Genomic DNA, 72,089 nt, shown 5'->3' with positions numbered 1-72,089 from the left:
TGAGTCACTGGATCACAAGATGATACCCTCTGGCTCTAAAAACTACATAAGTAGGATGAGGTTTTATTTTGGGTTTTTGTAACAAGGTTAGAGTGCCAGATGAGGACTCTGGGAAAAAGCTAAGGAATACCTGGCTTTGAGAACCCAGATGGTCAGTACTTCCCTTTCCAGTAACGATGGTCAGACAGCAGGGGTCCAATTGTCTATTGAATTCAGGCAGAGGAAGTCATGTCTGTTGATCCTTTGATTTCTCTGTATTTTCTTTGAAATTCAGGGTGCTGACTCCCTGAACTAACTGAATGATATATGTACTTGGTTAAAGGAAAGATACATGTCCTTGATTAAAGTGATCATTAGCCCCTTGAAAGTTGCTTTCCTTTTATGAATGCAGATCTAAGAACCTGTGATAGCAGGCCCCTCATGTATGTTGGGGTGCTTACTGATACACTCTCCCTAATCCAATTAGTAAACGATTGTGAACAGAATTGGTGAATTGCTTCTGAGCCTCTTCAACAAACACACCCTCCCTGGGCAGGAAAATCCAAGGCAGGCAGCTCCTGATGGGTTAGAAAATGTAGGAAGGAGAAATCTCAGCTCTTCTGTCCCTTTTCTGTGAACTTGGGTATTCCCAAGCTCTCTGGGGTCCCATTTCCTCCCTCAAAAACAGCCTTTTTTTTAACTTCCTCACGACCATAGCTCAGGAGAACCAAGTTTCATCCCCTTGATCTGTTGCTCCTAAGGAACCTGAGACAGAATAGAAAAGAGACCTAGATTTGGAGTGAGAACCTGATTCCAACCAGGTAACTTACTAGCCATGTGACCTTGAGCAAATCACTTCCTTTGTGGACTTTTACCCCAGAGACAGAAGAATACGGGCAGCAAGCATCAGCATTAGCTTCACATATTGGAGGACTTTCATGTGGAAGATAAATTAAATTTGTGCTCCTTCACCCTAGGGCAGAAATTTCAGAGAAAATAAAAAGCCCTAACTATCAGAGCTGTACAGAATTGTAATGAGCTCTTTGGGGACGTGGTAGGTTCCTGCTCACTGCAGAATCTTAGCAATAGCAAAGACTCAGAAGACAATTCACATGATTTCTATTACATGCCTGGTCAGAGAGTCATTCAACCTTTATTTACACTTCCAGAGAAACCTACTACATCTGAGGTATCAAACTCTCAGCCCTCAAAATTCTCAAGTGTAGCCTAAACCAAATTAAAATAGAATTGGGAAAAGTTTAATAAAAAATAAATAAAAATATAATCCAACATAGATAACATTGAGATGTGGTTTTCTAAGTCTGTATACAGCAATGAGAATCCAATTCTCTTTGATCTGACTCCACATGAACTCCCAAGGCAGTCCATTCTTATCTGGGATAATTCTAATTATTACAAAAGCTTTCTTTCCAGTAATTCCAATTTATAGCTTCTTTGCAATCTCTACCAGTTGTTCTTAGTTCTGACTTCTGAGGGCCGGGCCAAGGAAGTCTAACACTTCTTGCACATGATAGCCCTTCAAAGACTTCCAAATCATATAATTTATGTGTATAATTTATCCAAGTAACTGACAAAAATTGTCAAATAACATAGTCAAAGACAGCTCCCTGGAACTCTCCACTAGAGACCCCTTCTACCTCTTATGAATGGTCTTTGAATTTGGTCATTTAACCATGTCTGAAGCTACATCATAACCTGAACAACTCTATTGCTGTCTCTTCCTCCTTCCATCTTCTTCTTCCTCTATCCTCTCCCTTTCCCTTTCCTTCTCCCTTTCTCTTCAGTCCCTTTTGTCCTATGTTTTTTTCTCTTTTTAGAAGAGGGAAAAATGGAAATTGAAGCAGAAGTATGCTAGAACCAGTTCAAACCTTTCAAATATGAGCATTTACACCTCGAAAATTAGCAATCAGGGCTTGATTTATTTATTTTTTTTTTATTTTGTAATGTTTAACAATCACTGCCATACAATTGTGATTTTATCCCCCCCACCTACCTCCCACTCCCCCCCTCCCTCCCCACGACTGCATACAATTCTGTATAGATTCTACATATACTTTCCTATTGAGTATATTTTCACTATAGTCATGCTATGTAGTCAGACTAAGATAAATGAAAGAAATCGTATAACAAATCAGAACATGATACACAAACACATACACATACACAAACATGATCTGCTACAATATGTGAGTGACTTCCATATTTCTCTCTCTGAGTGTGGCAGGCATTTTGCCTTGAGATCCTCCATTGGGATTTTTTTTTTTTTTTGGTAAGAAGTTCTTGTGTTATTACACAAATCTAAGTCTACCAGAAAAAACTCTCACACACTGTGGTTGCAGGGCTTGATTTATTATTTTGTTAACTGTGTTGACTGTCTGAAAGTGATGGGAAAATGTTCATAATTCAGATTAAACTTAAAAGTGTACCCTAGATACATTTTTTTTTTTTTGCTTCAGAAAATTGGTTGTTAAACATTTGCCAGCACACTCCTGAGCTGAGGATTCTATGCCAGGTTGAAGCGAATTGCTCCCAAGCCTTGGGGAGGTTCAGAAAGATTTCGGATTAAGATAGCTGTAGCTTGCCACCCTTAGAAAGTCTGGGGACAAAAATCAAGGCCTCTGGGGAAACTACATCACAAACCTGGAGGGTAAAATTAAGTCCCTGACTTTCTGCCTGCATTCCTCTCAGGTCCCCAGTTTATGCCCCAGCCTCCTTGATCCTGTTTTTTTATCTTGGTTTCATGTAATGGATTGAACACTTCTATTTTAGTAAAATCACTAAATTAGAAGCCTGAGTTATTTTAGAGGCATGATGATGAATCAGAAACCCACAAACAAGGGGAGACTGCAGGCTGTTTTCTAAGTGACCTTAAATGGCATTCTGGAGGTATAATAGTGACTCTGAAAAGCCCACCTGCCTATGGAATTGACCTCATGGAGTGAGAGAGAAACAACGGGCAGGAATGAAAGAACAGACCCATAAAAGTAGACTTTTCTGGATTTTTCTGAAAACCTTCTCCACTGTTCTTTGTCACTGAGAGGGGCAACCCTCACCTGGTTGAACACAAGCCTTTTGGACAGTGAAATAATTTCAGACCCAAACTTTATCCATAACCTTTATGTTATCTGAGGCAGCTAGGTGGTACAGTGGATAGAGCAAAAGGCTTGGAATCAGGAAGACACATCTGTTCAAATCTGGCCTCAGACACTTACACCTGTGTGACTCTGAGCAAGTCACTTAACCCTGTTTGCCTCAGTTCCTCATCCGTTAAATGAGCTGGAGAAGGAAATGGCAAACCACTCCAGTATCTCTGCCAAGAAAACCCCAAATGGAGTCACAGAGGGTCAGACACAACTGAAAAACAACATGTTTTTTCTGGCTCTCTGAGTGAATGAAGGGACCTTGAAGTCAAGAGGGCAAGGGATGCTGCTTATTAAGGACAAGATACTAACTTGTGTCAAGCATAGAAATTCCACTTCCAGGAGGCAATTTGTAGGTTAAATCATGAATCTCTTTATGGACCTCTGATAGCGAAGATGCATAGTATGGGGGCAGATAGGCAGAGCAGTGCACAGAACCCTTGGGTTTGGAATCAAGAAAACTCATCTTGAATGAGCTAGATCAGTGTGTTTCCTGGGGAAGAAAAAGGGATAAGCATTTCTTAAGTACCTACTATGTTCTTGGAACAGTACTAAGCAATTTACAAACATGATTTCATTTGATCCTCACAAAAACCCTGGGAGGTAGCTACTATTATCACCCCATTTTACAAAACTTCTGAATTCAAATCCAGCTTCAGACTTTTACTAGCTAGGTGATCCTGAGCAAGTCACTTAACCCTGTTTGCCTCAGTTCCTTATCCGTAAAATGAGCTGGAGGAGATGGCAAACCATTCCATTATCTCTGCCAAGAAAACTCCTAATGGGGTCACAAGGAGTTAGACACAACTGAAATGACTCAACACCAACATGGTAGAGAGAGAGAGCCAGTACATGAGAGGACTATTTCCCTGAAATGAATTCTCCCATTTTTTTCCATCACAACTGTATACCTCTCTAGGTCCTAGTCTATGAATGCGGGCACACTGCACTAAAATGAAAGCTTGTCAACAAGCTGTCCTGGTTTTATCCCTTGCTGCCCCTGCCCTCATGTTCTAGTGCCCAAGTCTCTCTTTAACCTTCCTCTTATGTGAATCAAAATGAATTTATTTATTAAAAGCTTGCTACTACAGAAAACAATGTACTACGTGCTAAGAGACACCAAAACAAAGGCCTGTTGCTTTAGGCACTTATAAACCTGTTGCACTCTTCTGAAGTCTCTTTTAAGTGGAAGAACACAATCTCTGAAATCCCTTTTAGCTCTAAATACTAAATATATTCCTATATTCTAAAGTCTCTTCCAACTCTGATATTCTATGCTTCTCTTTTCCAACATTCTCTGTTCCAAGGTCCCTTTTGGCTTTAATATTCAAGGTTCTAAGTGATAGCAAGTCCTTTCTTTGAGATGTTTTTAGGAGACCTCACACTGGACTGATTCAAATTGAATCCTATCTGAGGCCAGATAAATGGTCAAAATAACCTTAACTGGGTCATTTCAAGTCCAAGAAAAGTAAGACTTATCCAAAGGAAAGCTACAAGGCTGTGGAAATTTAAGTACAGGTGAACCAACTTGCTGGGACTAGAGAGTACCCCATTCCCAGTGTTATTCGACTAACTGTAAGGTCAAGCAAAGTACAATCTACTGTAAGTGCCTCTGATTGAATAATGAGATTAAAGAAGATCTTCCCCATCCATTGATGGGTCCACTCATTGAGGGATGCTTGATTAGGGGAGTTGTTTTGTAGGAGGGTCCCAAGTACGTTTTGTTTATTCTATTGAGGCACTGGGTCAGAGGCTCATACCCTTGGGCTCAAAAAAGTATATGAATTACTCTGAGGGTGAGGTTGTACTTTGGGGCTTACTGACTGGAAGGATTTCTGGCCAGATGAGACTCTGGGAAACTGCTAAGAAGCCCCTCCCAGCTTTGAAAACCCAGATGTTGCTGCTTCCCTCTCTGGTTTCTATATATGTATATTAATGGTCAGACATATGGAAGCATGTCTGTTGATTTTGATTTTCTCTGATACCTATGCTTGATTAAAGTGAGTGTTAACCCCTCATAAGTTGCCTTTCCTTTTAGAGAAGCAGAGCAAAGAACCTGTGAAAGCAAACACCTCACCCCCCCCACCCCACCCCCCACCCCCTGCCCCGCTGTGTATGACAAGGTGCTTACTGATACATTAACCCCCATGTTTTGCTCCAGATAAGGTTTTTAGACAGTCACCTACACACGACCACACACCCCAGCTTCTTTCAGGAAGTTTCATCAATGAGTCAGGGCTTTTAAAGTCATTCTTCCTGACCTCAAATTGGCAGATTTCACACCAAAACTAAAAATGATTCTAGGAAGTTCTAAAATAATACGTGCAGGAAGACAGATAGGCATAAATGTATTTTTCAAATGATTCATCTGGGCCAAAAAAGTTTTGACAACAGGCAGTGCTTGATAATGGATATATTGTATGCCTTTCAGATATGTTTTCACTCATAAAGAAACCAGATGTTTTGAAGGGATCTCTGTTATACTTCAATTGTTCTCATTGTATTAGAAACCCAGGAAAACTTGAGTCTAGATATAACCTCAGACACTTACTGGTTGTGTGAACCTGGCCAAGTCACTTAATCTCTGTTTTCCTCAGTTTTCTCAACTGTAAAATGGGAGATGGTAATAGTAGCTACCTCACAGGGTTTTTGTGAGGCTCTGATAAAATCATGTTTGTAAATTGCTTAGCACTATTCCTGGAACATAGTAGGTGCTTAATAAATAAAATACATATCTGAGATTGTTATATTTTTCCTAGCAACCTTATTTCTAATCCAGCTTGACATTTTGCATGATGTAGTCTGCTTATAAGTTGAATAAGTAAAGTGACAATATACTTAAATCAATCGGTTATTCTACCATGAACTGAGTACAATTCCTGGTTCATCTACTTACTGGCTATATGACCTTGGACAAATTAATCAAACTCTGCAAAAAAAAACACACAAATCCACATAACATGGAATTTATATCCTAAAAATACCAATCAATTCATTTCAACAGCATTTCTCATGTATTGTGAGGACCTAAAAGTATAGTAGGACTCCACTTTCAATTTATTTATTTAACCTTTGCATCAGAGACACTCAAATAAGAGGAAAAGGTCCTGTACGTTTGAGAGAGTTCTAATCTGTCTGGCTTTTTTTCCCCAAGCAGAAAATCTAGGAACTGCACCATATGAAACCACTCAGTGTGTTCTTACTCATCAAAGACATTAATTCTAATATTATACCCTACAATTTAGGCTTGTAAAATAATACACTAACAAATAAAACCTAAAACATTATTATATTTAGTGACTAGTCTGCTCTACACCCCAAATAGGGTCCATTCCTAGAATTTATGGACAATATGGAACTCTCTGAAACTGAAGCAAATAAAAATGTGTATATTCTACTTGAGTCTTGCTCTAATGCTCTTGCTCATCATGGCAATGAGGCAATGTGGCTCTCAAAAGCTATGTCAATAGAGTACAAACTTTGGCAAGGTGTAGCCGACTATAAAGGCTTTGAAGATGGGCCCTTATTAAGAAACTGTGTTATTTGTCCAAGAACCAAGCTAACTTTGGAGAGGTTCATTTTCAGAAATATGGTCACCTAGTGATAATTTTCTTAACAGAAATCTATAAAACATTGGAAGAGAGGTGTTGAGCTTTATCAGTGAAAGATGATAGAATGCCAAAGCTGAAAGGGACCTTAGAAATAATCTAGTCCAACTCCCTCATTTTGTGGAGTTTGATTAATTTGTCCAAGGTCATATAGACAGTAAGTAGATGAACCAGGAATTATACTCAGATCCTGGTAGAATAACTGATTGGTTTAAGTATATTGTCACTTTACTTATTCAACTTATAAGCAGACTACATCATGCAACATGTCAAGTTGGATTAGAAATAAGGTTGCTAGGAAAAATATAACAGTCTCAAATATGTAGACAATCCCACTCTAATGGCAGAAAGTAAAGAGGAATTAAGAAGCTTCTTGACAAGGGTAAAAGAGGAGAGTACAAAAGCTAGCTTGAAGCATAGTATAAAAAAAAAACCTAAGATCTTGGCAAGTGGTCCCATTACTTCCTAGCAAATAGAGAGAGAAGAAATTGGAGCAGTAGCAGTTTTTATATTCTTGGGCTCAAAGATCACTGCAGACAGCAACTGCATCCATGAAAATTAGAAGATGCTTACTCCTTGGAAGGAAAGCTATGGCAAATCTGAATAGCATGTTAAAAAGCAGAGACGTCATCTTGATGACAAAGATCTGCATAAGCAAAGCTATGGTTTTTCCAGTAGTAATATATGACTGTGAGAGTTGGACTATAAAGAAAGCCGAGTGCCACAGAATCCACACTTTCTAATTGTGGTACTGAAGAGGACTTTTGGGAGTTCCTTGAAGGAGATCAAATTAGTCAATATGTAAAGAAATTAATTCAGAGTTTTCACTGGAAGGTCAAATAGTGAAGCTGGAATACTTTGGCCACATAATGAGAAGATGGGACTCATTGGAAAAGACCGTGGTGTTGGGAAAGAGTCTGAAGCTGGAACAACTTAACAGCAACAACAACATGGGGATTAGTCAAGGTGTCTTGTCATCTTGCGTGTGTGTGTGTGTGTGTGTGTGTGTGTGTGTGTGTGTGTGTGTGTGTGTGTGTGTGTGTGTGAGAGAGAGAGAGAGAGAGAGAGAGAGAGAGCACTCAGGATTTCTAAAAGCTGCTGTGAGATTCTCTACAACCACAGAGAAACTGAGATATCCCCCAGTCAGGTGTATAGAAGAAACAGGAAAATTGACAGGGAGATGGTTAAACCACCTGAGTCTCTCTACTATTATGTCAAAAATACCAAGGTGGAAGTGTTGGAAGAGCAGGCCTTCAATCCCAGGAAGTATAGAAGGTGATTGCCTTGAGAAATAGGGTAGTAATGCTGAGGTTTGAGGCGGGGGTTTCAGGTAGCCCCCCAAGGACCAGAGAGAGTATGAGAGAGGGTCATCTGGAAATGAATTCATGGACTCAAGCATTTTTCAAATCAAGATGTCAAAGATTTATTATAATGTCAATATAGTGGGTAGAGCTCCTTAGGAATTTACATTCCTTAAGGAACTTACAACTTAACAGGAATGATGCTAAAACTTATATAGAAAAAGTAGTGGATTATCTGGAAGATATGCTAATTAAGTTATAACATATAACCTTGGTCACTGGTGTCATTCACCACTGGAAACTAGGGGAAGGGACTTCTCAGGGGTGTATTTTTGGTCTGTTACATCTGTTGAAGTTTATAGTTTGACCACTGGATTGAATATGATAACTTTGGGAGTCAATACATGATAATTCTGTGGGTACAAGATATTCCTGTTTTTACAAGAGAATTTCTTCAGAGGTCAGTTTGTTCTTATGATGGGGAAAGAAAGGTAATTTGTCTTACTGGGGCTCACACAAGAGTAATTGCTAGGCATAGTGTCCTTGGGCTGGGAAGAAAACTGTCAGGGATAGTGTTTTGAAGCTAGGGAGAAGTGTGATTTTGGAACTGGGGTCCAAGTACAACCACCCAAGCACCCATCAGTAACACTATTTACTGATTAATTTAGATACTTTTTCATTTGCCAATCCATTATCTTATAAGCTCCTTGAGGACGGGACTGTCTTTTCCTCTTTTTGTATCCCCAGTTCTTAGCACAGTGCCTGAACTAGGCCCTTCATAAATGTTTACTGATTGTGATTTATTGATTGCTGTGCTATAAGTAAATATGTTTTACTTTAATATGATGTCATATGATACTCTGGCTGATTAGGGTCTTCCAGCACAGAGCAGTTTAAATAATGAACACAAATAGGCTCTACCAACTTGAATGTGACATTAGAGGAAGGAAAGAAAAAAAGCATTAATTAATTACATACTATGTGCAGGCACTTTTGATGAATGCAAATGCTTAGCTTGGTTGGAAAGGATAAGTCTATGATCAGTCCAGCACTGCACCACACTTTACCATTGTAACTCTCATATCCTTTCTGTCTCTTTTCCTTACAATCATATAGTCTATTAAATGCCAGTGTTTGCTGAGAGGGTGCATTCATGAAGTTTTATTCCTTTTAGGTAAACAGAAAACAGTGTTGGTGATGAGAAGGTCATGTGATGCACAAGTCTTCAGCAGTAAATGACCATGGCGGTTGCTGTTTCCAACTCCATTCCTCCCTAGGGCTCCCTGCCAAGACTGGTAGTCTGAGCCTACTCTAGCATTAAAGCCACCTAAAATTATAAGTTTGTCTTCTTTTGGCACATTGATGATAAGGTTCTCTAGGTCTTCATAAAATTTTTCTTTGACCTCATCAGAGCTCATCATGGTGGGAGCATAGGCCCTAATGATGGTGGCATGACATTTTCCTGTAAGTGGTAATTGCATTGACATGAGCCTGTCATTCACTCCTTTTGGTAGGCATACCAGCTTGTTGACTAGATTAGTTTTGATTGCAAAACCTATGCCAGCTTCACAGAGCTCCGCTTTACCGTTACCACTCCAGAAAAATGTGTATCCAGCTCCAACTTCAGTAAGCTGGCCTTCATTTGCCATGTGCCGATGGTGAGTAGAATCATCTTTGTAGATGTTTTTGTAAATTTTGTACATTTTTTTGTGTTTTGGCCACAGAGTGGGTGCCTGACAACTCCAGGAGAAATGCCAGGAGCAGAATAGAGGTCTATATGCAACATTCGTAGATCTAACCAAGACCTTTGACACTGTTAGTCGTGAGGGCTTATGGAAAATTATGTCAAAATTTGGTTGCCCAGAGAGGTTCATCAGTATTGTACGTCAATTTCATGATGGCATGTTCCCTCGGATCTGGATAGTGGACAATGCTCTCATGACTTCCCAGTCACCAGTGGAGTGAAACAGGGCTGTGTCCCTGCTCCTATGCTTTTTAGAATGATGTCTTCAGCCATGTTGTCAAATGCTTCCAATGAGGATGAACAAGACATCAAGGTCAGCTACTGTACTGATGGTAAATTCTTCAATTTGAAAAGGATACAAGCCAAGACCAAAGTGGAGGGAGTGTTGGTGTACAATTTTCTGTTTGCAGATGATTGTGCACTCGATGCAGCCTCTGAAGCTGAGATGTAACAAAGTATGAATCAATTCTCTGCTGCCTGTGCTAATTTTGGCCTAATAATTAACACCAAGAAAACACAGGTGCTCCATCAGCCACCAGCACACCATCCACACATGGAACCATTGGTTACAACAAATGGAGAAGTTTTGAATGCTGTGGATAAGTTCATTTACCTTGGAAGTGTACTTTCCAGGGATGTACACATTGATAATGAGGTTGACACACGTACTGCTCAGTGTTTGGGAAGCTCTGAAGAAAAGTTTGGGAGAGAAGAGGTATTAGACTGACTACCAAACTGAAGGTCTACAAAGCCATTGTGTTGACCTCATTGTTGTATGCCTGTGAAACATGGACAGTCTACCAGCGCCAGGTCAGGAAACTGAATCACTTCCATTTGAACTGTCTTAGGAAGATTCTGAGGATCACCTGGCAGGATAAGGTACCAGACGCTGAAGTCCTTGCTCGAGTGGAACTGCCAAGCATTCAAACTATGCTTGAGACAGCACAACTCCGATGGGCTGGCCACATTGTTCAAATGCAAAATGCATGCTTGCCAAAAAGACTGTTTTGTAGAGAACTCACATGGGGCAGGTGATCACATGGTGTTCAGAAGAAAAGATACAAGGACACTCTCAAGTTCTCTGATGCCCACATCAGAAAGGGTGCTGTGCTCTTTGAGCAAAGCATAATTGAGACCGCACAAAGTAAACACAGAATGTGCAAATTTGGAGTATCCACCCCAAAAATTCATAAGGACTATCTGTGCCCAACCTGTGGTAGAGCATTCTGAGCTGGTATTGGCCTGATCAGCCACAGCTGTTCACATTGAAATTTCACTTTATCATGGTGATGTCGTTTTGGTCCTCTTCGAGAACAAAGAACAACCAACCAACTTCTTATTAAGGTGTAAATAGAATCTAATCTAGGTGTATTCCAGTCCTAAAAGCATTAGACTCAGGCCCTAGAAACCTACTCACCCCCCATCCTTCAACTTGAGTGTTCTGGGTGTAGATGGATCCTTTGTCCATTTATCCGGAGGCAGCTGAGTCTCATGATCATGTCACATTCTCAGCAGGAGGAGCTAAACACTTTTAGCCCACTTCCTCATTAGAAACTGTCCACCTACTCATTAATCGTTAACCAATCAAGATGGATTTTCACCTGTGAGGGGCACCTCTTTTTCCAAAGATATTTAAGCTTTCAGGAATCAATCTGGTTTTGTCTTTGATTATGACACAACTGATCATCAGTTTATTGATTATATCTTAGCCTAATTAATAAGTTGATTATTAATTACCCAGAAATTCTGTCTCTTACACTTTTCATTCTACTCAGTACAGAGGGGTAAGATACTTCCCAGATAAGCTGAAAAGACTCTAGGGATTCTAGTCAAGAATGACTATGTCAGTAGGTAAAGGGATGGTTGATAGATATTACTTCACAAAATACCTCCCCTACCTATTTGCTGGTGCCTGATCTTAAGGTACTGGGTTTGAAACTTGGGTTTGAATCTGATCTTGGTCACTTACTACCTATGGTGGTACCATATGGTCACTACTAAGTGACCTTGGGTAAGTCATCTCTCTGGGTTTGACATTCTTCCTCTATAAAAATGAGGGTGTTTGACTAGCTGGCATCTAAGTTCTATTCCAGCTCTAAATCTATTAGCCAAAGTTCCTTTTACAAGTGACCAAAGTCTTCTGTGTTACAATGAAGCTAAAGGTATTATACAATTTAAGTTGAAAGAGGTCATAGTGATCATCCAATGCAGCCTCCTTATTTTACAGAGGAAGAAACTGGAGTTCAAGACTTGCCCAATGTAATCCAGCAGATAAAGGAGCTAAGAGAGGAAAAATGACTTACCTAGGGTCACTGAATCAGTTAGAGACCAGAACCATCAAAATATCCTGTTTCCTATCCTGTGCTCTCCCCACTTAAAATAAAATATAAATGACATTTTTTTGTGTGAACTCAGGTATGGAGGATAGGATGGAAAAGAAAAATCTAGGTACTAGAAGACTGCAATAAGGCTAGCAACAGAAAAATGGAAAATCAATAAGCATCTTTTTGTCTTTTAAAAATTAAATTTTATTTTATTTTCACCAAGGTCTTTCTTCTCTCCCTTCTCCCTCTCCTTCCTCCCATTGAAAAAGCAAGAAAAACAAAATGCCTGTTACAGATGTGTGACCAAGAAAAACAAATTCCCGCATCTGCTATGTCCTAAAAGATATGTCTCAATCAGCAGTCCAAGTTCCTCACCTCTCTCTCAGGAGGTGGCATGCTTCCTCATGAGTTCTGTGGAAGTGTGGTTGGTCATGTCATCAAGCAACTACACACCAGGCTAAGTGTTGGAGAAAGGCCAGAAAAGGGGGCCTCTTTTCTCCAAGAAAGGACGCTGGTTAAGAAGGCTGTCTTTTGTCCTTTTTGGTATCTCTAGCATGTAGCACAAGTACCTAGCACATAATAAGCATTTGAGAAACATTTGATAAATGAATAAATTATGCAAAGAGAAATTTCACATGATTCCCCATTTTGGCTAGGGACCAACACTGATAGGAGACTAAATACAGGTATTTTTATGGCTGGTCCAATAGTCTAAAGCAATATGACCAAGAGACTGCTGTAAATTATTTCGAATGACTGATAAGAGTGAGGTAGGAGCCCTGTGTTCTTTAACTCACATCACAGCACCAGAGATAGACAGGGCAAGGCAAAGATTTGAACTCATCTTCTAACTCCAAGTCTGATGCTCTTTTGATTGTAGTATAATGCCTATAGTAAAATAATAAAAATAACTGATATTTCTGCAGCACTTTAGGATTTCCTCACAACAATACTGTGAAGTAGTGATTGCAAGTGTTATTATTTCCATTTTAAAGATGTGGAAACTGACTTTCTCATGGTTATACAACTAGGAAATGTCAGAGGCTGGAATCAAACCTATGTCACCAAACTCACACTGTACTGGTGGTAAGTTCTTCAATTTGAAAAGGCTACAAGCCAAGACCAAAGTGGAGGGAGTGTTGGTGCACAGCTAGTAAGTGTGGCCACATTTGAACTCAGATCTTCCTGACTCCAGACCAAGCACTGTATCCACTGCACCACCTAGCCACTCAGAGTCAGAAAGACCTGACTTCAAATCTGACCTCAGACACTTTTACTAGCTGTGTGACCCTGAGCAAATCACTTAACCCCTTTGGCCTCAGTTTCCTCATCTGTAAAATGAACTGGAGAAGGAAATGACAAACCACTCCAGTATTGACATGCTATGGTGTACCAGGTCATGAAGAGCTGGACATAACTGAATGACTGAAGTCATCATTTTATAGTTGAGGAAACTGAGGCCTAGAGAGGTTGCCCAAGAACTCAAATAAGATTATGTATAGATATAATCTCTCTCTATATATGTGTATATTTACATATATGTATGTGTATATATCTATATCTATCTATCAAGTCCTCAATAAATGCTTGTTGACTTGATTTGCTAAGCACTGTGGGAGTTATAAATATACAATCCTTGCTCAGTGAATTTACCATCAGCAGGACAAATAATGAGAGCTACATGGATAATTATCATTATAATATATGTCAATATGTGATAAGGAACAGAAGAGATATATGAAGAGCTACCAGGTTCCAAGAAAGAGGAAGTGACCTCTAATCCTAGAGCAGAAGCTGCCTAGGTCTTCTGCCTCATTTTATACTGCCTGCTGGGTGTGGGCAGACTTGGAAGCATGGGCATGGATTATAGTCAAAAGGTCAGAGGATTACAGTTGAACTCTGCCCTCAGCTGGGGAGGATTCAAAGCATCAGACTTTGAACTAGAAGGAAACTTAGAGGTCCTTCAGCTGAAAGCTTCTCATCATTTTACAAGGCTATGTCTTGATTGAGATCAAGATATCTAATCAGCAACAGAGCCCACCATGAGTTTGCCAGCAATATGCTAAAATACCTTTCCTTCCTGTGCACCAACCCATCCTTGCAGTAAGATTTGCCTTAAACCATTCCTCCACACTTTCTAAGCCCTGTTTCTGCTTCTTAACATCTTCTGATGGTCCGTCCCCTCAGAACTCAGTGCCTTCCTGCTGCCCTGTGACTGTCCACAGTCTTGTATGTTGGCATCTGGCCCAGGAGCTGCTTTCCTCCAAATTCCCCCATGTTCTCAAATGATCTCCTGCTGCTCTTCTCCCTTTCCCCCCAGTCCCTTCCACGTCTCCCATCCCTCCATCTAAACTACCTTTCTGTCAGTGGTAGGTGTTAGGAAAGCAACCTGGTTAGGAGGAAACCCTCAGGATCTGAGAATTTGTGAGTTGGCATCAGAACTACGTGGTCCTGGTTCTCTGGTCAGCTGATAAGCTGATGACTGCCTCTGTGACTTTGAACTGTGGATGCACTGGGCACAATACTGGGCATTCCATTAATTTGTGGTTTTAAAGATGGAAGTGAAAATCAGCCTGGATTTCACTTTGTGCCCCACACCCATGGTATCAAACTCAAATCAAAACTGGGACCACTGAACTGTACATAAGGATCCCTGCGGGCATATATTGACTTCATTTAATATGTAACATCATTCAGGTTTTATTGTATTTGTATTTGTTTTGCTAAATATTTCCCAATTACATATTAATCTGGTTCTGGCTGTACTTTGAGGGTATTGTGCTGGCAGTACTGTTGACATCTCTGCTTTATCACAGAGAAGGTTGAGCAAATATTGGCTGATGATGAAAAGGATGATGGTAATTTGTTGTTACCATCTCATTTCAGTATTTGCACAACAATTTCCAAGGATCCTATTTGGTTTATATTAAATTGAAGGGGGCAGGTAGATTTCATACCTGCCATCCACAAACAGTTTCAGTCATATAGAGTAAAGTTTATCTGATCCAGGTGTCTGGTCCCTTTGCTGAACTCATCTCCTAGATAGTAGCTTCTTAGGACCTAGAACTGTAAGGGACATTTAAGATCAGTCCAATACCTTCATATAATGAATAACAACCAGGCTCCTAAGAGTGCTCAGAACTAGGGCTGGGAACAACTTGCTATTTTTACCACGTTCAACTATAATTGTGCTGATTGAGGTAATTAGTTATGCAAATCATAGCCCAAACCCCCACTTTTGGAATATGTTTTTAAAACAGGCAAAACCCACAAATCCAATAGTAAAAGCATTTAATTAAGATATAAAAGTGGTGTCCGTAAAAAAGAGAGAGAAATAATTGAGTACGATACAATCATTCTCTGCCTTCATACTCTTATTGCATGTATTTTGTGGTTGTTTAGTCTCTCCGATTGGGCAAGTTCCTGGACTTTTCCCAGCCTCATCTTCTTTATCTATAAAGTAGAGATCCTTTGTTTTAGAGATCACAGGGTTATTGTGAGAATCAAAGGAAAGCATTCATGTAAAGTGCTTTATAAGCCTAAAATGCTATATAAATGTTAGTTATACCACTACCACCACCACTTGTTTTTGAGTTGTGTCCAACTCTTGGTGACTCCATTTGGGATTTTCTTGGCAAAGATCCTGGAGTGGTTCGCCATTTCCTTCTCCAGCTCATTTTACAGATGAGGAAATGGAGGCAAACATAGTTCATTGATTTGCCCAGGGTCACATAGCTACTATGTATCTGAGGTTACATTTGAACTCAAGTCTTTCAGATTTTCAAGCCCTGTGCTCTATCCACTACTCCACCCAGCTGCCCCTATTACTTGTATAGGGAATGTCCGAGCCTGGGAGGCTTATTATCTGCTGCCCATATAAAATAAAGTTTGATAGCATCACCAGGCTTTTTTCTTTTTATTCTCCCCTCCATTTCATTTGCACAAGAAAACAAGAGGGAAACCCTGGCTCCAGAGCCCCAGCTGTCCACCTACTCCCAACCCTTCCAAATTCTAGCCTTTAGTATGGATATGTGACCAGCCACAAACCCAGCAGACTTTATTCTACTCTAAACACACAGATGAGAAACTAGTCCAGAGAAGGGAAAACCCAAGACACTTAGTAGCTGTATGACTGAACAAGTCACTTAACTATGTTTGCCTCAGTTTCTTCATCTGTAAAATGAGATAGAGGAGGAAATGGCAATTCTACTCCAGTATCTCTGCAAAAAAACAAAACAAACAGGGTTTAGAAGAGTTGAGATGACTGGTGTAACTAACATTTATATAGCATTTTAAGGAACTTAGAGTACTTTACATATACGGTTTCATTTGATCCTCACAACAACACTATGATCTCTAATGCAGAGGATCTCTACTTTACAGATGAAAAAACTGAGGCTGAGAGAAGTCCAGATACTTGCCCAGAGTCATCACACTATTGTCTGAGGCAGGATTTTAACTCAGGTCTTCCTGACTCCAAATCTAATGCTCAATCCACTTCTCCATCTAACTGCCCTACAGAATCTTAGACTGTATTAATAGAAGTTTGGAGTTTGGATCAAGATAGATGATATTCCTGCTCTCCTCTTGCCTTCTTCAGACTCAATCTGGAATATTGCATTATATCATTTCCATGCAGCTCCCTCCTAGGTCTATACAGTCAGCTCAGAGGCAGATAAATAGAGCTCAGTAAACAGAGAACCAGACCTGGAGTAAGGAAAAACTGAGTTCAAATTTTGTCTCAAACGCTTACCAGCTTCGTGACTCTGGAAAAGTCACTTAAGCTTTGTCTGCCTCATTTTCTTAGTTGTAAAATCAGAATAAGAACTGTATCTAACTCCCAGAGTTGTTGTGAGGATCAAATTAGATACTTGTAAAGCACTTAGCAAAGTGCCTAGAACATAGTAGGCAGTTAATAAATGCTTGTTTCCTTCTCTCCACACCTACCCCCAGTTTCTCTCCTATGCCCTACAAGCATAATAATTGCAAAATGTTCAAAACAAAATCCATTATCTCCCTGTCTAAATCCATTTTTCCCCTAAACCTGACTATTCATGAGGGCACCGCCAGTCACCAGAATATCTGAATCAACCTCGACTCTTTCCTGTCCTTTCTTCTTATGTCCAATAACCAGTTTTTAAAGACACTTAGTTCTACCTCCATATCTATTATATCTGACCCCTTCTCTGCTCTCACACACCCCCTACCTTAGGCCAAGCCCTATCCAACCCGCACCTGGACTGTTGCAGGAGTCCTGATTGGACACTCAGCTTCCAGCCTCACCCCCTTTCCAATCCATTCTCCACCCAGCTACCAACATCATCTCCCTAAACCACAGGTCTAACTATGTCACTCCTCTGCTCAAAAACCTTTAGGAGCTCTCACCTGTCCCTCAGATAATAATAATCAGTACAATATAAAACACTTTGAAGTTTGCAAAATGTTCTTTACCTATGTTATTTCTTTTGAGTTTCACAATAACCCTGTGAAGTAGATGAAGTAGATTTTACAGATAAAATTAAGGCAAATAAATCCAGGTTAAATGACTTGCCCAGGGTAATAAGGAGTAGTAAGGGTCTGAGGGTGGATTCATACTCAGATCTTCCTGATTCTAGGACTGCTCTGTGTCACTAAAATATAAACTCAATGTGGCATTTACAACTCTTCACAGTCTGGTTTCAACCTGTACTTCCAGGCCTATTACACATCATTTCCCTTCAGCCTGACCTGATTACTGGTTCCTGAACTCCCTCTACCTTCTGCTTCTGTCTCTGCACAGGCTGTCCGTCCCATGACTGGAATGCATTCTCTTCTCAATCCATCTTTCAAACCCCTAGATTCCATCAAGGCTCACAGATTACAAGCCACTACCCATGGGAATCCTTTCCTAATCCCTCCTACTGATCCAGTCCCTCTCCCTCTCCCCCTAATTTTTCTGTATATGTTCCTCTGCATACATATCCTCTCCCCCAAGAGAACACAAGTCCCTTTAGAGCAAGAAATCTTTTTCATTTTGTTTTAGTATCTCCAGAGCCTAGTCCAGTATACAAAACAGGTGCTTAATTAATGCCTGTTGCATTCAGTTGGGCTGGCTCTGTAGTGATGGACACCAAATTTTATGAATGAGGACCACTAATAAACTGGAATGTCCAGAGAAGGGCAGCCAGAATGGTGAAAGCCTTGGAAACCATGCCTTACACTAAAGATGATAGTAGTGACAATAATAGCCAGAATTTACACAGCAATGGAAGGTTAAAGCACTTTGAATATATTCTCTCATTTGATTCTCGCCACAACCTTGGAACGTAAGTGCTGCTATTATGGCTATTTTACAGATGAAGAAACTGGCGCTGAGAGAAGTGAAGAGTGGGTCACACAAATTAACCAGCTATCTGTGGCAGGATTTGAACTCAAGTCTATGTTGACTCCAACTCCAACCCTCTGTAGACTGGAGCAGTTAGGTGATTCAGTGGATAGAGCTACAGGTCTGAAGTAAAAAAGACCTGAGTTCAAATTCACCGTCAGATACTTATTTATTAGCTGCGTGACCCTGGGTAAGTTATTTAACCTCTCTTTTCCTCAGTTTCCTCATCTGTAAAATGGGGATAATAATAGCATCTATCTCCCAGGAATGTTGTGAGGATCGAATGAGATGATAATTATAAAGTTCTTAGCACAGTTCCCAGCACATTTGTCATTCAGTCATGTACAATTCTTTGTGATCCCATGAACCATAGCATGCCAGACCCTTCTTCCTCCACTTTCTCCTGAAGTCTGTTCAAGCTTATGTCTGTTGTTTCCACACTATGTATGTAGCTATCCTCTGCTGTCCCCTTCTCTTTTTGGTTTTAATCTTTCCCAACATTAGGGTTTTTTTCCAGAGTCCCTGTTTCACAGATAACACACAGGAGACACTGGAGTTTTCAGACTGTAGACTAACAGGTTCACTCTTGATCTGGTCAGACAGGAAGGACAGGAAGACAGCTTTGGAGGGGTTAATAATCTTATTTTATTCTAATCTAGTCTTCTCAATGAGAGTTGCTGATAATGGGAGCACCAACTCCTATCACGTTTCTCACAGGGGCTGGCGTGAAAGGGGCAACTATCCCTATGTCTCAATGGGGTCAATTGAGACATGCACAGCTTGTGCACTCACCCAAGTCCCCCCAAGCCTCCATGGGAGCCAGTTGAGGCAGGTACATGCCTTCCTGTATGAATTACCCAAATCTCAAATAGGTTCCTCTATGGATTCTCCTAGAGAATCCCCACTCACTAACCAGTGCCCACTTGCGTTATAGAGCAACAGGCAAAGAAGGCATCTTGTCAATGTTAAGCTCACAGGTTGACTTTAGCAATATTGTCATTCTGCACAGGTGTAGTAAACAGTAAATATCACATTATGTCACCCCGTATCTCATGGCTTAGTCAGTAGAACTGTCAATCACTATGATTCTAGGAACTACTATCTAGAAGCCTTGGGGCTATTCTGGAAATTATTATCTAATGCCCAGAAACTGGACATTGCCATGGCCATGGATCCTGAGAAACTAAACTCTAAAAAGGATAACCAAATCCTTACTTACAATCCCATCTTCTCATTCTGTGGTCACAGTACTGAAGTTTCAGCTTCAATATTTGACCTTCCAGTGAATAATCTGAATTATTTTTTTTAAGTATTGATTGATTTGATCTTCTTGTTGTCAAAGGGACTCTCAAAAGTCTTCTCCAGCACCACAATTTGAAAGTGTAGATTCTGTGGTGCTCAGCTTTCCTTATAACCCAACTGTCACAGCCATACATTTACTACAGGAAAAACCTTTGACTATATGGACCTTTGTCAGCAAAGTGAGGTCTCTGCTTTTTAATATGATATCCAGATTTGCTGTAGTTATCCTTCCAAGGAGCATGCGTCTTTTAATTTCATGGTTACAGTTACCATCTGCAGTGATATTTGAGCCCAAGAATATAAAATCTTTGACACTGCTTCCATTTCTTCTCCCTCTATTTGCCAGGAAGTGATGGAATCAAATGCCAAGATCTTAGTTTTTTTTGTTTTGGGGCAGTTTTTTTTTTTTTTTGGTTGTTAAGCTTCAAGCTAGCTATTTCCTGGAATTTTGCTTTCTGTTGGGTGGATCTTTGCCTTTCTCCTTTATCTTTTGTTTTCTTTCTGTCCTCAGCTATTTGTAAAGCCCCATCACACAGTCATTTTGCTTTCTTTTTGGGGGGGGGAATTTTTTTTTTTGCTTTGTTGCTGCCTCCTGTAAAATATTGTGAACCTCTGTCCATAGTTACATAGTCATAGGTACTCTACTATCTAACTCTTAAATCTATTCATCACTTCCACTTTATATTCATAAGGGATGTTACTTAGGTCAGACCTATATGATTTGAGGGTTTTCCCTCCTTTCTTCAACTGAAGTCTGAATTTTGCTATAAAAAGCCCATGATCTGAGCCACAGTCAGCTCCAGGTCTTGTTATAACTGACTGTATAGAGTTTATCCACCTTTGGCTGCAAATTTCTATATTGATTTCTATATTGACCATCTGGGAGTGTCTATGTGTAAGGTCACCTTCTGGGTTATTTAAAAAAGAGTGTTTGCTATGCCCAGGGAGTTATCTTGACAAAATTCTATTAATTTCTACCCCCTCTCATTTGGTACTTAAAGGTCAAACTTGCTTATTGTCCAATGATCTTTTGATTTCTACTTTAGCATTCCAATTCCCTATGATGAATGCCAGGGGCAGCTATGTGGTACAGTCAATAGAGCACTGGGTTTGGAATCAGGAAACCTCATCTTTCTGAGTTCAAATCCAGCCTCTGATACCTATTGACTGTGTAGCTCTGGGCAAATCATTTAACCCTGTTTGCCTCAGCTCCTCCTCTGTAAAATGAGCTGGAAACGGAACTGGCAAATCACTCCAGTATTTTTATCCCGATGGGATCATGAAAACTTGGAAATGACTGAATAAAAATGATGAATGTGACATTTTGAGGGGAGAGTGTTATTTCTAAAAGATATCCTAAATCTTCAAAAAACTGATTGATTTTGGCGTCTTTGGCACCAGTGATTGGAGCAGAGACTTGTAGTTACGGTGATGTTGAATGGTTTGCCTTGCATTAGAGCACTTCTGCCATTTTTAAGATTATACCCCGCTACTGCTTTCCTCTCCCTTTTTATTGACTGTGAGAGCTACTCCATTTCTTCTAAAGCATTCTTGCCCACAGTAGTACATATGCTAATCACTTGAACTAAATTCACCCATTCCTGTTCATTTAAGTTCACTGACACCCAAAATTTTGACATTAAATCTTTCTATCTCCTGTTTGAACACATCCTCTTACTTTGGTTCATAGATCTTACATTCTAGGTTCCTATGCAATATTAATCTTTACAGCATCTGCAGCTAAGTTTCCTTCTGGCTTTGGCACAATCACTTTATTCTTTCTGAGTTACTTGTATTTTTCCTCCATTCTTCCCCAATAGTGTGTCGGACACCTTCCAACCTGAGGGACTCATCTTCCAGTGTCAAATCATTAATCATTTTAATACTGTCTATGTAAGTTTCTTGGCAAAGATACTACAGTGGTTTGCCATGTTCTTTTTTAGTGAATGACCTTTTGTCAGAACTCTCTTCTATGACATATTGGGTAATCTTGTATGGAAATGCTCATAATTTCATTGAGGTGAACAAACCCCTCTGCCAGAAGACAGTGATCCAGGAAGGGCTTGGCACATAGCGAGGGCTATATATAAATGTTCGTTACTATTAACCATTATTATTCCACCTAATTTCACAGAAATGTTAAAGGAAGTGCAGTTGTTGAGATGGATGATGAAAAGAATTATTGATCATGGTCTTCAAATTTTTCATGACTCATCATGTGAGCAGGGGATCGGACTTATTCTATCTGGACTCGGTTGGTCATTGAATACAAGTTCTGGGGAAGCTGTCTTTGAGTTCAGTCTAGGAATTGGAGTTACTCAATAACGGAATGAACTGCCTCAAGAACTGGAGGACTTTGAAGAGTACTGAATAGGGACCCCTTCAATGGTATTCATGTTTTAGGTAGGAGCTGAGTTAAATGCCCTCTCAGGTCTCCAAGCATCTCTTAATGTCCTAGAAATGATCAAGCACAGAAAAGCCATTAGGTGGCGTTTTCAGACTGTGGGAAGCAACCTTTGTGGTTATAGCCTGCTGAATGATGCCCAGGCTCTGTTCCCACACAAAAGGGTGTGGTCCTGTAGGGAGTTTGGCCAAATACACATGAACACGTGTTACCTGGGCACTTTGTGGGTATGAATTATCATTGTCCCAATAGAGTGAGGGAAAAGATGAGGGGATATGGTACTCCCCTCCTGCCACCTCAAGTACAAAGACAAGGTTGTGTTTTCCATTTTGATTCAAAATCTTGAGTCATAGATTTAGATTTAGAGCTGGAAGGGACCTTATACATTATTTAGTTCAACCTACTCATTTTTCAGATAAGGAAAATGAACCCCAGAGACACCAAATGAATTGTTCAAGTTCACACCCGAAGTTATTAATTTGACAGAACCAGAATTTGAGCTTAGATCTTTCAACCTGTATCCTTGTTTCTTTTTATCCAGTCTAAGCCTGGAGACTGGGATCTGCAGCATGTCATTGATTAGAATTTTATTAAATTTGCTTGTGTCTTCTTACTAGACTGTGGACTCCTTGTGGATGATGTCTGTCTTCTCTAAGGGTTGTATCTAAAGCCAACTTTTAGCACCATACTCTACAGGAAACAGGTATTTAATGTTTGTTGTTCATAATTTAATTGTTCCTTATGGTTTGGGGTTTTTTTTTACCATTTGCTTCTCCTACTCACTGGAGATCCCTCTGCTAGGGCTGATTCTTCTCTTCTAAATGGATGTCCTGATTTTTTTTTCTTTTTCCAAATGGACTCTCTGCTAAATCCAAAGTCATCTCAAAAGTCCATAGAACACACAGATCCAGGCTATGCTATGAAGATCAGAAAGCACAGTCGTCCAATTCATCATAAAAGTAGTTTTCTTCTACTCTAATCTGTACTTAAATAAAAGGGAGGGGAGTGGGCACAAGAAAAAAATATAGAGGGGAAGGAAATTAGGTGTGCTTCCTTTTTGCACTGCTATCATTGGCTACTTGAACTGATTCTAGATATGGTTTAATTGGCTGGTGAGTCATTACCCACCAATCTAGCACTAACTGACATCTCAGTCAAACAATGACGAGAGATGAAAGAAGCTGGAGAACCCTGGCCTTGCTTCTCTCTCCTTTCCACATGAGAAAGCTTATGCATCCTGGGGCTGCTGGACCAGGATGCATAATGTTCCCTGTTGCTCTGAAAATGCAGGCATTATAGTAGATACTAGAATACTCTCAGTCAGTCAATCAATAAACATTTATTAAGGGCATACTATGTGCTAACCATGGTAATGAGTGCCAGGGATACAAACAAAATCAAATACAGTTTCTGTCCTTAAGGAGCTCACAAGTAATGGAGATGACAAAATGAAACAACTTGCACAAACAACTTTAGATCAGATAAACAGATAATAATCAACGAAGAGAAGGCACTAAAAGTAAGGAGGGTTGGAAAAAGCTTCCTGTAAAGGACAAGATTTTAGTTAGAAGGAAACCAGGAAAGCCACAAGGCAGAGATGAAGAAGGAAAGCACTCCAGGGAAGGGAGACAGAGAGAAAATGCCCAGAGTCTGGAAATGGAATGTCTTGTTTGAAGAACAATTTACTGGAAAGAGCACAGAAATTGGAGTCTCAAGACCAAGGTTCTTCTTGGGGGGGTAAGCTCAGTTTTCACGTGGACAGTCTTGGGCAGGTAAAAGTGAGGACCTCTAAACCTCAGAGTTCTCACGAGGCCCCCCAGGGAACAGCTGGGGATTGAAGCGTGAAACACGGGCTATCTCGTGCATTTCCACCTCTTCTCAGTGGAAAACTTGCTGGGGAGAGCATCCCACCCTTGAGATTGGTCCATGGTCTGAGCACACCTGTTGTTAATTAGCTAGGGGCCGAGAGCACGCATGGTATTCACGTGCAAACTATGCAGCAGGAGAGCTTAAGTAGGGACAGGAAAGCCTGAAGACCCTCTTCTGGATGCGGGGTCGCCTTTGGGGGTTTCTCACCTCTCTTCTTGCTGCAGGGCCCTTGGAGGGAAGAGGGTCCCTCCCCTCTTCCACTCCCATCCTCTTGCTGTATGGTCCTTGCCCTTTGGGAGGAGGAGGATTCCTTTCTCCTGAGGAAGAACTCACCCTGCATATGGATACATAACTAAGACCCTGAATAAAGCCTAACCCTTGTTTGACTCTGGAAAGTCTCTTCTCTCAATACGTTTATCCAGATGGCCACCAAAGACCAGTGAAAAGGTAAGCAGACTCGGGAAGCTCATCGGCCCCTAGGCCGAACAGTTGGCACCTCCAACAGGGACAAGCATGGAAATCCTGGGTGGTGGGACACACAGAAGGGGCTGTAAAAGACGGCGAGCCCCAAATCCTAGATTCGGAAGGGGTGAAAGAGTGAGCAGCTTCCCATACCCATGGGAAAAGGGCAGGGATGGGGAATCAATTGCCAGTAATAAAGCCAGAGGAACAAGAGGTCTGGGCTAAGATACTTTACAAGGAATGCAGGGAAGTGGGAGTCACTATACATCTGAATGACCTCTGAAAGTTTTGTAAACAGCAATGCCCCAGGGAGTTGGAGGACTCCTATTTTATTCACAAGGAAAGTTGGTTTTGACATTTCATAAGGATTATGCTGCTAGCTGCTGATCAGCCAGTCAGTTCAACTAGCTTACATTTTTATGGGACCTCCAAACTAACTTTTACATTGTGATAATAAGGTAATTTGTGTTTCTGAAATACTTAAAGCAGTCAATTAAATTAAACAAAGTAAAAAGGGGAGAGAATCCTGGTGAGCAAGATAAGTGGTCAGTTCATCTTGACCCGTAATGACTGGAAGAGCTTAGCCAGAGCCTGCCTTACCCCTGGGCAGAATGTGATTTGGGTGTCAAAAGTTTCTCAGAAGGTGAAGAACACCACCAGTGGGCTGGGGGCTCAGGCCCCTCAGGCTTATCAGCAATTAACAGGAACAGGGCAGTATGGGGCCAGAGAAAGGAATGCAACACCTTTACAGCTTAAATAAATGCCAGCTTGCAGCTCATCAGTTTGCTATGATTCCCCTGAGAGACCCTGTACAGGAGGAATCCCTGATATTGCACACCCCACACACCCATGGTTATGTATACAGGAGTTTATCCCTCTGGCACCACAGCACTTCCGTGCTCCAATGTGGTAGCCGAGCCAACTCATATAGACAATCAGCTTCCCATAGCTATTGCCCTTCCCTTAAAGCACTCAGTTCAAATCCAGTTACTAAAAGAAATAGGACGAAATAGACCTGAGTGTACAATCTGGCTCAATGGAATTCCCATGACTGGCCTCCTTGATACTGGAGCAGATAGGACCTACCTTAGCGGTCGCTAGGTACCCCGGCACTAGAATCTCAGAGAAAGCCAGAGACCAGTGTGGGGAGTAGGAGGGTGCCAAAATACCTTAGAGACAATGCACCCAGTGAAGTGGGAGGCAGAGGATCACCAAGGGACCGTATGGCCGTTGGTGATTCCAGGGCTTAGTTTTAACATTTGGGGCAGAGACATTATGAGCCGCCTGGGAATGAGGCTGTCAAAATTTTAGTAAGGGCCATTGCAGTTGCACTGGAGTCCTCACCCTTGAACTGGAAGTCAGACACCCCGATTTGGGTGGAGCAATGGCCCCTGACTCCAGAAAAACTCCAGGCACTACAAATACTGGTTAAGGAGCAATTAGAAAAGGGGCATATAGAACCATCACAGTCACCCTGGAATGCTCCTGTGTTTGTTATAAAGAAAAAATCCAGAAAATTCAGGTTCCTCACAGACCTAAGAAAGGTAAATCAGTCTCTCATGCCCATGGGAGCCCTGCAACCAGGTCTCCCATCTCCTAATGCCATCCCAGATGGCTGGTCACTTATAATCATTGACATTCAGGATTGTTTTTTTTTCCATCCCTTTAAACAAAGTAGATTGTCCCCATTCACTTCTGCAGAACCTCACCTTAATGATAAGGACCTACAAAGAGGTATCAATGGAAGGTACTGCCCTGAGGCATGAGTTACAGCTCCACCATCTGCTAATGGTATGTTAATCAAGCATTAGAAAGCCCCAGGCAGCAATACCAATGTAAACAGCCAGTATGCATCCTTATCACTTCTCCATAAAGGTGATCCTCACTAAACAAAAAAGGGGAAGAGGTTGCCTAACACAATCAGAGCTTAACACAGCTGTATATTAGGACACCTGAGGAAATTTGATTCCAGGGGCTAGAGAGATGCTAGGAGGGAGTGACAGTGAGGAAAAAAAAGAAAGTGATCTCTACCACAGTGGCAGTTTTGTATTACCCTCTTTCCAGTCAAACAATTGTTTTCCTGGAGCAAAGGAAAGCCTTGAATTGCCTTAAGGAACTGTGAAGGCCTCTTTGGAACTCAGGCCTGATTGAAGTGATTTAAAACATTGTTTAATTGTTCCTTGTTGCTTTAGAGCTTTGGTTATATTGTGCCGCACACTACTGCAGCTATGAGACTATTCCACGACAACCCCGGAAGGAAAGTGATACCCAGGTTGGAAATAAGGACACATGGGCCATGGTAAAGGATATGGCCTCAGGGAAGTGGCAAGGTCCGTATAAGATACTAATATGGGGTTGAGGGTATGTTTGTATCTCCACAGGAAAAGGGGACACGTGGATCCCCATCAGAAGGATCTGCAAGTGGAAACCAGCGATGGAGACACCAGAAGCAATGAGCCCAGAGACCCAGGAGAAGGACCATGCACCACCTGAGTCTACTGCTGACAGCTTTGACCTTGCTGCCCAGAGAGGAGGCAGCACCGATCCCAACCACTGCCATGTTGACATAGCACTGGGCGCTCCTACCAAATCCATCATGGTTGGTCCTCGTTGAGTGGACTGATACGTTGCTGCCCGCTCCATCAAGGCTTCTCCTTTCAGCGGCTAAAGGAGAACTTTGGCATCATGGATCCAGGACGCATGAGGGTGGCCAACTTATCGCCTGAATTCCACAGGCTCAGCCATGCCATCCATTTTGCATGACTAAAAGGGGTGGTGGAGTGTTAGGCGCCAGCACTGTGCTACCTCTCCTAGAATATTCTTTGGAATTAGTGATTGCACTTCCTCTTGTTGTAATATGCGTAATTCAGCCATTTAGTTCCATCTTTGTTTTGTTAGATGCTTCTCTTTGTCAGTTGTTGTGCTAGCTGCAGGTTTCTGTGTAAATGAAGTTCTTATTGTGGGGTATCCACATGTTAAAGGCCTGCCTAACCCACTTAGCCGCCAGCCACTATTCACTCTAGGGCCACATGTGCTCCGTGCAAAACAAAAAAGGGGAGATGTTGGTGTGTAAGCTCAGTTTTCACGTGGACAGTCTCGGGCAAGTAAAAGTGAGGACTTCTAAACCTCAGAGTTCTCACGAGGCCCCCCAGGGAACAGCTGGGGATTGAGGCGTGAAACACAGGCCATCTCGTGCATTTCTGCCTCTTCTCAGTGGGAAACTTGCTGGGGAGAGCATCCCACCCTTGAGATTGGTCCATGGTCTGAGCATACCTGTTGTTAATTAGCTAGGGGCTTAGAGCACACACGGTATTCACGTGCAAACTATGCAGCAGGAGAGCTTAAGTAGGGACAGGAAAGCCTGAAGGCCCTCTTCTGGATTCGAGGTGCCCTTTGGGGGTCCCTCCCCTCTCTTCTTGCTGCGGGGCCCTGAGAGGGAAGAGGGTCCCTCCCTCTTCCTCTCCCATCCTCTTGCTGTATGGTCCTTGCCCCTTGGGAGGAGAAGGATTCCTCTCTCCTGAGGCCTAACCCTTGTCTGACTCTGGAAAGTCTCTTCTCTCAATACGTTTATCCAGTTGGCCACAGAAGACCTGTGAAAGGTAAGACGGCTCGGATAGCTCCTCAGCCTCTAGGCCGAACAGGTTCTGATATGTACCAGCTCTGTAGCCTTAGGAAAATCACTGAACCTCTATGAGCTGAGTTTTCTTATCTATAAAATGGGGTTAATAACCCTTGTACTACCCATTCTTAAAGCAACATAGAAAAAGTGGAGTTACTATTTTCCTTCAAATGGTAATTTGTTATTTTCCCCATTACCTTGGAAATAACTGATAACTGTGGGGGGGGGGGGGGGTACTGAATGTATGTGAATATAGCTTCTCCTTAGGATCTGGGCATTCTACAAATGGAACAATACTTACAAATACTCCTGTGTCTTAGGGCCCTGCTTACCATTCAATTGTCTTAGCCATGTGGAAAAGCCTCACCTTGGGAACGCTGGGGTCTCCACTCCTTAATCAAGCCCTATATCTTTGCCCCCTGACCTAGATAGCCTGAGTATAGTTGGCAGACCTGATATTGCAGCCTCATCAAAGAACTATTTGTACCACTTAAGTTAAAAATAATGGAGTTAATACTTCACAGATCCAGGTCAAAGGCCAGCTCCTGAAGCAGCCTGGCACTAACATCAGAGCACATGATATGAGATAGAAGTGGGTCTTAGGGAGCTGTCCACCTTCAAGAATGCACCAGCTTCTGGACACAGTCCTGTTGCCTGAGAAACTTCATCACTTAAAATGGGGAGGACCTTAATTGGAGATCAAAGTAGACAGCAGTCTGTAGGATGACCTCTGAGGGATCACTGGACCATAGAGTATCAGAACGTGAAGACACTTTATTTTTTTAAATAATATTTTATTTCTTCCCCAATTACATGTTAAAACAATTTTTAATATTTTAGGATTTTTTATAAATTTTGAGTTCTAAATTTTATCCCTCCCTCTCCCCCTTTCCTCCTCCCTGAAATAGTAAACAATCTCATACAGGTTGTACATCTTCAACTGTGTAAAACATTTCCAGATTTTTCATTTTGTACAGAAAAAAAATGAAAATGAAAAATAGTATGCTGAAGACACTTTAAAGTTCATCTGATCCAATCCTCTCATTTTAACAAAAGCAGAGATTCAAAAGAAATAGAATAACTTCTCTAAGGTCACATGGGTGATATATAACAGATAACTCCAAAGCCACTGTTCTTTTTGGCAGAAAACTTTCTTGTACAAAAATATTGCCTTTATTCCCTAGTATCATGTCTGAAATTAAACCATTCATAATTCATTCCTTTGAGCTAGTAATAATTTATAGTTCTTTAAAGATTTCAAAAGGCTTCTCTCACAACAGTCCTGTGAAGGATGTAGTACAAAGATTATTTTCTCCCTGTTACAGACAAGGAATTTGAAACTCAGAGAGAGAGTTATCTGCCCAAGGTCATAGACTACTAAGTGCTAGAGCAAGGAGTCAAATCAGGTCTCTCATGATTCCAAGCCCATTGGGTTCATTCTACTCTCTACCGTCCTGTCTCTTCTGTCAAGATAAGTCTTATCTTGTTCCCCAATATCTTCTTTTAAAATACACTACAAATCTCCTTGGGATGCTAGAGGGGGATTCATATTTGCTATAGCAGACCTTTATAGAGAGTTTTACAAAGTACTTTAAATCCATTATCTTCTTTGATCTTTAAATCAAAGGCAAGTATAATTAGAGGAAGAGGCTAAGCCACTTGGCCCAAGGTCACCCCACTAGTAGTTAGTTGCAGAGATGGGACTCATACCTAGCTTTTCAGATTCTGAACCCAATGCTCTTTCTACTGAATTTTAGCAATTCCACATAAATAATTTTTGAGATCCCTTTCAACAGAAGGACTCGATGATTCTACCTTGAATTTACCACCAGGGAATAGGTAGCAGAGACATCATGAGATATTTGTAAAGCACTTAGCACAATGCCTGGCATATAGTAGGTGCTATATAAATGGTTAGTATTATTACTACTGCTACTACAAATAATAATCTAAGAGATGCCTGTGCACTGGCCATCATAGCTGCTCTGGTATCTCCTGACCATCCAGAGCATCCCAGTGGCCCATCACCCTCTGCTTCTGACCCTCGCTGCCTTTCCAATTAAATTAAAATCTTAATGGGATGAGAACGGGTATTTAGGAAACTAAACAGCCACCTGCTCTCCTCTCCAAGCTGTTCTACAACTCAGCTCAAAGGACGTCATAAGGAAATGAGGTCACACTTCTAGGGGAAGGATGTAGAATCTATATTAAAGGAGATGCTGAAAATTGTAAGGACTGGGTTAGATCCTAATGGATGGGGCTGGAGTTGGGGAAAGCCCGTCACAAGGCAGAAAGTGATAAAGAAAAGATGACTTTTATGAATTGTCAAAGGGGTAGCAACACTATAGAATGAAAATGGAACTGGACTCTGGGTCAGAAAACCTGAATCATATCCTGGCCTTGACTCTTAACCTTGAATGGGTCACTTCATTTATGTGGGCAATAATACTTGTATCACCTACCTCACAGGGTGATTGCAAATGTGCTATAAAAAAAAAGAATTGTTTTTATCCTGATTAGAGGATCCTATGTACAAGAGATTCAGGTTATAATCCCCTTCTATGTACTCTATATATACTTTGCATGTGGATAATTGCTCCCTGCATCAGAAAGTGAGCTTCTTAAGAACAGGGACTGCCTTTTGTCTTTCTCTGTATCCCCAGTGCTTGGCCCAGTGCCTGGCACATAGTAGGCATGATAAATGCTTGTGAACTGACTTAGTATCAGGAACAAAAATAATAATATTATTACAGGGAAATATAGGAATATCCCTAGTAAGGTACAAAGCAAATTCACAGTGTACCTCCAATTCCAAACTCCAAACCCCTGGGTAGAGCCAAGATGATGGAGTAAAAGAAGACAATACAACTGAGCTCCTATCCCCAACTCCTCCAAACAGCTCCATAAAATTCACCAGGCCGAATCCTGATGGAGATATCCAGAAAAGATCACAGTGGGTCCTTTGTCCAGTCCAGGACAGCTTAGGGAGACAGAGAGACTGCAGATACTGGGGACAAGATCAGGACAGGAACATCAACACAGGGCTCTCTAGCACCCAGGGAAAGGCTGTGTGCATCAGCCCAAAAGGAAGTCCTAAACCTAGACCCATGCATCTCCAGACCCACAATGGAGCACTGTAATGGGAATAAACTGTAGTCCCTATTCTCAGATCCAGGGCAGAGTGAAAAAGGGGCCTGCCCAAGAAAGGCTTTTCATGAGATAGAAAAGCCCAAAGTAACGTGGCTCAGAACCTAAGCCCAGGGTCTCACTTCCAGTATCTAGCCCAGCTTATAGAGGAATAACCAAAGAAGAAAACCTAGAGCAAAGGAGAGTCTACAATTCTGTCACTTTAAACCAATAGTTTTTCCAGCTGGCTGATAAAGCCAGTCTAAGAGCCCTCTACTTTTGCTCAGACCCAAAACCAATTCAAGAACTCATAGACCTGGATCAGACCCCTTTGGAAGCAACAATAATTTGCAGATCCAAAGATTATCCCTAGAATCACACAATACTTAATACGCCCAAGAAAGAAGCAACAGGACCAGACCACATCTTCCCTCCAGAAGTGCAGCAGAGCCCAGTCCTAACATCAAGTCCAAAATCAGGAAGTAGGATGGAAGAAGGGGGCAAGCAAAAACAAAGATAACCCCATGATAATAAGCTATTACAGTGTCAGGGATGTCCAGAAGAAAAAGATTATTTCAAAACATCAACAAGCAAAGTCTCAGAGAAAAAAGCAGCTTGGGCACAAACTCAGAAGTATTGCAAGAAATAATGCAGGAGTTTAAACATTTTTTTCTATAAATGGAATGAGAGTGCTTGAGGAAAAATTGGAAAAGGAACGAGAGCTATGGAAGAAAGCCTTGAAAAGGGAATTAATAGTTTGGCACAAAATGTACAAAATCTTGCCCAAGCAACAAACTCTCTGAAAATCTGAATGGACCAAATAGAAGTCAATGATTTCATAAAGCAATAACAAACATTAAAACAAAGTTAGGAAAAAAAGTTTAAAAAATAGAAGAAAATGTAAAAAACCTTGCCCCAATATCAACTGACCTGGAAAACAGATCAAGCAGAAAAAAATTAAGAATCATTGAACTATCTGAACACCATGATCATAAAAAAAATCCTAGACATTCTATTTCAAGAATCTTGCCAGAAAACTGCCCAAATCTCTTAAAAACAGAGGGCAAAGTAGAAATAGAAAACATTCACTAGTCGTCTCCTGAAAGGTCCCTCAAAGGAAAATTCCCAGTAATATCAGAACCAAAACCTAGAGCTTCCAAGTCAAAGAAAAAATACTGCAAGCAGACAAAAAGAAAGAATTCAAGTATCAAGGAGCCACCATCAGGATTACTCATAATTTAACAGCCACCACAATAAAGGACTGGAGAGCTTGGAATGTGATATTCCAGAAGGAAAATGATATGGACTTACAGCAAAGAATAACTTACTCAGGAAAACTGAATATAATGCTACAGGGAGAGAAATAAACCTTTTATGAGAGGATTTTCAAGTATTTCTGCTGAAAAGAGCAGAGTTGTGAAGAAACTTTGGAGTTCAAACATAGGCATAAAGAGAAATATAAAAATGACAAACAGAAGAACAATGAGAAAGGATAATTACTTAAAGGAGTAAAAATAAACTGCTTACATTTAAATATGGTGAGATGATACGTGTCCCCTCGGAATCCTATCATCATCAGGACTCATAGAGGGAGTCCAATTAAACATAGCTTGAAAGTGGTTCTATAATGTTTTGATGATCTTAAGAAAACAACAGAAAGAGAGGGTAAGAGGAATACACTGTGTGTGTGTGTTTTCATCCTTCATTGCCAAAGAAGACCATGCCATCAGAGAAATAATGACATGACTTGCACTTGACTTTGCTTTGAGTGAGGGAGGGCTGTGCAGGTCACCAGTCTCACTTCTCCTCCAGAGCCATCTGGATCCAGTGATATTCATCAGGATGACTGGAGATGACTCAGGATGAGGCAATTGGGGTTAAGTGACTTGCCCAAGGTCACACAGCTACTGAGTGTCAAATGTCTGAGGTGAGATTTGAACTCAGGTCCTCCTGACTCCTGCACTGGTGCTCTACCCACTGCACCACCTAGCTGCCCAGGAGGAGGAATACACTAGAGAGGAAGGGAAAGGAAGATTAGGGGAAATTATCTTGCATGAGCAGATTGTAGAAGTAAATATTTATACAAATAAGTAGGGGGCTGAGGGAGTAGCTGACACTCAAATCTCACTTTCATCTGAACTAGTCAAATGAAAGAATATAGATATAGATAGGTAGATATGTAGATAGATATTGATACACACAGAATTGAGTACAGAAATTTCACTAAAAGGGATAATAAGAGGGAAATGGAATAAGGGAGAATAGATTAAGGGAACAATTAGTCTTAAGCAAAACAAACTGTAAGGATAAACAAAAGTATTTGTAGCTCTTTTGGAGGTGGCAAAAATGAGAATCTGAGGAGGTGCCCATAAAGTGGAGAATAGATGAGTAAGTTACGGTACATAAATGTGGTGGAATACTTTTGCACTGAACCCTTATCAACCTAATGAGTCAACCAGGATTTCAGAGGTCTAAGGATAAAAACATCCTACCCCTGTTCTGATAGAAACGTGAAGGATGCAGAATGAAGAATGAAGAATTTTTTTGACATGAATACTGTGAAAATTTATTTTGATGTTTGTGATGGGTTTTATTTTTCTTGTGTTGTCAATTGGGAGGATAAAAAAGTGTATGTTGGCTGATTAAAACAACATATGTCTACATATATGTATATATGTGTGTGTACATGTATATCTATCGCTATCTATCTACACATGTATATATATGTGGGAGTATATGTATATATGCGTGTGTGTGTATGTATGTATGTGTATGCCAAAGCCCTGCTCAAAATACTTCAGTGACTCCTCATTGCCCATATGGAACCGTACAGTGTCAGAGCTAGAAGGGACCTTAGAAGTTTGTCTAATCTAGTCCCTGAATGTTGTTACCGTCATTATTGTTGTTGAACTGTGTCCAGCTCTTCATGATTCCATTTGGGATTTTCTTGGCAAAGATACTGTTATGATTTGCCATGTCCTTCTCCTGTTCATTTTACAGATGAGGAAACTGAAGCAAACGGGTTAAGTGACTTCTCCAAGGTCACATGGCAAGTAATGTCTGGGGCCTGATTTGAAGTCAGGAAGACAATGCTCTGTGCCACCTAATTGCATACTGTTACAGGCAGAGTAACTAACTCAAAGTCATACAAAGGAAGTGGGACCAGAACTGGGGTCTTCTGACTCCACACCCAGTCCTCTCTCCACCAGACTACATATCCTCTGCAGGGGAATGTACTCCCCAAAGTCAGGCAGGATTCAAAGAATAAACATTTTCAGAAGTGCTTGCTTATCTTGTTGGCAATGAGGTATCTGAATTACAGATGGAAAACTGATAATGAATCAAAGCAATTTGTTTAATGAAGGAAAAGGATCAAGGACCAAATCCTACAGAGCCAAGCACAAAATAGGTCCTTGAAATGTTCATTGACTGAGTAAACCCCAACTTATTTTTTTAAGACTCCATTGATTTTTTTTTTACTTAGATTGTAAATGTTAGTAATATCTCATTCATCAGGCATTGTACAGTGAAGGCAGTGTTTCTACTAAATGAATAGTTATCACTATTTCACTAAAATTTGTGACAGAGTGCTGGACTTGGCTGGACTCAGGTTCAGATTCTACCTGCTTCATTGACCAGCTGTGAAACTATGGGAAAGTCACTTCAACAGGGGCAGGGGTAAAAACACTGGGGTGAGAGGACCTGGGGTCAAATCCCCACTATGTCACTTATTACCTGTGTAACTTTGACCAAGTCCCTTGACCTCTCTGAGCCTCAGTTTTCTCCTCTGTAAAACGAAAGGAGTTGGATGAGATAATGGACAATGTCCCTTCCAGTCTTGGTGCTGTCTCTTGTCTTCCCTCAAGTATCAGTAAATTCTTATAGACTGATAAAATGAATGAATGAGTGAGTGGGCTAGGGTGGGGATGTCATGCTTCATATCACCCTCTATATTCCTTTCTGAAGTTTTTAATAATAAATAAATAAATAATAAAACATCTGATCAGATTCTTATTACCTCTTTCCCTCAACATTGCAGAAGACATAATTTGTCATGTTATCTTAACAGGTCAGGGTGAAAAATCTTACTAGGAGACAACAAAAGACTTGGAGGCAGTGTGTGGTGTAGTGGGGAGGTAGTCAGAGGAACAAGGTCCTAACCCTAATTCTAATTCCTGGTTTTGCCTTGCAATATCTATGTAACCCACCCTGGGTTAAGTCACATTCTCTGAAGTTATTTCCAAAGTGAGTTTTCATCAACTTTCTTTTCCTCCTAAGAAACAGGATGTATCTCAGGCACCCAGAAAAGAAAATCATCCAACTACTGTGCACACGCCCCCAAGGAAGTCAAACAAAAATAAAATACAGTAAATACCAAAATATTTCAAATAGCACTTTCTGTGGTAGCAAACAATTGGTGCCAAACTACCTTTCCAGCCTTATTATACATTACTTGCCATCGCTCACTCTACAATTCAGTCAAACTGGCCTTTTTAGTGTTTCTCAAATACAAAGTTCAGTCTCTTGCCTGTATGCCTTTGCATGGGCTATTCCCCCTGCCTGGAATGCACTCCCTTCTCACTTGTGCCTCCAAGAATCCTTAGAGTCCTTGAAGACTGTTGAAACACAACTATACACAAGAAGCCTTTCCCAGTGCCCTTAATTGTTGGTGCCTTCCTCCCCAAATTGCTGTGTATCTGTTTTGTGTTGAAGACAGCAACTGTTTGATTTTTTGTATTTGCATCTCAAGCACCTAGTATAGGGTCTGGCACTTCAGTAAGTACTTAATAAATTTGTGTTGATTGACTGATAGATGTAACAATATTAAAATGTGTAGCCAAAAATGATGAAAAAGGAATTTAAAGCAACATGAAAAATGTCTAAGACTAATCAGAAGGAAAAAAAAACAGAAATAGAACCATATTCACAGCAATTACCAAAAGAAAGTGTGAAAGTAAAACTGAGTCACTGGTTTCAGAGATCAGATAATGAAATCCCTCTTCTCTTGGCAGAGTCAATAGACTGCTCAGGTAGAATGGTGTACTCAGTGTTGGACTTGGTCAGATATCTGTTGTTTTGTTAAGCTTTTGTTTCTTTGTTACAAGAGGACTTGTGGGTATACCTATAAATGACAGTGGTATAAAAATGAAAGGCATCAATAAAATATTAGACCCTCAAAAGAGTAAGAGATCTCAGTGGACCTCTTAGCTGGACATTCCAAATGCTATATTGGTGTCCATGGTTGGGCACCTCCTCCATGATCTGTCAATTGTAACGCATAAACAAGAAGACTGGAAGACACTGACACCGAGATTTCTCTTGCTGATGAGATCATTAAATTCATGGACTACTAAGAGGAAGTGCAGTGGATTATTCCCACTCTGCTCCCTGAAAAGGAATGACTGGAAACTATTTCCAAATCTTAAACCCATACAGAACTGACCTATATATAAGGCCACCTTTGGTGCACTTGGTCTTTGGCCAAAAACTCAAGCTTTTCTGTCTTGAGGTTGCTTGCCACTCTCACCCCTATTCCCATTTCCCAACTCCCCCTCTGCCCCCATCACCATTTAAACCTTGCTCTCAGGAAAGGAAATGATAAACTTATTTAAACTAAGGTTTAACTTGACTTAATGAAAAATATTCTTCATGGTACTTGTTGTCTAAAGGAAAACAAAGTTATACACCAAAAGAATTAATGGTAGAATTTAAGACCTCAATGATGTGAAGTTGTAAAGTATGGCATATGAGAGCCTGTTATCACGTGATACAGATAGCAGTTTATAGTATTCTGCTTTTCCCCACCCATTCCTAAGGTTGACTTTAGGAGAATTCTAAGAGACACCAATTATGATAATTTGTGCTTCTCCAACACTTTAAGGTTACAAAGTGCTTTCCTCAGAACAACCTCAGAAGACTGGCAGTGTCATTCCTATTTCCTATGTAGAAGATGGAAAAGACTAAGACTCAGAAAAGTGAAATAAATTGAATAATTTGCAAGTGTCAGAATCTTCTGGTTCCAAAAGCAATGCCTTTCCAATTACCTTGCGATGCCCTTCAGTTGTGGGTGCCCTGTCATTGTAGGTATTTAAGTGTAGGCAGGATGGCTATTTTATTCAGAATGAGGAAAGAAAGATTCATCTATCAGGTTGGAATTGCCCTGGGTGATTTCTCAGGTCCCTTCCAACTCTAGGATTTCATGAACATAAAATGCTTCAAATTTACTTTTTTCTTAAATAGATCAGTTTATTTATGCAACTTAATATTGGCCCCTTAAAGTAACCATATTGGGAAGTTATGCACTGATTCCCAAATCCCTGCTACTGCTCAGAAAATGATTGGAAGTCCTCTTGTGGAATTGCATGCAGTACATCCTGCTAGATTGTAAACTCTCTTGAGGATAGAGGTTGTCCTTTTTCATGTCTTTGAATTCCTAGTGCTAAGCAGAGTCTGGAGAACAGTAAAGAAATAATAGCTCTATAGCCCTTCACGGTCTACAAAGTGCTGTATATTCATTATCTTCTTTGATCCTCAGAACCCAGTTGAATGAGTGCTAGTGGGTATTACTTTTCCAATTTTATGGTTGAAAAAAAATAGATTCAGAGAGCCTAAGTCATTTAAGGTCCTATGCCTAATAAGATCCAGAGACAGGATCCTTCAGGTTTCTGATGACTCTAAGTTCAAATTCTTTCCATTTTACCTCACTGTGTATATTTGTTCTTAATTTTTTTATGAATAAAAATCTATTTTCTCTCCCTCCTACCTCCTTCACCATTGAAACAAATGTACAGTCAAGCACAAGATTCCCACTTTGGCAATATTCCCCAAAGATATGTGGATAGCATTCTGGATCCTGAGTGATCTGGAATGATGGTTAGTGATTGCTATCAATCAAGTTCTTAAGGCTTTCCATATTGTTTGTGTTTACAAGGATGTTACTGTATACATTTTTTCTTTTGGTTTTGCTCACTTCACTCTGCATCAGTTTCTTCAAGCCTTCTCTTTCCTCATTTCTTACTGCAAATCACATTCCATTACATTCATATAATAAAATTTGTTCAGTCATTCACCGATAGAAGGACACACCCTTAGTTTCCAGGGTTATGCTATTTCAAAAGGAGTTGCTATAAAGTTTTTGTATATATATGAGTTTTTCCTCTTTCCTTGATAGGTCTAGCAGTGGTATCATTGGGACAAAATGCGTGCTTAGTTGGTGACTTTGTGGGCATATTTCCAAATTGTTTGACCAACTCAGCTCCACCAACAGTTAATCAATGTACCCATTCATCATTTTCTCATTTGTCAATTTCATTCATTGAATGGGTGTGTACCTCATTGTACTTTGAAACAAACCAGATATGTCATTAGATGACCTTAGAGAATTTCATTCGAAATTAATTTTTCCTACACTATAAATTATTGCAACTAAGTTTCTAAGACTTAAGTGTTTGAAGGAACCTCAGAAATCATGAAGCCCAATGGTCTCTAATTTGTCTTTACATTTATAGCAACCACTGACTTCTCTTTAGAATGACATCGTATACTTTAAGAACTTGCACATAGACCCTGATCCATGTTTTCTAGATAAGGAAACTGAGACTCATTTAAAGTCATGCAAAAGTTAATGAGGCAACTAGGGCTATAACCCAGGGCTAAGTGTTCTTTTTATTATGTTATTTATTTTGCCATTTTGACTCCAGGAACATTAGGCACTCCCTCAGGATAAGCTCACCACTTGAAATCTCAACTCTGCCACAGTACTTTCAGTCGCCTCTCCCTTCTGATAGAGGGTTTGAGAGCAGAGGAATGAACTCCAATCAGCTGCTCTGCTCAGTTTCACTCCAAGATCATTAGGTGCATGAGAGTGCACCTTTTCAGCTCCCTTTTCGGTCTTGCCTTCCCCCATTAGACTGTAAGATCCTTGAGGTCAAGGGCTGTCTTCTTTTTTGTATCCCTAATGCTTGGCACATTACAGGTGATTAATAAATATTCACTATTGATTGATGGTTATACTGCCTCCATTTTTATGTCCCTAGACTAGGTTTGAAAACAATTCCCAAACAGTTTCTGACATGGATCACGGATTTAGAGATAGAAGGAAACTTATCTAGTCCTGCTCCTTCATTTTACACATAAGGAACTGAAGCCAAGAGGGTTTAAGTGATTTGCCCAGGGTAATGCAGCTAGGTAGCATCAGAGGTGGGATATGAACCCAGGGGTCCCGGACTCCAAGTCTAGCACTCAACATATACATGAGTAATGACATTAGCATATAGCGGCTCTCTTTTGAAAGAAAGCAGAATTGGACGCTAAAACTGATCTTTACCACCTAAGTGACTCTGAGCAAGATGTCTCCTCTGGTCCTCAACATCTTTAAAATGTGGATAATCAATAAAGATTGTCATGTTCTCTTAAAGATTTGCCTACAGTAGATTAAAAGAGAGGTTAAATGACTTGTTCAGAATCAGAAAGCCGGTTTGCGTGGGGGAAGGATTTGAATGGTCTTCCTGCCATTTATGCCTACTTCCTATACACTATACTTTGAATAGCAGCTCAATTCATGGTTTTATTCATGGTTGAGATTTAAGAAAGTACAGGAAAAATGCTAATAGTGCAAATTAAATTTAAAAGTGTGATGGGATTTCTTCTTTTTGGTGGAGAGAGCCAGCAATTAAATATTAGCACTCTCTCGCTCTCACTCTGTCTGTCTCTCTCTCTTTCACACACACACACACACACACACACACACACACACACACACACACACACACACGGCTAATAACATATGCACCACAGATATGTTGTGAAGAAAAGCACTTCAAAAACTTGAAATTCACTAGAAATAATTTAATAAACTTTATATAAACTAGAAATGTAGGTTACTATTATTTCAGATGATAAATTCTGGCCAATTTGTTAAACTATCTTCTTCTTCTAGAGTTTATGGCCATGCATCACATGGATTCAGAGAAGAAATCATGCTTAGTACCATAAATTCTTTCCTTTCTCTATAGTTTAAGTATCAAATTAAGTGACAGGGACAAGGGTGGGGGTGAGGATGAATGAATGAACAAAGAGATGGACAAGAAAATGAATGAATAAATGAATGCCTGAGCAAGTGAATGAATCAATGCATGAGTAAATAAATAAATACTCCCCCCTCCCCATCCACCTCTCATACCTTGTGCCCATCTCTACTGTCAGGGGGCAGACTGAACAGACAGCAGATCAACACACAAAAACACAAGCAGAATCACATCAATGTTTTTAATGGTTGGCAATGAAATGGCAAAAAAACAAAAACAAAAACAAAAAAACCTATAGCCTTCTGCAGTTCCATTTTCAGTGCCTAGTTTCAGTAATCGAGGTAAGTCACTCTGGTAAAGGATCTCCCACCTGCTATAATTATTGCTTTTGTCTTGCCAACAGCTGCCCATGGCCTTGTCACAGTAGAGGGTTCAAGAAGGGGCCAAAGCTGCTGGAGGGGAAGAGCAAAGTGATTTTTTCCAGGGGAAGGAGTGTGTACTGTAGATGGTACAAAGGGGAAAGTGCACACGTAAGAAGAGGCAGATAGGTCAAATGCCAACAGTCATTTCTGACAGTTACTAATATCTATCTGCCTTCTCCATTAACCAGGAACTAGGAAATCACCTGTTATACTCCTATTTCTTGCCCCTCCTGCTGTCTCTAGCCCAGATAGATTTTAAAATCTCCCTCAGCCTTGGATTTTTCAAGATCCTGGCCAGTTTCAAAGCCATCACAGGATCATGGAATAGCAGAGTGGTGGAGGTCAGGGGTTTCTTAGCATTTAAATCAGGTGGTTGCTTTGGTAAGAAAGACTCCCAAAGTAAATTAGAAATGGACTGGAGGGAACTAATAATAGCCTAAATGGCTACTCCCTCTTCTACTCTGCCCCCAACCCCCAAATGTCTCTGAGGAGTTAGTCCATGACCAAGGGGCCGCACACCTGGTTTGGTCTTAGCTGATATGGAAGCACTTTGGACATCATTGCTGTTACCATTGACAGCATGACCCCCTTCAGGACTGGAAAGAGGCCTGAACTATTCTTCCCTTCAGCGGCTGAGGGGGACGGAAATTGTTCACCATGCGGACCTTTTCATCATCCTCTGCAGTGAAAAGGAGGCTCCGGAATTTTTCCATCTGTGGGAAGGCAAATCAACATTACTGGCTTAGGCTTGCAATGTAGGTGATGAGTTCTGATGAGACAGAATTGGGCTTTTGGTCTTCTCTGACCCTTGTGTTCTTCTCTGTCATACCCATGCAAAAGCAATGATTTCCCTATTTCACATTTATTTTGTTGGCTTTTGGCCCCTGACTCCCTAGTTTTTGAGAGAGAATCCCAGAAAAGTTTGCTCAGCAAATCTTCCATTTTGTTTTCCTTTCTCAACTTCTCTGGAAGGACATCTGAATTCTAACCCATTCTCCAGGCTGCTGCCCATCCTCCCACTCCATTTTCTTTCTGTATCTCCTCAAACTTTTCTAATCCCAGAGAGCTGATAAACAGGCTAAGCAGGTTCCATTCTACTGTCCAATTTATGGAGAAAAGTAGCAAATGGCAGAGAAACATACCACCACACCATCATTTTACAGGCTTCTCCTCATGCTCTTCACTTCCATTGTTTCTAAATGGGCTGACTCTTGTTGAAATGCAGTGGTTTTCACTGAGTATTTTTCTAACCCCTTAGGGGGTTCATGATCACAGACTAAGCAGTAAATAATTGCCAAATTATGTTACAAATTTGTTTTTCCTCTATGACAACAGGCATATTTAGAGCATTATATGTTGGGTTTCTACAGAGAGTCGAGACCATGAACTTCTTTGGGGCAAAAGTTATTATTGTAGTTATTATGAGATAAAATTTTTTAAATATATAAAAAATTATAAAATCTAAAAAAATATTATGAGTAGAATGAGTTGAACCTGAGAGTTCATAACACATTTTTTTTTTTATGTTTTCAGAATAAAAAACATTTGGGAACCATTAGTGCAGTCGAAAGAGACCTGTTTTCAGAGGTCTGTCAATTTTGGTGCTAAAATGCACAGAATGCTAGATCTGGAGTCAGGAAGGCTCATCTTCCTAAGTTCAAATCTGACCTCAGAAACTTCCTGGCTGTGTGAACTTGGCTAAGTCATTTAAGCCTGTTGGTCTCAGTTTCATGACCCAAATGGGGTCATGAAGAGTCAGACACAGCTAAACAACAACAAATGTCTATAGTCTTGAGTTCATTAGGTTGTAAACACCTTGAGGGCATTTGCCTCTTTTTGTGCCTGGCACATAGGTGTTTAATAAAAGTTTGTTGATTGACTGATTGTTTGAGTCCTAGTCTTTTCTAGCCCTTGTCTAGCTGATTAGCTCTATGACCTTGGCCTTGACCTCTCTAAGCACTGATTTTTCTCATCTGAAGAAACAGGAATAATATCCCTTCACTTCAACAAACACCTGAGACATGGTGCTAGATATGGGGATAAAGGGCAAAAATAGAATAGTCCTTTTCCTCATGGTTCTTCTGTTCTACTTGGCTTTCACTATTCTGTGCTCCCTCCTAACACTGTTAGAAGATCAAATGAAGTAACAGATGTCAATTTCTTTGTAAATTTCAATTGCTTAAAAAAAAAAATGGCAGCTTCTATTATCTTTAGCTCCCAATCCACCTAGCCCCACTCTACTGCAATCCTATGTCCTTTATTCTGATTCACTGACCATCAACTACTCCCTGCTAAATTAATGGTAAATAACAGTTCAAAATGTGAGCCAGACCTGGGTATTTTAAGACACACTTTAATACAGAGCTCTCTAGTGGAAGCAAACACCTAAGACCCATGCAAATTTTTCTTAAAAATTTCTTCTTAAAAGACATTGAGAGTGAAGATGGCAGAGTAACAGCACAGACTTTCTAGAGCGCTCCTGCAAAGTCCAATCAAATACCTGTAAAAAATGGCTCTAAACAAATTCTGGAGCTGCAGAACCCACAGAGTGACAGAGTGAAGCAAATCTTCAGCCCAAGACAACCTGGAAGGTTGCTGGGAAGTGTTTATTGCGCCATGCTGGGAGCAGAGCACAAGTTCACAGAGGGGAACTGGGCAGGCCTTGAGGAGACTGAATGTCTCACACCTGTGGTGGTTTCCAGACTTCATGATCCCAAAACACTGAGGATAAATTGGAAGGTCAGTGAGAAAAGTCTGTGGGACCAGTGTAGGAGAATGGAATGGTCCGGCCCCAGCCCCAGTGCAGCTGAGGGGGGAGGGGGTAGAGGAACCCAGGGCAGCCACAGCAGCAGCAGGGGCAGCTGCAGCCACTGTTTCTGGAGCCCTAGGCTCACAGATTGTGGGGGGATTGGGTATCTGACAGTACACTCCCCACCCCCACTGGAAGTAGATAACTATCTTGACAAAGAGCTCAAAAGTCAAGTAAATGGCTGGGGAAATGAGCACAAACCAGAAAAAAATCAGACTATAGAATCTTACTTTGGTGACAAGGAAGACCAAAGCATGCAAACAGAAGAAAACAAAGTCAAAGCTCCTATATCCAAAGCCTCCAAGAAAAATATGAATTGGTCTCAGACCATGGAAGAACTCAAAAAGGATTTTGAAAATCAAGTAAGACAAGTAGAGCAAAAATTGGGAAGAAAAATGAGAGTGATGTAAGAAAATCATGAAAAATGAGTCAACTGTTTGCTAAAGGAGACCTAAAAAAATGCTGAAGAAAATAACACTTTTTTAGACCAAATGGCAAAAAAGAGCCAAAAAGTCAATGAGGAGAAGAATGCCCTAAAAAGCAGAAATGGAAATGGAGACGGAAAACCCCTTAGGGGGTTCATGATCATAGATTAAGCAGTAAATAATTGCCAAATTATGTTACAAAATGGAAAAGGAGATGGAAAAGGAGAGCCAAAAGCTCACTGAAGAAAAAATTCCTTAAAGATTAGAATGGAACAGATGGAAGCTAATGACTTTATAAAAAATCAAGAAATTATAAAACAAAACCAAAGGAATGAAAAAATAACCGATAATGTGAAATATCTCATTTGAAAAACAACTGACCTGGAAAATAGATCCAGGAGAGACAATTTAAAAATTATGGGACGACTTGAAAGCTATGATTCAAAAAAGAGCCTAGACATCATCTTTCATGAAATTATCAAGGAAAACTACCCTGATATTCTAGAACCAGAGGGTAAAATAAATATTGAAAGAATCCCACTGACTACCTCCTGAAAGAGATCTGAAAAAGAAACACTCCTAGGATTATTGGAGCCAAATTCCAGGTCAAGGAGAAAATATTGCAAGCAGTCAGAAAGGAACAATTTGAGTATTGTGGAAATACAATCAGGATAACACAAGATCTAGCACCTTCTACATTAAGGCATCGAAGGGCTTGAAATATGATATTCCAGAAGTCAAAGGAGCAAGGATGAAAAACAAGAATCACCTACCCAGCAAAACTGAGTATAATACTTCAGGAGAAAAAAATGGTCATTCAATGAAATAGAGGACTTCCAAGCATTCTTGATGAGAAGACCAGAGATGAATAGAAAATCTGACTTTCAAACACAAGAATTAAGAGAAGCATGAAAAGGTAAACAGGAAAGAGAAATCACAACAGACTTACTAAAGTTGAACTGTTTACATTCCTACATGGAAAGATAATATTTGTGACTCTTGAAACTTTTCTCAGTATTTGGGTAGTTGGAGGGAAGTTGTCTATATATACATATAGACAGAGGGCACAGGGTGAGTTGAATAGGAAGGGATATTTAAAAAAATAAAATTAAGGGGTAAGAAAGGAATATATTGGGAGGAGAAAGGGAGAAATGGAATGGGGCAAATTATCTCTCATAAAAAGAGGCAAGAAAAAGCTTTTCCAATGGAGGGGAAAATGGAGGAAGGTGAGAGGGAAAAAGTGAAGCTTACTCTTATCAGATTTCACTTAAGGAGGGAAGGAGGGAATAACATGTACACTCAATTTGGTATGAAAATCTATCTTACACTACAGGAAAGTAGGGGAGAAGGGGAGAAGTGGGGTGTGGGGGGATGACAGAAGGGAGGGCAAATGAGAGGAAGTGGTAATTAGAAGGAAACACTTTTGGGGAAGGACAAGGTCAAAAGAAGGAATAGAATAAATGGGGGGCAGGATAAGATCGAGGGAAATATAGTCTTTCACAACATGACTTTTATGGATGTCTTTTGCATAACTACACATGTATAACCTATATTGAATTGCTTGCCTTCTCAGTGGGGATGGGTGGGGAGGGAAGAAAGGAGGGAAGTTGGAACTCAAAGTTTTAAAAACAAATGTTAAAAATTGTTTTTACATGCAACTGAGAAATAAGAAATACAGGCAATGGGGTATAGAAATCTATCTTGCCCTACAAGAAAATAGAGGAGATGGGGATAAGGGAAGGGAGGGGTGTGATAGGAGAGACAGCAGATTGGGGGAAGGGGTAATCAAAAATGCAAAATGTCTTGGGGTGGGGGAGGGGAGAGATGGGGAGAAAATTTGGAACTCAAAATCTTGTAGAAATGAATGTTGAAAACTAAAAATAAATAAATAAAAATTTTAAAAATTTGATTTAAAGATTTGATTTGCTCAGGGGACTAAAGGTTGGCTCATTAACATGGCTTCCTGTTTACCTGAGGACAAAAATAGCTCAGGACTGAGGCCAAAAAAAATTAAGTTTCTACTTATGTGACATCTCTCTTATGTGACAAGTTCTCCCCCTTCACAACCATCTTAGTTCAGGCACTCATCAATAATCTTGTCCTTCTGGCTTTATGGGAAATCATTCCCACTCTTGTACTCTGAGATCCAGCCAGACTGGCCTTCTCTCAGTTCCTTACTCAAGGCACCTCTCAACCTCAGTGTCTTTGCTTTAGTCATTTCTCATGCCTAGAATATACTCCTCTCCTTATCTTTACCTCATAGAGGCCATTTATTCCCTTAAGATACACCATCATCTTGCATGAAGGCTTTCCCCATTGCCCTGAATGACAGTGCCTTCCCTCTCAAAAGACTGTGTTATAACTATTTTGTGTGTGTGTGTACGCATATGTACGTGTGCACATACATACTTACATGCATAATAATTCAGCAACCTACTTTCAAGGACCTCACATTCTAACGGGGGAAACAATGAGTACATATAAAAATACATAGCATAACCATAAAGTTAATAAATATACATACATATATATACTCCAATAGGGGAGAGAATTACATATAAAATATAACAAATATAAAAGTAATAAACATACGTAACAAATAACATATATACTTATACATGTGTTTATTACTTATATACTTATATTATTGCCTTTATATTTACATGCATGTATATTATGTGTGTGTATAATATTTATATTAATTGTCTCCTCCATGAGAAAGTAAGTTCCTTGACAGCAGAGATTGTCTCGTTCCTTGTACTGGTATCCCCAGCACATGAAACAGTTCCAGGCATGTAGTAGGGGCTTAATAAATATTTGATGATTTATTAGGTGACTTGGACAAGTTCACAAACAGGTAATCAGTAAGCCAGTATCCAAGCCCTGGTCCTTTGGCTTCTCCAAATCAGGGTACTTGCCATTGTATCAGGCTATCTCTTAATGCAAAATGATAGATTGAAATTTGTCATCTGGGGCTGGGGGTAAGAGGGGTCATCCTTCTGCCCTTAGCTGACTCAAATCATCACGGACACTCATCTTCAAATAAGGTCAATGTTGGTGTGATGTCCTGTCCCCTGCCCCATCCCTCTGTCATCCCACTCACCCCTACTCCCCCAAACCCTTACAAGTTCTAAGATGACTCACCTGTTTCTCTGAAATGGTGATGGGCTCCTTGAGCACTATCCAAGTCACACTCTCACTCAGGGGTGGTGTGGTCAGAGATCCTGGATAGGTCCAGTAGTGGAGGTTCACGGGCAGGAGGCATTTGGGATTGAAGCTGTTGAACTGGGCTTTGGTTCCCTGGGAAGGGGAGTCAGCAGAGACTCTGGTTTAGGATCCTACAGGGGTAATTTAGGGCTTGGAAGGTGAAAACAGAAATCCCGGCCTAAGGTTAGACCAAATAGATTTAGGATTTCCTTGCCCCCTTATATCACACTACCAAGTCTACTTCTGTGGTAGAGTAAAAAGAACATTTGTCTAGCATTCTGGAGACCCCCAATGTAATACTTAACTTAGATGGTCCAGCGGATTGAGCACAGGAACTGGAGATAGGAAAACCTGAGTTGAAATCTTGCCCCCCGTATTTACTAGTTATGTGACTTAGGGTAAGTTCCTTAATTTCTCTAAGTCCCAACAACCTTGAGAGGCAGGTGCTCTTATTACCCCGACTTTACAGCTGAGGAAACTGAAGCAGGCATAGGCTGTGACTTTCCCAAGGTTATATAGCTAATAAGTGTCTGAGGCTGGATTTGAACTCAGGTCTTCCTGACCAGGTCTGATCTAGCCACTGCAACCCTCCTAGATTGTAGGGTCAATCAAAATCAATCTAATCCATCTTGCATGAGTCCTTCAAATCCCTTATAGGTGAAAGTAGCTATCTTACTTCCTCCTTGCCCCCCACCCCATCTCAATCATTTTCTTCTCTAGGGGCCACATGCCCAAACACATTCACAATCACACCAGATAGCACTTTGACTGGTAACTGAAACAGAGACTGGGAGAAAGGACAAAGAATGCTGAAGAAAGCCCCAGAGTCTACAGAATACTCACTTTGAATCTGACCATGTACAGTGCATCTGTCAGTCTGTTCATGCTGGCATGTTCGTCTCCAGTCTGGAATTTACAATGGATAAAATGGTATTGAGAATGTCTTCTGGGCATGCTCATTTCTGGCCCAGGACACTCAGCCCCCTGGACAACTCCTAGTCACAGATAGCTCCTGCCTCTCTTTTCCAAAATGTTCTCGCCCTTAAGGTGTTGACACAACACATCCATGTCCTCTTCTATCCTAACCCTTGCATGTGCCTGGGATCTGTTGGTACAAGGACAAGGTTTATTTAGTCAACCCTGGTGAGGAGGAGGAGGAGGTGACACTGGATGACTTATGGTGGGAAACTGACCCTCTGCTTTCTCCAGTATGAATCCTAAAATATTAGAATGGGAAGGAAATTTAGAGAATGTCTTTTTCAACCTTTACCCAATACAGGAATCTCCAATACAGGAGTTGGGTAAATGATCATCCATAGTGCTGTGTGCAGTGAAAAGAACATTCCGATTCTGGAATCAAGAGCTGGGTTCAAATTCTAGCTCTCCTACTTAATGGGAAAATCACTTCCCCCTCTGGCACTCAGTTTTCTTATCAATGAAATGAAGGGTTTGGACTATGGTTCCTCCTACATAGATCACAGTCCTACAATCTTCTTGCTACCTTAGAGATAAGAAAATTGTATCTGAGAGAGGGACTGGGATCTGCCCATGATCAGACACTTAATGAAAAAACAGGCTAGAACTTGGGTCTTCTGACTGCCAGTCTATTATCCTTCCCACTGTACTACATAGGGATTGTAAACTCAAGGAAGGGAGCAGCACAGAGAGAAATGTACTGGGTTTAGAATCTAAGGATCTAGGCTTAAATCCTGGCTCTGTCAATAACTCCCTGTATGACCTTGGACAAGTCACTTCCATTCTGTGGGCCTCAGTTTCCTCATCTGCAAACATGAGGGTGTTGAACTAGATGTCCTTTTAAAGCCCTTTCCAGCTCTAACAGCAGTAGACCTATATTCTATGGACCTTGTGCTGAGACTTCTGTAGGAGTGGGTCAGGAATACACACAGATCTATCTGGACTGCATGAACCTAGATTGAAATTTTCTGACTCTTAACCAGTGAACTTTCTTTACTGTGATGTCTGGACCAGAAGAAAGTTGTAGATGTCAGCTCCCCTCTCCCCTTAACCCATGAAGAAGCACAAAGTGTCATGGAATCAAAGGACAATACTCTTGTTCTCCTCTCCTCATCCTTGGGATTTCACTAAGTGAATGCAAGAAAAAGAGAGAAGACATTGATGGGGGAAAAGGGGAGTTTCGATAAATCTCAGAGTCATTTCAAGACCCTCCCCTCTAGCATATTCACTCACCTCCAGGAAGATGCCGACCACAGCCAGGCCATCTGGGGCTGCAGCTGCTTCTGCAAAGGTCTTGTATTTTTTTCCATTCCAATGGACCAAGTGGAGCTGCAGAAAGGGAAGGCCAAAACAAAGCTAACTCCAGTCTTCTCCAATGACTTCTTTGATCAGGGTCCATCTAACTAGTGGTTTATGGAGGCCTATCTGTTACCTGACTTCTGGCCACTCCACCAGGAGGTGGTAAGCCAGACTCTTTGGTTATCTGAGGTACTCCTTGAATTCAACCAGTTCCATATAATGGAAAGAGGGCTAGACTTGGCTGTCAGGCCTGCATTTGAATCCTGGCTCCAGCACTTATTGGTTGTATGACCTCAACCAACTCATTTCATCTTTCTAGCCTCCATGTCCTCATCTATAAAATAGGAATAGTAATCCTTGCACTACCTGTCTCATGGAGCTGTGATGTGGAAAGTGTTTTATAAACCTTAAGGTACTGAAGAAAATGTGAGTTAAAGATACTCTGATTCCCTTGATGCTAGATTGGGGGAAGGTGTTATCAGGATTTGTCTTTGTGAACCTTTTCTACCTGGTTTTTCTTCTCTACACTCTCCCAAGTCCTCCCTTCACCAAGTTATCTCCTATCCCTGGAATATCCCAACTCTGCACCAATTTCTTCTCCTTTCATTTTATCACAACCTACTCTCAATTAGAAAAGAATGTGCTAAAAATAATTGCACTGAAGGCAGAAGTATACTGATAAATATTTAATAATCAGCTCTCAAAAAAAATTACACATCATACTCACTTTTAAGCTTAGTTTGCATTATTTTCCCAGATTGCTTTCTTAAGTCCAGACAATGTACAATAAATCAAGCCACGATGTGACATTTGCTGATTTCTGAGGCATAAACGTTCACGCTGAAAATTTAACCAGGAGCTGCTCCATTTTGAGGGAGCTAAAGTACACCCTTGAAGATGCTGATCTCACAGATTATTGTTAGCCTCTTTCTTGTAGCAAATAAGGCCTTGTTACTAAAAATAACAACCAAACCACACCTCTGTAGCTCTCCTAAGTTATGCATTTAGGGTCCTCAGAAAAGTCTTGAGACAGGTTTTTGTCGTTCAGCCATTTCAGTCATGTCCAACTCTTTATGATCTCATTTGGTTTTCTTGACAAAGTGGTTTACCATTTCCTTCTCCAGTTCATTTTACAGATGAGGAAATTGAGGCAAACAGGATCAAGTGACTTGCCTAGGGTCACACAGCTAGTAAGTGTCTAAGACTGCATTTGAACTCAGGTCTTCCTGATTCAAGACCAGGTGTTCTATCCACTATGCCACATAGCTGCCCCTTGAGAGGTGGGTAGTTGAAGGATTATTATACCCATTTTACAAGTGGAGAAACTGAGGTCCAGAGGATAATAATAATATCAACTCATTTTTCTAGAGAACTTTAAGTGTACAAAGCACTTTCTTCACAGCATCCCTGTAAGGTAAATAGAGTAGGGATCATTGTACCCATTTCACAAATGAATAAACTAAGTTTTAGGGAAATAAAGTAACTTGTCTCATGTCACACAGGGAGTGACCGAGTTGGAACCAAAGATTTACATTACTAATAGTGAAATTTCAAGCACAGTAGAAGGCAGAGGGTGAAGAAGTAACCGTTTTTGGGTCCCTCAATCGTAGCACATAGTGGGAAATGGGGTGGTTCTTGGCCTCCCCCCCCTTATAAAGAAGGTTGAACCCTGGGTCTTACCTCACTGGAGAAGGACTTCCCATCCACTGTGTGTTCTGAACCTAAGCTGTGTTTTTTCCCCCAGTGAAAATGGAACTGCTTCAGCCGGTAGGGCCCTTCCAGGGGGCCCCCATGCACCACTAAGGAGAGAGACAGAGGGAGATCAAGAACTCAGCTCTTCATTTCAGGATAAGCAAGATGGCACTTTACAATTCAGAGGGTCCTTTCATACACAGATTCTTATCTGGTACTAAGTCAGTAGCCAGATAAAGATAATAATTAGTATTTGTATAGTGCTTGTAAGGTAGCCCAGGGGAGAAGGGGAACTGGAGAAAGTGGAACTGGGATTCCTCCTAAGGGGCTAGAATGAATGTCCAGCTCTCTAGAGGTGCCCCAGCCTCCCCTCCCCCAATCACTGTAGATTAGCCAAGAAGCTAATTAGCTTCTTTCAGTTACTGCATCAGTCTACAAAGCTCACAAAGTTGAGGAAAGTGAGGCTCAGATTTGCCTCCAGGTAACACACCTATAGTTAGTGACCAGCCTTCAGATTCTGAGACAAGTCAATACACTATAGGGCCTCTAGTGGATTTAGCCCTAGAAGACAACCTGAGGACAATCTAGTCCTAAAGCCTTTATTTTATGAGGAAACTGAGGATTGGAAAGGGGGAGAAAACTTGGCCAGGCTTTCAAGTGGCTCAGAAGAGCCCAACATCTCTAACGACCAATGTTTCCCTTCCTCTACCACATGCTGTGTCCTCTCAAAAGTCTCCCTGGGAGATGGTGCCAGGGCCAGCAGCAGCCTATGCCAGGCCCAGAGATAAATCACAAGGAGGAAAGGAACAGGGATACATTTTTCATTTGGATAATACACACTGCCCTAATTCTGGCTGGCTCCCGAACCAGCCAGAGCTGGAAATCCTAGGGTGAAGAAAGGGGTTCTGTCCCCAATCAGGTCCTCCTTCTCAAGCCATTAGGTGAATTCCTCCAAATGAGCCAGACAACTGGGAGGAAGGTTAACCCTTGCAGGCTCTAGCAAGAGCCAGGATGTGTTTTGCAGGTGCAGCCTGCTGGTTAGCAAAGGGGCTCACTAGGCTAGAACTCACTCCGCCACTCTGGGTTCAAAGCTCTCTTCCACTTTCCTACACCTTAGACGCCGTCTTCCCTGACCTCTCCCACACCGAGTTGTCCCACTTTCCAGCTTCTCTCCCTTCAGGTCTGAGACAAGCCAAGAAGAAAGCTGTGCCAGCCCCCATAACACTGAAGGAGATTCCTTTGACTTGGGATCCCCACCCTTCCTCCTTCACTCCTGCTTGAGAATCTGGGGGGAGGACGCTAGGTTTACAGGCCCTTTGGGTCTTTTATTCTGGGGAGGGGTGGCAAGGGCGAGGGGAATTGAGTGTTTGGTTCTGCACACAGACCAACTAAGGCAGAGTGGCATTCTATTGCTGTCCTGACACTTCTAGAACAGCTGGCATTCCTTTAGCACTTAATATATTCTCTCATTTGAGCCCCACTACAATCCTGGGAGACAGGTGATGCTACTATCCCCATTTTAGAGATGGGGAAACTCCCACAGGCAGAGGTTAAGTGATTTGCCCAGGGTCACACAGCTAGTAAATGCCTAAGGCAGGATTTGAACTCAGATCTTTGTGACTCCAGGTCCATCTCTACCTACTACACCACCCGGCTGCCCGCCTATATTGTGTTGTGTTGTTTCGTGGTTGTCCGGTTGCGTTTCTATATTGTTGTGCTGTTGTGCTGATGTACTATAGCAGCAACAGAGTGTGTGTTCTCATTGCCGTCTTGTTCCCTGGTTGCACAGTCACACAGCAGTCATACTATTGTGTATGCATTGCTATGTGGCTACCCTATTGTGTTGCAGCATTTCTGTGGTTGTACTGGTGTAATCATGCATTGTGTTGCTCTGTGTGTGTGAGTGTGTGTGAGCACTACCCATCTCCCAGGTCTGTTGTAAATAAACCCTAAAGTGCCAGAGATATAAACTGTTAGAATTGTCGTGTGCTTGGGCTACTTCAATGTTTTCACAAAAATACGTCTTGTTGCCACCTATTTGCATTATGTCTTTGCTATATGTTATTGAGCTTTTTTTTATCTTGACCCCTCCATACAAAATAAACTGGTCTGAGGGGTCACTGTACTTGTGTTCCCCCGGGATATAGGTTTTGTATAGCCTCAAGGGTCCTGAGACTATATCAGCTTTCAGTTCTGCCTTGGGTCAGCAGCAAGCAGAGCCTCCTCTCCTGCCTCCATTTTTATCTGCAAGTCAACACTGTGGAACCAGTCTCGAGAAGAACTTGAAAATGCCCAGTTTGTGGTGGGCAACATGAAGGCGACTACTTTTACAAGCAGATCACAACACAGGGGAATTTGTGCCAGCCCCCCCATGCCAGCCAACAGATGCTTCCAGTCATGGCTGAGACAGATACAGCAAGACAAGCCAAGAAGCTGGCTCTGAGCTGATTCAGAGAGGGCACAGGGTTTGAAGGAAGATGAGAATTAGCCATGAAATCCCCACACCATCCCAAGGACAGGCTGAATTTGTTGCTGGTCCGTTTTCCTCACTAGGGGACAAATGAGGACAAGATGCATTCCACTGACACCCCTCCCCTGCAATGTTCTGAACCAGGGTAGGGCATCCATTGCCCAGCCTGTTCTCCTTCCATCTGGAATGGGGCCAGAGGCGACCCTTGGCAAAACCAGGAAATCATAAAACAATAGGATTTAGAACAAGGAAAAACAAAAATTTTAAATTAGGAGTTCTTAACTTAGGGCCCTCAGACCCCCAAAGAAAGTCCGAGGGTAAATTTTACAGTAAACTTGGATGAGAAAAAAAATTACATCTTTATTTTCTCTACCCTAAGTGAAATTTAATCTTTTCTTCAATAATGTATGTAGGCAACAAATATTATCCTGAACAAGTCCCTAGGCCTCAACAGACTGCCAAAGGAGTCCATACACAGAAGAGGTTAAGAACCTGCTTCAGTGATAACACAGGCCCATCCCCTCCTTTTAGGTGAGAAAACTGAGATGCAGAGAGAAATGACTGGCCCTGGGCCACACAAGTAACAAAGAAGGGATGAGAACACCAATGCTAGATCCACAATGAAGTCTAATCTGTGGCACCCCTTTTTAAACCGTGTTCCCTTTAAATGGGTTTGATTGATTGACTGATCCTCCAAGCCCTGGTGAGAGAAGCCTGGGGAGGAGCCAACTCCTGAAGGTGCCTATTTTGGTCACTTTTTAAATCATAAATTAGTACTCAGGGCTTACCTCCAGGCACTAGGCCCTTTCAAAGTGAGCTCCAGTAACTAGCTTCTGTTTCTCCCTGAAAGGGATAGGGAGCTTCAGGCCATTAGATGAGGTGATTCTTATGCCGCCTGAAAGTTACTAGAACCTGTTAGAATTTTAATTACTGGATTGAATATCAAGTTGGCCTCAGATCAGGCAGCTGAGCTGGTGGCTCGTGTTGGATAGACTGTTTGGACGATCAGGAAAAGAGAGGGGCATGAGAAGTTTTGCAGCTAAGGAGTTCTCTGAGGGTAACAAAGTGGAGCCACCATGCTCCCCTTTCCTTTATTGGCTCCGTTAGCTTTGTTAAACACAGTCTGGCAGTACCAGGTTTAAACTCCTGCCCCTGCTACCTCAATAGGAAGCCAGGCTGGTAGGGGAGAAAGAACACTACATTTGGCGCCAGGAAATCTCATTTTGAATCCTGGTCAGGCCACTTATTAATGACCATGAGGAAGCCATTTGCCCCTCTCAGTCTCTCATCTGGAAAATGAGAGGCTTGGGTCAGATCAGTGCTTCTTAACTTATTCTGCATCATGGATGTCTTCAGCAGCCTACATAAGCCCATAAGCCTCTTTTAAATGCATAAAATGAAATATACGGGATTACAAAGAAAAATAAATTATATTGAAATACAGTTAGCAAAAATGTTCAAAATAAGCTCCCTGACCCCCAGGTGAAGATCCCCTGGTATCCAGAGACCCTGGGACTGCTTCCAATTCAAAGAACTATTGATCTAGAATGGCTATCCCTCATAAATGGACTGACCTGCTGGAAGGAGCACTGGAATGGGAGTCAGCTTGGGCCCAGCCTGGGAAACATGTTGTAAACTCCCCTACAAATGCGGGCCATAGGGACTGTTCTAGGGAGTTGTTCCAGAGAGTGTTTGTAGGAACAGCAGGAGAAATTGGAACCGAGTACCCTGGCCAGAAGCTAAAAAGTAGCTTCAGTTCTCTGAGATTAAAAAGAGCTGGGACTGATCTGCTTAGGTAAAGGGAGTTCCCCATGAGGATGAAATCTGAGTACCCAACTTAGAGAAGAGGAGCCAGCCTCATCAGTCTTTTTTACTTCTCTACCTTATCTTCCTTCTCTCAACAAGTCTTGCATCTAAGTTAAGAGTCCAAGGCCTCATTCACCTAACTTGAGGTTTGACTGGAGAATCATCTAACCTCTCTGAACCCTGCAAAATCAGGCTCTTGGTGCATTATATTTACTGTAAAATAATCAAATAAATAAATAATAAGGATTCATGGTTATTTGTTGGATGACAAAGGTATGCTGGAGCCAACTTAAACCAGCTCACGATAGCTGATTGTTACATGTTCAATGAAAGTATCTTAGAAATCAGCAGACACGACAAATGAGGGCTTGATATGGTTTTGTTGAGTGTTTAGACTTAAGAACCCTGCTGGAGAGAATGTAAATCATGCACATGAAACTTGAAAGTGTGTTGGTTTTGTTTTTGTTTTACAGAGCTGGTTGTTAAACATTTACAAACACAAGTTGTGGGCATTGGTCCATTGCTAAAGTGTCCAAACTCTGAACAGGGTATGTGAGAGTAGAAAAATACTAACACATCCAATAGGCTCAATAAGGATGCCTAATACCAAGGGTCATGATTCCATCGTAGGCTCCTTTGTAACTTTTCCTAGACAATCACTACTCTCAGGGGTGAGGGTAGAGATCAAAGACAGCTTGGGCTTCAGGGACAGTATACAGAAGACTGGATGCAAAGAAGTCATCCCTGAGAGTCTAGGTGAGGCCAAGGAACTGAGGATGTTTGGTGGTGGCACAGTGGAGATAGCACTGGAGGCAGAAACCGAGTTCAAATCTAGCCTCAAACACTTACTAGCTGTGTGACCCTGGGCACTTTACCCTTGATTGCCCCAGTTTCCTCAATTGTAAAATGTGGCTAATAGTGGCACCTACCTTTTAGGGTTGTTGTGAAGCTCCAATGTGATAATTGTTTAGCACTTAACACAGTGCCCGTCACATAATAAGAACTATAGAAATTATTAGTGTTGTTACATTCTCCACCCCTTTACCTTTCAAATGTTTGAAATCCTCCCCTCATATGTTTTCTTCCAAACACCGAAATCCTTTCTAGAGGAAGGGTAAAATACTAGAAGAAACACTGGACTTTATTTGGATTCAGATGACTTGTCTCTGATACTAAGTAAATGAATGACTGGGCAACTCATCTCTGAGCTGAGTCTCAGTTTCCTTATCTGCAAAATGAGTACAACTCTTCCAGTTCTAAAATTCCACGAGTCAGTGTTTCTTAACCAGCACACCCAAGGTCAACTGATGATCCTTATCATTGCCCAATCTTGACTCTATCTCAGCTTAAAGATACTAATGGGGTTAGAGGGACCTCAGAGAGAAGTACAGAATTTACATTAAAGAGTTAATTCAGACCCATTCAAATCTGAGACTACCTGGTTTCAGCCTTGCCTTGAATAAAAAGGCTGAGGGTCTTGCTGGGGTTCACACATTCAAGGCCAAGGACCAAAGACCAGGTCATCTGTTCCCAGGACCTAGTGAGTTTTCCCATGATACTTGATGGCCAACTTGACCTACAGAGTAGGTTGTAACCTGTCCCTCTCTGGGACAGAGGAGACAGGGGAAGAGAATAAACATTTATGGAGCATCTACTATGTGCCAGGCATTATGCTAAACACTTCACAATTATTATTCCATTTGATCCTCACAACAACCCTGGGAGATAGGTGTTAGTATTGTCCACATTTTACAGATGAGGAAACTGAGGCAGAGAAGTGTTAGGTGACTTAGCTAGGGTCACACAGCTAGTAAATGTTTGGGGTTGGATTTGAATATAGGTCTTCCTGACTATTCACTGCCTAAATGAAAAGAAGAGGATGGAATGAGGGAAGGACAAGTGACTAACTCCCAACTTGTCCACTACAGTTTCGTGTTCATTAAGAGACTCAAGTGTACCAGCCTACTCACTCACCTGTCCTGTCATCCACATCATCAAACTCCACCATGACGGAATGTCCATTATTGGAGATGCTTAGTGACATGCAGGACTCATAGGCCAGGACCAGGGGCTTCAAAGTAGGGTCATAGACAGCCCGACTGGAGACAATGTCGATGGGAGACTGGCGGTCCCCTTGGGCAATGGGGTATAACTTGTGCCATTCAGAGGGACCTGTGCAAGCAGGACACCAAAAAATAAGAGCATCATCAGCCCTCCACACCTTCTGTCCTCTGTCCCCCCTGCCCTCTCCTACCATACCCACCTGCTGGTACCTCTCCTTCAAAGGCCATCTCAAACGCTATTCCTCCAGGAAGCTTGCCAGAATCCTGCCCAAGGGAATCAGCCTCTCCTTGCTCTGATTTTAGAATAATTCTGAACTCCTCCTTTGGACTCCTAACGTATACTATATATGTCCATGTACCAAGCTGAGGATCTCAGTCAGACTGGAATTTCTTTAAAGGTTAGGACAAATTCCTATTTATCTTTATATTTCACCCAGGACCCAGCACAATGCACTGTTCTTGCTGGTTACTTACTAAAGCTTTGTTGAATGACTGAGAGGGACATTGTGGAACAATTTGGGTAGGATCAGGGGTTTTCTCCTTGAAGTCACCTTCCCCCATTCAGGACAGCTCAAAATACTCATTCTGTCCTTTAATAACCCATGATAGTGGTGAGCATTGTCAGACTAAAAGTAAGAAGGCCTGGGTTCTAGCCTAACTTTTGCCATTAACACACTAGGATTTTGAGCTTCCCAGATTGTGGCAGTTAGATGTCATGGCAAAAAGAGTACTGGATTTAGAATCAAGAAGACTTGAGTTCAAATCCTACCTCGGATACTTACTAGTTGTGTGACCTTGGGCAAGTCATTCGAAATCTGTTTGCCTCAGTTTCCTCAACTATAAAGTGGGGATAACAACAGCACCTACCTCCCAGTGTTTTTGTGAGGATTAAATGAACTAATAACTGTAAGGCACTTAGCACAATGCCTAGCACATAGTAAGTACCATATAAATGTTAGCTATTATTATTCCTATTTAGGTCTCAGTTTCTTCTATCAAATAAGAAGGCTGGATGAGATCACCTCTAAGGTTTCTAACATTCTATGATCCTTATTTAGAAATATATGTAAATGATACAATATCAAGAGTAGGGATGTTCAGAGAAAGATCTTGCCCAACACCTAATTCCTGGGATCTTTAGAAACCAGATCTTACCCAAGATCCTCATTTTACAGATGAGCAAACTAAGGCTGAGAGAGATATAGTAACTTGCCTAAATTAATAAAAAATTTCAACCCATGTCCTACAACTCCAACTCCAATATTCTTTTCCACCTCATTATGCTGCCCCCAAGTCTTAAATGAGTGGATACTTTTCAAATATCTGACCCTTCTAAAATATGTATACATGTATTTATGTATACATACACATATATGTATATATACACATATGCATGTGCATGTTTTGGTAAAGGAAAAAATAAAGGTAAAACTCAAGAATTTACAGTTAAATTTCAGTTATTTGGGAACTAAAAGGAAACACACAAGGAAGAATTTCTCACATAGACAAACTACTAGAATAAATGTTAGAGGAAAGCTGGAGTCATTTTCCCTAAAAATCTTCAGGAAGAGAAAGGACTCTCCATCCCAAATGGCTTAGCAGTCATATGCCTGCAGCTGGGAGCCTGGATTAGCTATTTCCTCAAGTAATCCAGCTTAGTGTTCTGTTCCCAATATATGGACCATTCAAGATGTCTGATTCTACTTCTCCACCCTGCTCTAGCCTTTAGGTTTATCTCATCCTTCTCAAGGAAGAAAGAAGATCCAAGATGTGATCCCTTGGGCACTTATTAGAATCATAGGATTCTACATGGAACATTGAGTGTCTGTCCATTTACAGATGAAGAAACTTTCTCATCAAAGTTTAGACTTCGCCCACAATCAGACAGGTAGAATCCTAAGAGTCAGGATTCAAATCTGAGTCTTTGGACTCCAGATCCATTGCTCTTTCCATTGACAGCAGTAACAGGTTTTAGGGGAATGGAAACTTTGATTACAATGAAGTTTTGGTTAAACTGTGGAGTTGATTTCTCTAAAATATCTTGCACATAGTGGACATTTAATAAATGTCCATTCAGTGGACTTGAAATATGTCTATTCCCCCAAAGTCAAAGAAAACCTGGTACTCATGAGGGATTTTAGTAGACCTAGGGTATCCATCCCCATGGATACCCTAGGTCTGCTAAAATCTGAGCAGTGTGAGGGATACACCATCTAGGAGCAGGAAAGACAGGATGCCTGTCTAATCCTCATCTACTCTTAGGTTGGTTTTCACTCTTGGGAAAACCACTGCATATGGCTTGGTCTCCAATATAAGTGAATGCATATCCACACCTGGGTGCACATATGTACACTCTCAGAATGGCATATTCAGCTTTGAAAAACATCCAAGAACACAATCACTCAGCAAGTATGTATCAACGTCCACCTGTTCCTATGTACACATATGCAAATAACTCACATTTATGTAAGGCTTATTGGTGACAAGGGGAACATTGCTTCATTTGCTCTGCACCACAAATCTTCCCCTCCCTCCCCCCCATTTACAAAGGCAGGAGCTAAGCTTCAAACCAGGTTCTACACCATCCAGAGCTCTTTAACCTACAAGAACTTTCTACAAGGTACTTATTTTCAAGCATATAGCCAAGCATTTGAATGCCTTGCCATACATGCACATATATGCGCACCTGCATGTGCGAGCGCACACACATACACAGACACACGCTCACCTACCAAGCACATGTTCACAAATTCAAACCTTTGCATACAATGGATCATATAGGTAGGTGAATATACTCACACAAATTCACACCTTCCTGCCTCCTACACGTACCCAGCCACACATATGTAATTCACACTTTCTGTGAATTCCAATGCCCCTCCAGCATCCTCCACACAAACCCACCTGTATAAGCTCATAACACTTGTCTCCTTACTGGTTCTCTGACTCTGAAGGTCTGCCCTTTGGATATTTCTCCCACTCCATGAGGGAGAATATCCTTCTGTGACTATTTTTACCAGAGGTTGGTGGGGCTTCCTCCCCACCCCCCACCCCCCCTTTTAGCTTCATAAGTTTTCCTGGGGAAGCTGTGGCAAGTGCTAGGATTCAGATCAGATGCGTATGACTCAGATTCTCACAGCTCCTGCCTCTCTGTTTATTTTTAAATCCCCCTTTTTTTTGGCCTGCTGTAAATCCTCTCTGAGGAAAGCAGCTCCTCTGATGAGACTCCCTACCCTGAAGAGGCAGAGCTGACTAGGGCTTTGGACTATCCTGCCCCACGATGGGGGATGGGAAGGGTACCTGTTGTGCTGTCAGCCCAAACTCCCCCTCCCTGAATGAAAGGGAAGGCTCAGAGTGGAAACATACCCACGCTGGGCCTAGATCAGGTGAAATCAACATGCTCTTAGGTAGGAACTCTCTGTACTTACTCCCTTCCCATTTTGTTATTGCAGGTTTCCATCTCATTGCATCTGTCTTTATTTCCGTCCTTGTTTGCTTTTGTCATTCTCTCTGTCTCTCTTTATCTCTCTCGTCCTTTCCTCTATCGTTCTCGTCTATCTCTCTCTCCTTGTATCTGTCTTTCTAACCCTCTCCATGTACTTCTATCTCTTTCCTTATCAGTTTTTCTACCTTTCTCTTTGCGGGCACAAGTGGACTTAGGGCCATTGTCATACCTCCACCCCAACCTCCCCCCCAAAAAAGCCCAGTTAAGGAGGAAGCCTTGACATACTTTCCACTGATGATCTCAAGGCACCACATGTTCCTTCCTAGTTAAAAATGACCCATTCCTACTCTCTGGTTCACATTCTCCATCTTCCTCTTTTGTCCCCTTTTCTCCCACAATCCCTGACTGAACCCCTTCCCAGAAAAGGGGAAAAATGTCTTTTCCCTTTCCAGAAAAGGACCCAGTTAGATGCATACCCTCTCACACACTGGGGGTGTATCTTTCAGGATGGGCATGATCCCCCTCTTTCCCACTCCCATAACCCCCCTCCTCTCCAGAAGGCTGCCAGGTCAACATGTGTTTCTCTCAATGAGTTCTTACTCCCAGATAGCTAGGGGCCAACTCAGGTTAGAGCTTCTGCAGGCTGGGGTCCCCTCCATTCTGCCCTGGTAGTCATGGGAGGTGGGGGGAGATGTTCTCTGTAGGACTGAGGCTGGATGCAAGGAAGAGGAAGAAAGTGTAGCTCAGACTTTGCACCCACTTAGCTGTGTCCTGGTCATCTTGGGGAAACAGGGTTTGGGGTCATAGGAGCATAAAACGTGACTTAGAGCTTTCAGATTATCTAGCCCAACCTGCTCATTTTAAGAACAGGGAAACTGAGACCACAGAAGGAAAATGACTTGCCCAAGGTCATACTGAGGGGAGGAGGATGCTGAGTCCGCGCCAAGAACAGGTCTGAGGAAATGGATCTGGATATGGGGGAGAGGGGGAGGACAAGAGAACTAGTTCCCATCTGAGAGTAGGGTACTGATTGGAGAAGGAAGGTCTGGAGGTCCAGGGCAGAGGGAGGGCACAGGGTTCCAGACCAGGGTAGGAAGGAGTGGGTCGGCAATCACGTCTGGGGGAGGGAGCCACAGGGTATTTAGGAAGGGAAAGAAGCTCCGGGCATGAGCTTGGGAAGCGGAGGCGGAGATTCCTGGGTCTCCGTTAGGAACAGAAGCAGGGAATCCAATCGCAGCTGAAGGTGGGAGGTCCCGGGACCTGCCTGGAAGCAGTAGCCCTGGGTTCACGCTGGATTTAGGAGGGGAAGATCCAAGGGTCCAGGGGCCTACATTTCGGGGTTGGGGGTACCATGTCTGTCCTCCTACCGTCCTCCTGGCCGTAGCCCCAGCCGTGGTGGCCGGTCATACCGCTGCTGCCGCCGCCGCTGCCGCTGCGCACCTGTCTAGCTCTAGCTCTGGCTCCCAAGACTCGCTCTGCGCGGAGCTGCCGCGGAGTTCCAGCTTAAAGCCTCGGGCGTTTTGGCTGCGGGTGGAGATCCTTGGGGACCCGCCTCCCGCACGCATCCTGCCCCACCTCTTCTCTCCTCCCACCCTACGGGGCCAAGGGCTGTGGAATTGGGGAGATAATGGGACAGGGACTGGAGAAGGGGAGGAGGACTTTCAGCTGCATCTGAGAGAGGCTGGTTGGGCACGTCTTTCCTAGATTGGGGGAGCCAGGAGGAGTGAGCAAATTGGCAGGTAGCGAGCGTGAAAGGGGTAGTGGTAAACAGCTGCCGATATGGTATGACTTGAGTGACTCCAGGCAGGTTTTCTCCTCCATCAAAAAACATAACAACCCCCTTCCCCCCAATATCCCAGGAATCTCTCTGATATCTAAAATTTCACCATTAGAGATTCATTTACTGGATTGAGTCCTAAGGCTTTTTGGATCCCATAGTTCTATTACAAATAAATGAATGAATAAAACATGCCTAGGAGTGATGACACTTTAAACCTGACTCTTTGAATGACAACTGATTGAGATCAAGGTTCCCATGGGGGATGGGTCACAGGACAGCAGCTAGAGAGGGGGAAATTTATTAAATGTATATTCAAAGGCCTCCCATTTGGAGGAAGTTAGAAGATTTTGGCAAAAGGCACATCCAGACTTTATGCCTTAAGGTTCCCGAAAGGGGAAAAGTCCACTCCCAACTAAAGAAAGGAGGCCAAAACCCTCCAGGGCCAGGAGACATTCACTTTTGCCGCTGAGAAGGGTTTGAGGCCAAAAGAAACAGTAGATGTATCTGACCCACTTGGAATTTAAAGTTGGAAGAACCTAAGGGCATAGATTCTCAGAGCCAGAAAGGACCTTAAGAATTTAAAATGTCCGATACAAAAGTGATGGTAGAGATAATTTGACAAAATTGTTAATATAATTGTTAATATAATGATAGAAACTGTTAATACCAAATGTACCATGGTAGGCCACGCCCTTAAATGCTCTGTGTAATGTCAAAATTTCAGTGATGTCCTTGCATTCCTACTCTTAAGATATTTACTCTTGATTAGGTTGAGCTGAACCACACCCTAGGTCTTCCCAAACAGAGATCTTGCCTTGTAGGGAAACCTGGCTCAAGCTGGATCTAGGCCTTTGATGTCCTTGCCCCTTTCCATTAGGATTCATGGAAAGAAGGACAAAACAGCATACAAAAAGTGGTTTTCCTTGCCTGGACTGCCAAGGGCCACTAGGGTTCTCATGACCAGGCCTTGCTACCTCACCTATCTCCTCCCCATCTCCTCCTAAAACTATAAAAAACTTTTTCATGGGCCTCTTTGGTTGGGAAATCCACTTGACATCCCTCAAAGTGACAGGTCTGCTACCCTGTTACCTCAATTAAAGACACTTTATTCCTCAACTCATGGTTTTGACTTATTTTAGGACTTAAATTCAACCATCTCATTCTACAGCTAGGAAAACTGAGGCTTGGGGAGAGGTAGTGACTTTATTGTGAACTAGCTAGCCCTCATGCCTCTCTGTAGGGGAGGGACCAATTTTCTTTTGCCATCTTTAACAGAAATAATGTGAAGACTCATTCTTTCTGCATAGTCATAGAGATCCAAAAAGAGAAAAATCTAAATGATAGAGTGTGGAGCAGAAAGATTAAGAGTGGTAGAGAGTCTAACCAAAGAATAAACTGAGGGCAAGGACTGGATCTTATTCACCTTTGTATTTTCCCCAGGACTCCAGGCAGAATAGGTTCTTAAGAAATATTTTGTCTGTCAATAAATATTTATTAGATACCTACTATGTGCCAGGCACTACACTAAAGAGAGCTGGGGAATATAACAAGAGGCAAAAAAAACAATAAAATAATAATAATCCTGCCCTCGCTGGAAATCACTGAGGGCTCACTGTGTAACCTATGAAACAACAAGCAAACAATTTGTTGAATTGAACTAAACTGTCAGATCAAAGTTGACAAAAATGAAGGTATCCAAAGAGGGGTAGGTAGATTTGTGCAAATTAGGGTAAGGAGTTAGGATTGTCTAAATAAAGGGAGGGCAGAGTTCCAAATTGTGACTAGTGTTATAAAGGATCATAGAATATACAAGCTGGAAGGGACCTTAGACTTCATGGTACAGTGGATACGGACGAGGAGTCAAAAGACCTGGGTTCAAGTTCTGATTCTCCAATTTGTGTGACCTTAGGCAAGTCATATAACTCCTCTAGGCCTCAGTTTCCTCATTTGGGAAATGACAGCAATGGGTTGGATGACCTGTAGTTCCATTCCTTCATTTTACCCAGGAGGAAATTGATGCCTAGAAAAGGGAAATGTCTTATTTAGTCACCCGCAAGGGGGGTCAATTAGTGTGTACTTGGGACAAGAACCCAGGGTTTCTGATTGACCAGATCAAAGTGCTTTTCACTGTACCAGGCTACCCCTCCAGGTGTAGGAAGACTCTTGGATGGGGACTAAGTGGGAGGAAAGGGGGCTGTGGAAGCATGTAGGTTGAAAGTCATCTCTATACTTTGTTACTGGAGTAGAGAATTCTGCAAGGGAGAAAAATTCCATGGTCCTCTTGAAGTGGATAAGAATGCTGGGCTTGAGGTTGGGAATATTAATCTTATTGAGTTCAGTTCTGGCCTCAGACATTTAGTAGCTGTGTAACCCTGGGCAAATCACTTAACCTGTTTGCCTCAGTTCCTCGTTTCTAAAAAAAAAAAAAAAGTTGGAAAAGGAAATGGCAAACCACTCCAATATCTTTGCCAAGAACATCCCAAAAGGGGTCATGAAAAGTCTGGACACCATTGTAACTAGAGAACAATCTCCATTTAGTGTCTGAAGACTATAGACAGACAGCCCAGCTTTGCAGCCCTGCCTTCCCTGGCAGGCAACCCACCCGCTGCCTCCCACCCACCTGAGTATGTGCATCTGTGCTGACAAAAGAAAGAGAGAGGAAGAGAGAAAAGTCCTCAGACTTTGTTTAAATATCTAATGAGGCCTCATTATCATTCCATTAATCACCCTCTGACAATAATAGCCCTAGGGAAAAAGTCATCCAGGATAAAGTCCGTGAAAATTGAGGGTTCTTAGAAAAAGGTGGTGCTCAAACCATATATTTAGCCTGGTTGGGTCTTGAAGGTACAGAATTCACACTGGTTGCGAAAGGTATCTGATTCTTAACTTGGACTTTGACACTAGGCTAGTCATTGCTGGACCTGGCCACCCCAAGGCCAGAATCTATTGTTAATCTTAATGTTGTTAGAGCTCTTAGGGACCTTCTTTCTGAATGGAAGCCTGATCTTTCCCTTCCCACTAACCCCCCCCCTCCCCACCTCCCTCCTATTTTCCTATTCTTTCTTCTTCTCTTCCTCTTATTCTAGACCTGCCCAGTCCCACCCGCTATTTTTCAAACTGTCCCTTACTAAAGTACTATCACATCCATAAATCTATAGTACAAAGACCAACCACATTTCCAAAGCTCCAGGGGGCAGCTTTGGCAGCTGGATTAGAGAAGGGGGAGGTGAAACAGGCCTGGGAACACTGGCCTAGAATCTAAGAATTGTGGAATCAAGAAGTAGGAAATGACCTCAAAGGTTATCTACTGTAATACAACCTATTCTCAGTACAAAAACTCCCTGTACATCATTCCTGACAACTAGAAAAATATTAAACCGAGCACCAAGGAGTCCTAGGTTCAAACCCTAGATCTGATGTTTGCCTTTGGTAGGACACTCCTAGATCTGGTGGAGATTAAGTGGTTGTGGAAACCACTGAGGAACAAGCACTACGGAAGAAAAATTGGGGGACCTGACCCTGGATTAGGGGTTTGGGCACTAGCTAAACAGCTGGGATCAGATCCCCTGGTACTTATCTAAAGAACTTCACACTTGGGACAGATAATCTTTTGCTTTGATGAAAAGCCTTGAGCTAATTCTGAAAGCAACAAACAGCCCATTGCTTAAGGGGAAAAGAAATCAAGGAAAGGTTCCTCTTTCCTCCTGGTCTGCTGGTCTTTCAACTTAGTGAGTATTAGCAACTACACTAGCATACAAGGTGGGCTGCTAGCACAGGTTCTTTGATCTGCTTTTCTAAAGAAAAGACAGCTTCAAAGGGGTCAACAATCTTATTTTAATTAAATTATGCACACAGATAAATAGAAAGAAGTGAGTATTCAAAAAAGAATTCAATAGGCAGGGCTCCAACTGCCTAAACAGAATAATACAACCACCTATATACATCAAATGAGAATCTGAGTAGTGGGGGTGAGGATGAGGAGTCTTAACAAATAGCTCCTCGGAGTCTGGTCCAGAGAATCAAAAGCGAGCCCCCAAAGCAAAATGTGGACCTCCCAGAATATATAACAAAGACTTGGCCCCTGACTGCCTCAGAGCCAGAAGGCATGAAACCTACAACTCAACACAACTGTGAATTATCAGGGTTCAAAGGAGATTAATCCTTCAGATATTTACAATTTAGCCTGAGCCTAGGAAACTGAACTCCAGAAAACAACAACAACAAATCTCACTTTCCTTATGCTTACAATGAGTTAGGGATGTTGTCTTTAGAAAGACTCAAGTCTTTAAAACTAAAAGAGTATGGCAGAGACCAATCTTCTCATGAGGAAGAGATGGTTTTCTAGTCAAGGACTCAGTCAGAAGCTAGCAGCAGAGGACAACTCCACAACTGTGAGTCCAGAGGTAGCCCCTGGGAGTGAGTGCCCAGCAGCAACGGTAGGACCAGTGGAAAAGCATCTGAAGGAGAGAAAATATCCAGCACAAACAATTTATCTTATAGACGCAATACATCTGGTAGAGACAAAGTGCTTATGGAAACCAATGGGGAGCAAGCACTGGAAAAGAAACATGGTGATATGAATAGAAGAAGTCATTAGCCCTATAACGCCAGAGGTATAAATTATTCTTGTGTGTGTGTATTGGCCACACATGTGTGTGCCTTGCTATATGTATTTCCTATGTTCATTGTTTCCACAAATGGCATGTTTATCTGTAGAAAGTATGACACAAGTTTATATTTTGTGTTTACTTGTCTGTTTACACAGTCTCCCCCAGTGGAATATGAGCTCCTTGAGAATAGGGACTGTTTTGATTTTAAGTTTTTTTGTCCCTGGTGCCTAGAATACTGTCAGGCACACAATGTTGTAGTTGTTGTTCAATTGTTTTTCAGTCATGACCGCATTTGGGGTTTCCTTGGCAAAGATAATGGAGTGGTTTGCCATTTCCTTCTCCAGCTCATTTTCACAGATGAGGAAACTGAGGCAAACAGGGATAGGTGACTTGCCCAGGGTAATGCAGTAATAAGTGGCTGAGGCTGGATTTAAATTCAGGAAAATGAGTCTTCCTGACTCCTGGTCCAGCACCTAGGCACATAGCGGATACTTTAAGAATGTTCATTGAATGAATGTTGAATGAATAGGTCAAGACTATGAATAGAGGAATAAGGAAATATTTTAATATTTTGTTCAGAAAAACGTATTTATTAATACAGTTTCAACCTAGCTTGAATGTGCCTAGACATTGGTTGACCTCAGAGATGGTCACAGGGTAGTCAGATGGCTACAGAGAATGCTTAGATCCCACCCAGATCTTGAGTCCATCCAATACTTGTGTTTTGGTTTTCTCAGATTTAAATATTAATGCTTCCAGACATATATGTGTGTGTGTATGTATGTTTATGTGTATATGTATATCTATACACACACCTATGTACATACATAGGGGTGTGTGTGTGTGTGTGTGTGTGTGTGTGTGTGTGTGTTTGTGTGTAAATGTATCTTGCCTGAGAACTTTCCTCTCTACAAAATAGCTTAGCTGCTGCTTGGAGTTCAGTTCATGCACTGGAACTCTTCTCTAAAATCCTATATAATGTAAGCCTCCCAGAGACTGAGGAGGGAGCCTTCTTCTGGCTGGAAATAACAGATGGTGAAATTCTAAAATAATGAAGTAGTTTGATGGGAAACTAGGACCTCTCAAGCTGAACTAAAAAGACAAGTTTGTAGTAAAGAGTGAGATTTATCTGATGGATTGTTTGTCCATCATTTTTGAAAATTATGAAATTGTACCTATTAATAGAGGGCAGCTAGGTGGTGAAATGGATAGAGCACCTGGCCTAGAGTTAGGAAAATCTGAGTTCAAATCCAGCCTCAGATATTTTATTAGTTGTGTGATGATGGACAAGTCACTTCACCCTGTTTGTCTCAGTTTTCTCATCCATAAAACAAGATAGAGAAGGAACTGACACACCACTCCAGAATCTTTACCAAGAAAACTCCAAATGGAGTCATGGAGAGTTGGATATGACTGAAAATGACTCAATAACAACAATAACCTATTAACAGAATGCACTGAAGTTACTTATCTGAGCCAACTTTACAACAGCAGATCCTTGGATTTAGGGTTAATAGACAATAGAGATATCTTTTAGTCTGGAGGCTTATAGTAACCACAGTTTTTCTGGGTTTTTGAGTGAACTATCATGTATTCATCATATGTGCGAAATGCCAGGATGTGATTATTCCTAATTTCTAAGTGTTTGAATTTAAGCTAGAAAGAATAAGCAAGATGAGACCTTATATGTGCCTATATCTGTTTATATAGTTATTGTTAACTGTTATTGCAACATAAGAAAAATAATAATAACTAGCCCTAAGCTATGATTAGTGAACTGTTACTATTTGAGGTGAAATCTTTTATGATCATAATTTGACATTATTCTGAGTTTTGATTTCAGATATGATTGTCTAAATTGTCATTAAGTCCACCATTGAAGGGAAATTCTGTGTACTATTCAAAGGGAGGACAATCTGAGAGCTCCTACAGGTGGATGTCTGTGCTTGGAAAAGTTGAGGGGATGACTTTGTTTAGAGAAAGGTAGGAGGGGGAGGACTCGTGACTCAGTTTCCCCCTTGTTCTATTTCCTTTCTGAATAGGAAATTTTTCCACAAAGTTAATTCTGAGTCTGGCTGTGATACCCTGTGAATAATGTAGAACTTTGCTGTATGATTTATCTATTAACTATGTCTTTTACCTGGAATCAAACAAAGCTAAGGGACTTTTTCCCTGTTATGCTTATGTCAAGTCAGTCTGTATGTCCTTGAAGTAACAGTCTTGATAATGCTATAACTATGTCTCTCCTTTTTCCTTTCATAGCGAATTTCTATGATCAAGCCAGTTAAGCTGTAGTTTTTGTTTTTGTACTACCAAATCTACAAGTTAATAGCTTAACACTAAAACATTTCTGAATTATTATCATAGGATGCAAATTTGAAAGATGTTAATGTTTTTAATCTGAATTTGTGATTAAGTTCCTATCCTAAACAACTAGATACATGAGCTCTTAAGCTCGCCATTCCCTTGCTAATAAGTATATATTTATATGTAAGATTAGGTCATTAAAGTATCTCATTCTTTCAGGATGATATGAAGATATCCTCAAAAAAGGAGGAGGAGTGTGAGAGGATAAAGATGTAAAAGTTTCACATTTTAATGGATCAGTAAACTTCACTTTGAGAAAACAAGATTAGATTATTTTCTCTAAGAACTAGAATATATATGATTGACTTCCAAATGTTTCTCCTGGGATATAAAGGCTTTGAGTATGTTTTAGTAATGCCATCTCAAAATTGGATTAAGGATTTGATGTATAAAATTTTTTAATTATTGAAAATAAAGTTTTAAATCATATTTTTCCTGTTTTGAAGTTTCTGATAATAGTAAGAAACAGAAGGGCCCTCATGGATTCCTTTAATGGTATTGTTGGTATCAATGGTATTGCTGGTATTGTTCATATCAGGAACAGGGTTCAAGTAAAGATAGAAAGAAAAAGTGGTGTGTTCAAAAGGAAATTCTCTGAACTATTAGGTGAATTATGGGTTCCTAATTTGATGTTCCTATAGCTCTGTTTTTAAATAAAGTTATATCTTTAAGATTTGCACTGGTTTTCAACACATGAACTAGTTTCTGGAAAACCAGATTCTCAGAGATTAATTGTGTGACCCTGGGCAAGTCACTTAACCACATTTACCTCAGTTTCCTCATCTATAAAATGAGCTGGAGAAGGAAATGGCAAAGCACTCCTGTATCTTTACCAAGAAAATCCCCAAATGGGGTCACAAAGAGTCAGACACAACTGAACTGACTTGTATTGAGTCTTATTATTGGCAGATTTTTAGCAGCATTACCTAAGGAATCTGCAAATGACTGGGAACCAGAGAAGCAACTCTGCTACAAAGAGCACCCTCTAGAAATGTCCTGGGAACAAGGCCTATTCCAGAATTTCCAAGAGATGTTTCCAGGGCCCATATGGTCACATGTGACCTGTGGAACTCAAGATGAAATATGCTGATAAAATTAGTGGATAACCAGTTGGTGATTATTATTGTATTCCTCTGACTTTAATGTTTCCATTGTGTTTGTTCTTGCAAGAGAGGTATGCCCAAAGTCCTTTTTTTTTAAAAAAATTGTTTGAGGATCATGGCCATGCCTCCTGCAACTTTTTGGTCAACTGAAAGCTTGTTTTCTGTTTCTATTAACCTCACCTAACCAAAATATAACTTAGGAATTAATGAGGTTAGCTGTTTGACATTCCTCAGGTAGAAGCCAAAGGGAAGTTTCAACTTCCTAAAGTGATTTAGTTAGCTGTCAACTACTCCAGCCAGCTGTGTAAGGGAAGACTTCCCTGATGCTAAGTGTTCTTGGTTACATTGGTAATATACAAATCTCCTCTCTGAATCCGTCATGAATCCTCTAAATGTAGTTTAATCTGTAACAAGGTCTAGTTGCCTACAGAGCCTGTTTAAGGACATCTTTAAGGACGTCTGAGTCTATGACTTTGCTTAACTAACCTCGATGAACTTTTATGACATTGAAGGAAGAATGGGATTATGATCTTTGTGTCATTCCTGGTCACAGCATACTTGTTTTAAGTTTAAGTCCATTGACATACAGCCCCTGAGACTTGTTCAAATTGATTACCTCTGACAATGAGACATTGGGAAAAGTTTGTCACCAAACTGGCCACTTACAGGAATTCTGCCAAGCTCTAAATGACACAGGTAGTGAGGAGGATACCACTGAGTTGGGTTATTGTAATGAATTCCCCTTGAAACCATAACTCATCTCTCTGCTTCTGGTATTACGCTTTCTGCTTCTGAGAATTTTGGGCTTTAATAAGCCCCAAAGAGGGGATTGTAGGGAAATATTTTATTCTATTGTTCAGAAAACTTTATTAATTGAACCTAGCTTGATGTGGTTAGAAATTGACTGACCTCAGAGATGCTTTCAGGGAAGCCGGTAGGCTACAGAGAGGGCTTGGATCTCATCCAAGTCTTGGGTTCACCTAACATGTATTTTGGTTTCTCAAAATCGGAATGTTTCTGCTTACCGATATACAGCTCAATGGACCTTGCTTGGGAACTGCCCACTCTACAAAATAGCTTCACTGCTACTTGGGGTTCAGTTCATATGCTGGAACTCTTCTTTGAAACCTTATATAATGTAAACCTCTCACAGACTAAGGAGGGAGTCTTCTTTCAGCTTTTTTCCTCTACCAAATAATCAAATAAGTTTCGTTCTAAAACTGTTTCATATGTTTTCCATGACTCTGCATGTATAACCTATATCAAATTGCTTGCCTTCTCAATGAGGGGGGAGTAGAGAGAGGAAGAGAGAGGATTTGGAACTCAA

At 41.3% G+C, this 72,089-nt stretch overlaps 1 protein-coding gene across 2 annotated transcripts; it reads right to left on the bottom strand.

The window, feature by feature from the left end:
• Window positions 1-40,516: 40,516 nt before the first annotated feature.
• CA7 (carbonic anhydrase 7) lies at window positions 40,517-62,425 on the bottom strand. 2 transcript variants are annotated; one of them, XM_072635933.1, is made up of 8 exons: window positions 62,270-62,374; window positions 57,658-57,847; window positions 57,369-57,566; window positions 51,107-51,225; window positions 49,361-49,456; window positions 47,996-48,058; window positions 47,090-47,245; window positions 40,517-41,424 (listed from the first exon to the last, which is right to left on the bottom strand). In XM_072635933.1, exons 2-8 carry the CDS (start codon window positions 57,683-57,685, stop codon window positions 41,302-41,304), a joined length of 783 nt encoding a protein of 260 aa, XP_072492034.1. In that variant the 5' UTR covers window positions 57,686-57,847; window positions 62,270-62,374; the 3' UTR covers window positions 40,517-41,301. The 2 variants fall into 2 exon arrangements, with proteins under 2 accessions (XP_072492034.1, XP_072492033.1); XM_072635932.1 differs by lacking the exon at window positions 57,658-57,847 and having other exon boundaries at window positions 62,270-62,425.
• Window positions 62,426-72,089: the final 9,664 nt, after the last annotated feature.

The sequence above is a fragment of the Notamacropus eugenii genome, chromosome 1 (assembly GCF_028372415.1).
Source record: "Notamacropus eugenii isolate mMacEug1 chromosome 1, mMacEug1.pri_v2, whole genome shotgun sequence".
Classification (NCBI taxonomy): Eukaryota; Metazoa; Chordata; class Mammalia; order Diprotodontia; family Macropodidae; genus Notamacropus; species Notamacropus eugenii.
Note: the sequence above shows the minus strand (reverse complement) of the source record. Positions and strands in the feature narration are given on the sequence as shown.

What these genes read in the sequence shown, in the direction of transcription:
- CA7 (XM_072635932.1), bottom strand. Translation starts at nt 62,309, where the DNA reads ATGACCGGCCACCACGGCTGGGGCTACGGCCAGGAGGACG. An exon ending in GGGCTACGGCCAGGAGGACG is followed by an intron (nt 57,567 to 62,269) that starts GTAGGAGGACAG and finishes CTGCTTGCACAG; the next exon opens with GTCCCTCTGAATGGCACAAG. An exon ending in GGAAGTCCTTCTCCAGTGAG is followed by an intron (nt 49,457 to 51,106) that starts GTAAGACCCAGG and finishes CCCTTTCTGCAG; the next exon opens with CTCCACTTGGTCCATTGGAA.